The 71761-nt window shown below is 40.3% G+C and overlaps 5 protein-coding genes across 5 annotated transcripts; 3 read left to right on the top strand and 2 right to left on the bottom strand.

Annotated features, from left to right (window-relative positions):
* Window positions 1–10834: 10834 nt before the first annotated feature.
* Window positions 10835–11522, bottom strand: VPREB3 (V-set pre-B cell surrogate light chain 3). The gene is made up of 2 exons (XM_053470744.1): window positions 11465–11522; window positions 10835–11222 (listed from the first exon to the last, which is right to left on the bottom strand). Exons 1-2 carry the CDS (start codon window positions 11508–11510, stop codon window positions 10852–10854), a joined length of 417 nt encoding a protein of 138 aa, XP_053326719.1. The 5' UTR covers window positions 11511–11522; the 3' UTR covers window positions 10835–10851.
* A 9404-nt stretch (window positions 11523–20926) lies between these two features.
* On the top strand, window positions 20927–25096 carry C1H22orf15 (chromosome 1 C22orf15 homolog). The gene is made up of 5 exons (XM_053470778.1): window positions 20927–21138; window positions 21924–22010; window positions 23152–23274; window positions 24128–24199; window positions 24889–25096. Exons 1-5 carry the CDS (start codon window positions 21114–21116, stop codon window positions 25032–25034), a joined length of 453 nt encoding a protein of 150 aa, XP_053326753.1. The 5' UTR covers window positions 20927–21113; the 3' UTR covers window positions 25035–25096.
* A 1229-nt stretch (window positions 25097–26325) lies between these two features.
* On the bottom strand, window positions 26326–28982 carry CHCHD10 (coiled-coil-helix-coiled-coil-helix domain containing 10). The gene is made up of 4 exons (XM_053470734.1): window positions 28821–28982; window positions 27646–27853; window positions 26935–27100; window positions 26326–26496 (listed from the first exon to the last, which is right to left on the bottom strand). Exons 1-4 carry the CDS (start codon window positions 28868–28870, stop codon window positions 26477–26479), a joined length of 444 nt encoding a protein of 147 aa, XP_053326709.1. The 5' UTR covers window positions 28871–28982; the 3' UTR covers window positions 26326–26476.
* Window positions 28983–43271: 14289 nt separating this feature from the next.
* MMP11 (matrix metallopeptidase 11) lies at window positions 43272–55739 on the top strand. Its single transcript, XM_053470767.1, has 8 exons — window positions 43272–43681; window positions 50590–50792; window positions 51321–51464; window positions 52898–53031; window positions 53214–53458; window positions 54206–54410; window positions 54826–55086; window positions 55301–55739. The coding sequence occupies exons 1-8, from the start codon at window positions 43595–43597 to the stop codon at window positions 55441–55443; spliced, it is 1422 nt and encodes a 473-aa protein (XP_053326742.1). The 5' UTR covers window positions 43272–43594; the 3' UTR covers window positions 55444–55739.
* Window positions 55740–60161: 4422 nt separating this feature from the next.
* On the top strand, window positions 60162–71069 carry SMARCB1 (SWI/SNF related, matrix associated, actin dependent regulator of chromatin, subfamily b, member 1). The gene is made up of 9 exons (XM_053470683.1): window positions 60162–60310; window positions 61074–61194; window positions 61529–61658; window positions 62035–62172; window positions 65110–65237; window positions 65886–66052; window positions 66593–66783; window positions 67929–68060; window positions 70598–71069. Exons 1-9 carry the CDS (start codon window positions 60182–60184, stop codon window positions 70635–70637), a joined length of 1176 nt encoding a protein of 391 aa, XP_053326658.1. The 5' UTR covers window positions 60162–60181; the 3' UTR covers window positions 70638–71069.
* The last annotated feature ends 692 nt before the right edge of the window (window positions 71070–71761 follow it).

Here is a 71761-nt window from a genome sequence, read left to right as displayed (position 1 = left end):
TTCGCTAATTGGTAAGGATTTCAAGGGACAGACAAACAATTTTAAAATTTGAGGCCAAAATAGCAAAGTTGGAATAACCACCAAATTGGAAATTCTCTTACAATTCTATTGAAATTTCTACTCCCATCCGTTTTCCCCATATGTATTTGTTAACCCCCTGCCTGATCTCTCCCCATATCTTTTTTATTAAACGCTATCTTTTCTATTCCCATTTGTCTTTTTACTTATTCCCCTCCTTTATGTCTCCGCCTAAGATTTTTCCCCGTTCCTATCTTGGTTTAACCACCACCATCACATCTCCCCAGCCTATCAAATCCATTGCTTCGAAACTAGCAAGGGACTTAACGAGCACCATTAAGGTGTTTTGTCGCCAGGTACACCTAAAAATGGTGTCCAGGCTAGCCCAGCATGCAATAGTTTCCTTCAGGGAACAAATGGCTGCAGGCTGGGCTAACTCCAAAGGCAGGAAAATTTAGGACAGGGAAAGGGGGAATAGGCAAATTAAGTGGCCACTTAAGCTGGCCCTGTGGGCCATTTGATTATTACTCACTTTTCTGCTTTGTTTTTTCAGATCCTGCTGCTGGACCTGCTGTGGAGAAGAATGGAAGCTGAGGCCTTCCACCTGTTCGGAACAGGAGCTCACCTGGAAAAGAAAAAGAGAAAAGTTAGACCTCCAAGGAGATACCACCAGGATCCCCTGCATCCCCTCCCCCGTCCCTGCTATCCCTCCACCTACCCCCCCATCTTACCCCTGAACCTCCTCCCACCCGCTACCCAGACGCCCTCCCGTCTTGCTACCTGAGCGCCCTCCCATCTCGTTTCCCCGGCCCCCTCCCATCCTGCTACCCGGGCCAGTACCGCTACTGCGGCGGCCCAAGTGTTTTTTGATACACTATGGTGGCCAGTTAAGATTTAGTCAGGACATTAATTCGTACCCAATGCTATTTTAAAAAAAATCAGTACATGGCCACATCAAGGTCAATGCCATTTTAAAAATGGTTCAATTAACTACTGTAAAATATTGTCCAGATTTGTTTTGCTTGAACGCATTGTGCACAATCGCATTACTAACTACCTCTCCTCTAATTCCCACTTTGACCCTCTACAGTCTGGTTTCAAACCCCTTCATTTTACTGAAACAGCTCTAACAAAAGTCTCCAATGACTTGCTCTCTGCCAAAGCAAAAGGTCACTTCTCCATTCTAATACTATTGGATCTCTCTGCTGCTTTTGATACTGTTGATCACCACCTTCTTCTTGACTCACTTGCTTCTACAGGCATTGGAGATACTGATCTCTCCTGGATCTCCTCATATCTGTCTAACTGTTCCTTCACTGTCAGCTTCTCTGGCAAGACATCATCACCCCTTCCACTCTCGGTTGGCGTTCCCCAAGGTTCAGTCCTTGGCACTCTGCTGTTCTCTCTTTATACTTCATCTCTTGGCAAACTAATCAACTCATTTGGCCTCCAGTATCATCTATATGCAGATGATACTCAAATCTACCTGTCTTCTCCTGATCTCTCGCCATCCCTCATGTCCCGTGTGAAGAATGCCAGACCGGCAGAAAAGCCGGCCACGGGGCAGAGTGCTGCTGGCCTCTGCTCATCCCCCAGCACAGTGTTCCCGCCGGCTAACGAGGACCAACCAGCAGTGCTGGCACCCGGAGAGAGAGTCGCTGACCTCTGTCCTGCACCAGCAATCCTGAAACGCCGGCAACAGGGCAGAGTGCTGCTGGCCTCTGCCCGCCCCACAGCGAAGGGTCCCCACCTGCTAGCAGGGAACCACCAGTGGAAGAGCTGGCCACAGGGCAGAGTGACGCTGTTCTCTCCCCAGCACCGTTCCCTGCACCAGCAGAAGCACTGGCAACCGGGCAGAGAATCGCTGACCTCTGCCCTGCACTGCTTACACCCCCATTATCTGGCTCTCCCCAGCACGAGCATCCGGGAGGGGGCGCAGGCGGCGACCCTCCCCAGCGGCTGTCACCAATTTTGGGAGGAAGGGCAACCGGCACTCCTCCCCAGCGGCATGGTCCAGTGGGCAAAACGAGCCCCAGCTCTGAGAGCCAGGTAGGGGTAAGTGAAACTGCTGCTGCTTTGGAGTGGGCTCTTGTTGTTTGGGTGGGGGAATGTGGAGCTGACTTGGGACCAGCCCGTATTCAGGGTAACCATGGGAGGGTTCCATCAGGTTGGGAGGGAGCCGAGTCTGGGCTGAGGTCCCAGAGGGGAAAGGAAGCCCTGGAGAAAGGTCTCCCATGCCTGCAGAGGAGACTAAAGAGGGCTGCCCACTGGAGAGGCTTCTGGGCTGGCCTCTTACCCTTTGACTACGGGCCAGGCCTAGGAGCCTGGGTGACTGACATGGGGCTGCCAGGGTGCTAGAGACTAGAGACAGTAGAGGCCCGGTCATCCCCAAGCCGATCCGTTAGGGATCTGGCTGTGTCTGCCGGACGTTTGCACAAGAGGGGAGTAATGTGAAGAACCCTGTCTGATCTTCACTGTTATTATTATTATTATATTTATGTGTACCCTGTTTGAATGTGGCTGCAGTTCCAGCCTTCAAAGAGACGATCCTATAATCTGGCTGGGGCTCTTAATCAGACAGCACAGCCCTGTCTGCCCAGACGGCACCCGCACTACAGGGGGGATAACACAGGTGGGGGAACCCATTGTATCCCTTAATCCCCTCACCTGATACATCCCCTGTATACCGATGGGATTTGTGAGGGGATGTGGCTGATGGGATTTGTGATGGGATGTGGCTGATAGGATTGGGGGTTGGGTTCGGTGCACAGTGAATGGAGATTGTATATAAGTTCTGTGTGTTTGTAATAAAGAGAGTTCTGTTTAAACCTCAAAGCATGAAGTCCTGTCTCATGATTGAGGGAAGTGCTGGTCTGTGACTGCTTTCTTCGGACAGCCACAGAGTGTCCGCTTACTGGGAGAGGGAAGGAGCTGACGGGCGGATGTGTCCAGTCTGGGGCACAGGACGATCCGTCACATCCCGTATTACTAACTGCTTGTCTGTAGGGCTGCAACTAACGATTATTTTAATGATCGATTAGTTGTCCGATTATTTTTCATATTTAATAAAAACTATCAGAAAAAAGCCTTGTTTATATTTTCTTTTATTTACCAAACTGCCCCCAGTTATGCACATCTGACCCCCAGCTTGCCACTCTGCCCCCATATATGCCTTATACCTCTTATATGCCAGATTCCACTGTGCCCCCTGATATGCCACTGTGCCCCCGATATGCGTTACACTCCATATATGCCAGTGATATGCAACTGAGCACCCTGATATACCTTTTACCCCCAGATATGTTTTATGCCTCCCTGATATGCCTAATATCGATATGCCTTATTCCCCCTATATGCCCTGAAATTCATAATACCCCCCCATAAACCACTATAACTCACCCATACACCACTCTGGCTCTTTCCCTTCCCATACACCACTCTGGCTCCTCCCCCTCCCCAATCTGTCTACATACTAGACTCTGCCTCCTCCCCCCTCCCATACTAGACTCTGCCTCCTCCCCCTCCCATACTCCACTCTGCCTCCTCCCCCTCCCATACTTCACTCTGCCTCCTCCCCCCTCCCATACTCCACTCTGCCTCCTCCCCCCTCCCATACTCCACTCTGCCTCCTCCCCTTCTCATACATCACTTTGGCTCCTCCCCCTCCCATACATCACTTTGGCTCCTCCCCCTCCCATATACCACTTTGCCTCCTCCCCCTCCCATACTCCACTCTGCCTTCTCCCCCCTCCCATACTCCACTCTGCCTCCTGTCAGCAACGGAGGTTCACAAGACACCAGGGAGCCGAATAGAGAGGCAGAGTGGCGTATGGGAGGGGGAGGAGCCAGAGTGGTGTATGGGACGGTGGCTCCCATACACCCCTCTGACTCCTCCCCCCTCCCATACACCGCTCTGCCTCTCTACCCGGCTCCGTTACTGACAGGCACTTTCACTGCAGCTTCATAGAAGCCTCAGTGAAGTGAAGGTGAGTAACGGAGGCTGTCTGTGCGATGCAGACCCCCACCGGCTGACAGAGAGGATGATTCTCTGTCAGCCGGTGGGGGTATGCATCGCACAGACAGCCTCCGTTACTGCCCTTCACTTACGCTGAGGCTTCTATGAAGCTGCAGTGAAAGTTGACAACGATTTTCATTATCGATTATTATCGATTTTATCGATTAGTTGTTTCAGCCCTGCTATTTCCTCATGGATGTCACAACACTACCTGAAGCTTAATCTTTCCAAAACTGAACTTGTTATCTTCCCTCCTTCCATCTCCACTCCACTATCTGAATTCTCTATCACTGTTAACAACACAACGATCTCTCATGTTGCCTCGGGGTCATCCTTGACTGTAACCTCTCCTTCAACCTTCACATTCGGTCCCTCGTCAAATCCTGACGCTTGCACCTAAAAAACATCTCTCGCATCCGCCCATTCCTCACCCAAGAATCCACAAAAACTCTGATTTACTCACTTATCATCTCAACTACTGCAACACTCTTCTGGTTGATATTCCACTGTCTCGACTCTCTCCTCTACAGTCTGTCCTAAATGCTGCTGCTAGGCTTATCTTCTTTGCACGTCGCTCCTCTTTTGCATCCCCACTCTGTGAAACCCTCCACTGGCTCCCAATTAGAATTAAATTTAAAATCCTAACATATAAGGCCCTCCATAACACTGCTCCTCCATACATTTCTGCCCTCTTAAGCAAATACTCTCCTACTCGATCCTTACGTTCTTTCCATGGGCTTATCATTTCTTCCTTTTCCCGTCTACAAGATTTCACCCGGGCTGCCCCATATCTCTGGAATCTACTTCCATTGAACCTTCAGCTTTCACCCTTCCACCCAACATTCAAGAAACATCTCAAAACTCACTTCTTCAGAGAAGCCGCAGCATCTTAGCTGCTAGAACTTCCCTGTCATTGATACAACCACCATACTACCTCTCACCCTTCCTCTGTGTCTTATGTTTGTCACCCCATTCCCTTAAGATTGTAAGCTTACCAGCAGGGCTCTCTCCACCTAATGTATCGGCTTGTCTTAGTCTGTTAATTCTTGTCTTGTCATACCCTTTGAATATATGCATTGTATTAAGCGCTGTTTAATTGTTGGCGCAATATAAATAAAAGATAAAAATATTTTTGTTTGAATCCTAAACTGAGATATAACCTTAATATATATTGTATTTTTAAAACATTACACATTATAATCATATGCAGTGGCGTCGCTACAGGGGGGCAAGGGGGGGCAATTGCCCTTCTCCTCCATGAAGCCTCTACCTCCGTCGCGGTGCCGGCATTTCATGCTGAGCGCCGAAATATGACATCATATTTCGGCGCTCAGCAGTGAAGCAGCGGGCACCGCAGCAGAGAAGGAAGACAGAAGCCTCGTGCTCTCGTCGCTGGACCTAAAGGTGAGAGAACTACAAAGGGGGAGGGTAGATAGTGAGTAGGGAAAGGGGAGGGAGAGGGGTTAGAAAGTGATAAGGGAGGGAGAGGGGGTAGAAAGTAATAAGGGAAGGAGAGGGGGTAGATATTGAGGAAGAGGGTAGTAAGAATATTTAAATAAGTAAAGAGTGTGAATTAATGTGTGGTTGCATTGTGTGAATGAGGGAGAGCATGAGTTAATATGTGGATGAATTGTCTGAATGAGGGAGAGCATGAGTTGATATGTGGATGAATTGTCTGAATGAGGGAGAGCATGAGTTAATATGTGGATGAATTGTCTAAATCAGGGAGAGCATGAGTTAATGTGTGGATGAATTGTCTGAATGAGGGAGAGCATGAGTTAATGTGTGGATGAATTGTCTGAATGAGGGAAAGCTTGAGTTAATGTGTGGATGAATTGTCTGAATGAGGGAAAGCTTGAGTTAATGCGTGGATGAATTGTCTGAATGAGGGAGAACATGAGTTAATATGTGGATGAATTGTCTGAATGAGGGAGAGCATGAGTTAATATGTGGATGAATTGTCTAAATGAGAGAGAGCATGAGTTAATATGTGGATGAGTTGTCTGAATGAGAGAGAGCATGAGTTAATATGTGGATGAGTTGTCTGATTGAGGGAGAGCATGAGTTAATATGTTTGTGTGCATCATAGATGTATAATAGTGGAAGGGCAAAGATGGCACTATCAGGATGTTTGAGCCTTGGGGACCAAGATGGCACAGGCAGGATGTATATGGGACAAAGATGGCACGGGCCAGGCTGTTTGGGGACAAAGTTGACTTGCGCTGGGCTATTTGGGGACAAAGATGGCAAATCTTATGTGTGTTATCTGGGGGCTGGTCAGGTTCTATGTGGGCAGTGTGGACACCAGGGCTGACTTTGGGGTGTGGAACCTTTGATCTATGCCTGTAATTTAGGGGGTTTTAAATATACCTTTAATGAGTTTTTATGTGAATTCCAATTGATCTATACCCGCAAAGCTGGGTTTTTGTGTTATTCTGTAGATCCATATCTGCTATGCTATGTTTCCATACATTATTTATGTATTCCTGCGAATTGTAGGTCTTGTTCAGTTGATTAATACCTGCAATGCTGTTTCCATGTATTTATTTGATCTATACCTGCAATGCTACGTTTAATATATTATTATTGTATATCTGCAAATACAGGATTTGTATGTCTGATTCTGTTTATTTGATATATACCTTCAGTGCTGAGATCACAAGTGAATTTCAATTGATCTATACATGCAAAGCTGGGTTTGTGTGTTAATGTGTTGATCTATACCTGCTATCGGCAGCAGGGTCTGATATATATATATATATATATATTTATATATATATATATATACGTAACCAAAAAAAAATTGGCACTCACGGGTCTTTGTAGTAAAGTGCATTAAACACTAGTTTATTTCAATCAGCACGGTCAACGGATTGGACCGGAGGTGGTCCGAAAGGACAGAAAGGACCGGAGGTGGTCCGAAACGTTGACCGTGCTGATTGAAATAAACTAGTGTTTAATGCATTTTACTACAAAGATCCGTGAGTGCCCATTTTTCTTTGTTACGTATATCTGGCTATTTTTGGAGCACCTGGGCAAATAAAAGCCTGTGTATATTTACAACATTTCTGAGTGTGCAGCCTCTCCCTTTGGTTTGTGTGCATTTATATATATATATATATCGGCAGCAGGGACTAATATTAATATATATATATATATCGACAACTGGGGCTAATATTAATATATATGGGCAGCAGGGGCTAATATATATATATATACAGGGCCGGCCCTATAATGGGGCAGACTGGGGCAATTGCCCCAGGCGGCACTTTGCCGCCCCAAGCGCTTTTTTTTTGTTTTTTTTTTTGAAGCGGAGGAGAGAGGGGCACCGAGTGGTTTTCGCTTACCCGCTCGGCGCCCCTCTCTCTCTCTCCACTGCGGCGAGTCTCCCTGTTCGGTCCCGGTGCCGGCTTGTAATGCAGAGCGCCGGAAGTGACGTCAATTTCCGGCGCTCAGCATTACAAGCCGGCACCGTGGCAGAGCAGGGAGACTCGCCGCAGGACTGTTTAAAGGTAAGTACCGGGGGGGGGGATCGTAGAATATGGCGTCGGCGAAGTTTAAAACTTCGCCCCAGGCGGCGTTAAGTCTTCGGCCGGCCCTGTATATATATATATATATATATATCAGCAGGATCTAATATTTATATATATATCGGCAGCAGGGTCTAATATTAGGCCCTGAAATCATGTAGTGGAAAAGTTAAGGTATTTTGTTGTTTTCAAGGATTAGTCGTACTAAATTGTGGCTTCAGGCTTCCCACGTTGAATGATTAAGTATTGTATTGTCCAATGACAAAAGTATCATTCCATAGCACATTATATATGTTTTTTCAGTGGTATGATTTAATGGTGGAAATTATTAATGCCCCCCCCCCCAGTTTGACTGTGGTATCTTGTGTGCCCCCCCTATATATTGTTTTTACACTGAAGATGAGCAATGCAGTATTATCTTCCAGTTCCATAATCAAAATATAGTGCTGTAAAGAGTGTGAATAAAAGTTAAAAAACATAGAGATCATGACCGTGGAGCAGTCTATAGGGCCTTGTCTTAATAGCTATACCCCCAAAATACACACAGACACAATTTTATTGATTAACCAACATTTTACTTCCGCTATTGGAATATATAATATGGCCACAGTGCCCCTTCAATCAAAACACTGTGACACTCCAAACAATAAATAGTTTTTTAACCCAACACATATTACGTAATATGAATATATGGAAATTGTACCTGATAATTGACATCTATAAAAACACCATCACCATATGTACCATAACTGAACCATATAAACCATGACGTCATATACCAGCGCTCAGCATGAAATGCCGGCACCGCGACAAGACAGAAGCCTCGCGGAGGAGAGGCGCCGAATGGTTGCTTAAAACTTATTCCGGCGCCTCTCACTCTCCTCGTCTATCACGGCTGCGGGGAAAAAAACGGCGTTTCAACTGGGGGGGCACAGCATTATGTAGGGGGCCCATGGCCCCCCTGTCGACTCCACTGACCCTGGTACAGGCATTCTGCTGCAATAAATTAGTTGAAGCCACTGGCTTTTCCCCTGCTAGCACGGTGTCTACGAAACCTACATTATTGCCGGGGACCAGTCCCAGGAAGTGTCTTGCACCTGCGCCCATTGGCTTGTGCACCACAAGCAGGGCCATATCTCCAACAGCCTGCTTCTGCACTATACCAGGGCAAAATAAATTAGAATTAACCCAGCCTGCAGGCAAGGTTGGACAAACATAATTTCCCCTGATGTTTGGTGTTAGAGAAAAGAGAAAGACTGACCCATCCCCACCCCTTGATAAAGGCCTTAATTTCCATGAATTATAATGGGCACCTACTGACCTACACTTGACCCCCACCCAAATTCACTCTTTATTCCCTTTAGGGCTTATTCTAAACAATGTATACACACAGGATGGAGACTACAAAAATAAAGCTAAATCCTCCTCCTCATTCAGTTTCCTAGGGAATAATGTTTGTAATTTGTAAATCCAGAACAATTCCCTTATCTTTCTAAACCAAACACCATTAGTTAGTGTCTAATGTTCCTCCTGAGTGGGTACCAATGGGAAGTTCTTTTAGGTTCTTAGGTCTAAAAAGGAATAAAAAAAACCCAAACCATACTAAAGTAATAAAAAAAATGTTTGCAATTCTTGCGTTGGCGTCCCCTCCCCCAATTGGAGGATCTGGAGCGCTGTCATTTTGACAGGTTATATCCATGGAGATGTGGATGAAGATAGAAGATAAATGATAGAAGATGATGAAGAAGTGGTCATCAGAAGTGGCCAGAAAAAGCAGAAGCGGTTGGCAGAGAAGGTAGACAAACCTTTAGAGAGAGTGAATGTGAATGAGAGTTTGTGAGAGTGTTAGAGAGTGTGAGTGAATGTGAGTGAATGTAGATAATTTAGAGAGTGCTGGTGTCCTGGGGCAAAGTTGCTGCAGCTCGTTTGACATGATGATACTTAAATAAAAAAAAAAAAAAAGGGGATTAACTCCATTTCTTGCAAATGAGAAGCATGGGTAAGGGGTCTATAATGAAGCTCATGAGATGTGCTGAGAATGTCGAAAACTTTATCACTCCGCCTTCTCTTTAACCCTTTTCTATGGGATGAAGGGGATTCAATTAACAGTAAAAATAGAAACAAGAGACTTTGTTTATAGTCAATGGAGGATGCAATGCATCCTTCAACCACTTGATACTGCTGGTGAACAGGGGTATATAAAAATGCTCCTGCACAACCAGTGCCCATTTTGCAAATTTCTGCCACCGAATGGATTATTTTTTTGCATCACATTTTATTAAAACATCATGTGACTTTGGGATGGTTACTTTCCTTGATCCAAATATGAGGATTGGATGACATCATGTGGGCACTGTTGGGTTCCCTAATAACTTTTTACTATATACCATAAACATGCGGTGGGGGAAAAAACTTGGCTGCCTCTCTTGGTTAAGGGGGAATCCCCAGTAGGGACCTTATTTCTTGTTTATTAGTACTGCAAGCTTCCCAGAAACAGTATGTAAATGGCAGATCAAAGCAACATGTTTAACAATAAATTCCCCTGGAGCCCACAGACAATTTCCTTTTGTACACCAGCATTTTCTTAATTTTTTAGTTCCTTTTAGTTATATAAAATATAATATTTTAGGATATTCAGTATTCTAGACTTAATGAAAAGAAGCAGCAGTCTCATGTAATTTGGTTTGTAGCGTTTGCAAGACATTTTATTCTTAATTACTAACTGCTCATCACTTGGGGGCAGTTAGTAATTAAGAATAAAATGTCTTGCAAACGCTACAAACCAAATTACATGAGACTGCTGCTTCTTTTCATCATTCACATTCCAGTGCAAAACCAGAAGCACCAGTCTTTCTGCTATTCAAAAAGACTAAAATGTAAGCAGATGAATTGTTTTTTAAATAACACTGAAATTGTATAGGTGAATGTATCAATTGTTTTATACTAAACCGGCCAATTGTTTGCTATAACAAATATTTCAGAAATGAGTGCAGAATAAGTAGATTTACCAGGCACGACAGCAGTTTTCAGAACTTTTTTTGTTGTTGTTATGATGGCCTGTTTTTACACCTACTTGGATGGAGAGTGAATGGAGGGGCTGTAATAATTGCTGGGATCTGTGCATCCCAAGGTAAAGCTCTCCATGGCTCCTTGTTCTTCTTAACAGCTAACTGAGGCTGCCAGTCCTCAGCTACACTTAAGTTACACTTATAAGTACACCATTGTCTTAACATCCAATACCTTTGGATTGCTTCTCAAGGAATTCATATCATTTACAGCACAGCTATCTCAGGTGATGCTCAGTGTTTTTGCATGTCTTCCTCTTTCTGTCCTATCACTGTGATACTGGCTACCAGTCCATGTTGCACAGTAATAATCTGCTTCATCTTCAGGCTGCACCCCGGTGATGGAGAGGGACCCTACATTTCCTGAGGCAGAACCCGCAAATCGTGCTGGGACCCCTGGTCCCATTCCCTTGTTGGACTCAGTGAAATAATATAGTATTGATGAGGGTTTACTATCAGTTTTCTTTTGAACAAATACCACTCTGTTGTTACTGACAGTTAGACCCCCTCCTAGGACACAGTCTATTTTGACATTTTCTCCAGAGCTGGTAGACATGGAAGCATCTTGTGTCACCGAGTATTGTGCATGGGTCCCTAGGGATAAAAAAAAAATCAAAACACATAGTATGAGTCACAAACAAACCAGATTATTCACAGTCATCAATATGATATCAAAGGTGAGAATGAGCATGATTTTGTCTATATGCCTGTCACCTACAGACAGAGCACACACATCCATTTAACCAGCTAAAAATATTAGGAAATAGATTGTAAGCTTGTAAGCAGTGCCCTCTTTACCTAATGGTTTGTCTTAGCCTTAATAGCACCTCACTTACCAATTAAGAAAATTCCAAGGAGATAAAAACTGAGCACAGTGTTCATGATGCAGGCGCAAATGACTGGATAACTTACAAACCCAGTTTCAGCCCTTTTGTGCTCAGTGACCCTATAGAGTAATATAGAGTATAACTCACACCTCCCCTTTATGCAAAACAAGAATATGCCTCTGAAGTATGATTTGTTGACACTTCACAAACACATTGAAGGAAAGCAAAGCTTTATGATGAATGATACTGAGCTGCCTGCGATGAGGAATAAGTAGACTTCAGTAACTGAAGATTATCCATTATCTCAGGCAGCTCTACCATGTCCACTCATAACCATAGGTACAATTATCTATTATCCTTCTGCATTTTCTGGGGAGCTTTTTAAAAGTAGAGACAACAGTACGCTAACAAATATTATCAAAGGAAAAAATGTAAACACAGAACATTAAAATACTCATCACTGAACAAATGAAATCGACCAATAGCAAATGAAGTGTATTTGAGCCGGCATCTCACATTTTGGTATAACAAGTTTCTACTATTGCTTCTTCAAAAGCTAAAAGTAAAATTTACAGCATCATTTAAGTGTTTCTTTGTAATTTTGCAGAATTATTCTCTCAGTTATGGGAACGTGTTAATAAGAATGTGTGCCTGACTTCCATGGGCAGGGTCAACTGTGATACCCAGGTTTTACTAGAGGTCCCCTCGGAACCCTTGGCAATCCGTTAACATCCATGGCTTGCAAAAAATATGTAAACATATATACCGGCGTTCAGTAGTGAAGCAGCCCATGCAGCAAGGTAAGTGAACTACAAAGGAGGGAGAGGGTAGCTAGTGAGAAGGGGGGGAGATAGAGAGAAGGGGGGAGCTAATATTAATATATATTAGCAGCAGGAGCTAATATTAATATATATTGGCAGCAGGGGCTAATATTTACATATATTGGCAGCAGGGTCTAATATTAAAGAATGAAAAATAACTGCCAGTTCAGCTGTTATTTTGAAATCATATTTTAATCATGGTCTTTACATCAAAGAGATAAGTACATATTATGCATGTCTAACGCATATATATATATATATATATATATATATATATATAGCGTTTTATAATTGCCCCCCTACTTTGGTCCCTGTCCCCCATGTGCCCCCTAAATATGAAAGCTGGAGACGCCATTGGCGAGTGGCATAGTGGAGCAATGACAAAGAAAGATTAATCTAGCTGCAGTGTTGAGGATGGATTGGAGAGTCTAAAGGTGTAAGAGGGGGAGGCCAGTTAGTAGAGAGTTACAATAGTCCATACAGGATATGACAAGGAAGTGGATTAATTTTTTTTGTTGTTTCTTGTGTGAGGAATGGGCAAAATCGGGAGATGTTTTTCAGGTGAACGTGGCAAGATTTGGTGAGGGATTGGATGTGAGGACTGTATAGCCCCCAGCCTGCCCCTTGATTCATGTTATGCCCCCAACTGCCCCTTTGTGTATTGATGCCGCCAGCCTAGAAAAAATGCTGCCCTGCAGTATGGGGGATGTATATCTGACTAGTTGGTTCATTCCATTAGTCTATACATCCCCCATTCAACAGGGCAGCATTTTATCTGGGCTGGTCAGCAATATGTAAAAATTATATATATATATATGTGCTTGAAAACATGACCGATGTGGTCACCCTATTGACCCCACACCTTTGTGTATTACCCCCAGCTAGCCCCACATTCAATGTTCCATCTAATTTTTCTTAGTTGGCGTGCGCAGAAAATTTCTCTTGTGCAAAAAGTTTCACAGAGCAAACATTTTGTGCGCGCAATATCCGCGCCGCATAAAGTTTCAAAAAAATTATTATTATTTTCTTTTTTGGGAAAAACTGTTGTGCGCACAATTTTTGGACATGTGCGCGCTCTAAAAAAGCTATGTGTGCGCGCACAAGCGCACAGCTTAGAGGGAACACTGCCCACATTGTATATTTATCCTACGACCCAGTCCCCCCCTTGAGTAATGATTTTTGTGATCCCCCCAGCCAGGACCTCCTTGCCAACACCCTTGCATATTGCCCCCCCTTTAGTATCATGTCAGTACCGGTGGGTCAGCCAAGCCTTAACTGGGCCTTTTTCAGGTCCATTAACCCCTATGTTAATCCGGCCCTGATCACAGCCATAACTATCAATAATACCACCTCTCTTTTTTTGGCTACTGCTACCTAGCAACTTTTGGGCTCTGGCTACCTACCCTTGTGGGACGCGGCCAGGGCTACCTGCTGATGTGAGTAAGCTGTCCCACTGACATCAAAAGTGGTCCCACTGATGCCGACGGGCTATCATGCTGATTTCGGTGGGCCACACCCCCATTTAAGGCGGAAATAAGCGAGTAGTGGATTGTGTCAGGAACCCGTCACCCGGAGGATTCAGGTGTCGACCTGGAGAATCGGTGCTTCTTCCTGAGTCTCTGGGCAATTACCCGAAGAGTTCCCTGGTATCAGTCATTCATATGTACCCTCCTATACACAGTCCTTTTCAACTTTACCTCATCGAGGAGCACCAAAACAGCTTGTAAAATTAGATACTTCAACATCGTACATGGATGGGAGAGTATTGGTTGTTTGGTTGGGTCAAATATTCTAATTAAGTTTCTTTGAGATTAGATGATAATGGTAAACTACAAAAAATACGGTATAGATTGTATAGATTTTTTATACAGATTCTAAGCTTGCAGGAGCAGGGTCCTCATCTCCTTTTGTACTAGTGTGGTTTAAGTGCGATTTGTGTTAGTGTTAATGTTATGTACTATCAGTACAGTATTCCTTCATGTTGCAATAGCGCCATTTAACCCCTTCAGTCCCCTATAGACGTACCGGTACATCCTGTCCTTCTTGCATCACTGCCGCTACACGGGAGATCAGGCTGTCCTTTCACAGCCTGGACTCCCTCCTGTCAGCAGAAGCCAGTACCCTGGCTTTCTGCTGCCCGATCTCATGTAACAGCTTCTGGTGCGAACGCTGGAAAACTGTCACATTTTTAAATTCCCTTCCGGGTCGCGTCACTGCTTGACATCACCCAGAAGGTCATCGGAGGACCCTGCTGGGATATCCGATAGCTCGGATGAGGCACTGATCACAGACACTGATCTCTATGCAAGTCTGTGGGGACTTGCATAGAGATCACAGTGTGATCTGTGCAGGGGGATCGCAGGGAGATTTCTAACTCTTCTCCCGTGAGAAACCATGTTTCTTCTCCCTTGCTGAAAAACGAATTAGCAAAAAAAGAAAAAAAAGTTAGTGATTTAAAAAATAAAAATAACAAAATCGCTAAAATAATCCAATAAATAATAATTTAAAAAAACAATAAAGTGAGCTAAGTGATGTCATTGTGACATCACTGGTATTAATAACAGTTTCAAGAGGTCCCTAAGATGACCTCAAATCATAATGCACTGATAACGGTGCATTTAAAAAAAAAATACAAAAATTAAAATAACATTTTTAAAAAAGATATAAAAAAGATAATAATAATAAAAAAAGGGAAAAAAAACCTTACATCCCATTGCCCTAACACAACAGCTAAAAAGTATAACCATCCTGCCTCCATTCACAACCCCCAAACCCGTTAAGCCATAAGTATAAAAAAATAGTACCCTATAGGGTACTATATGCAAGGGATGGATATGGCCCTCTAGAAAGAAAAAACTAAGGATGTGGGGTATCTCCGTAATCAGTAGATGCAGCTAAACAATTTTGGCCGGGTTTCTCTGCCATAACACATACCCTTGTGCAAAAAATCTAATCAACGCAGAAGTGTTGGTGAAAAAAGCGCAGGAAATAATTTCTGAGGCCGCCTTTGACAGTGATTGGTGGCCAAAATGCTGCGTGAAGAATGCCCAAATACCCCTGATACGACAGTCTGGGTTGTCTGCTTTACAGAAATATATACTTTTGTGGGTATTTTTGTTTTATTTGTTTAAAATTAGAGTTGCAATCCCATCATACCTAATGTAAAAAATAGGTATTTCTGAAATCAGGACACCTGAATTGATAAACTTGGAGAGGATTTTCCATCACTTTACCTAATTTTGTGAGGATTAAAAGGGAAAATATATTTAAAAAAATAGGGTTTTTTTCTAATTTCTCATCCTAAATTTTCAGCTAATTCTCTAACTATGGAATCAAAAGCTTTAGCTCTCTTTGAAAAAACAATATATAGTTTAACCCCTTCAGCACCGGGACGTACCTGGTACTTCCTGGTTACTGGTCACCGGTAGACCGGGACGTACCAGGTACGTCTCCTCCAAAAAACGCCCCCCACATCACCACGATCGCGGTGATCGTGGAGGCGCTGCTGCTGCTGTCTGCCCAGGAGTCCTGGGCAGACAGCACAGCCTCTCTAAACCCGCCCCCAAGCCTACGATCACTCCCACGGAGTGATTTTGTAGGCAGAAACAGCGATTGCAGAAAGATCTGCAATCGCGGTTTCAGCTGCCACAGGCAGCTTCAGGGAAGGGGGGGGTGTTGAATGGGTCCCCACACAAGTGTGGGGGCCTGATCCAACACCCCCTGCTGCCTGATCGCTCCATGAGAGCGTCAGTGCAGTGTTAACCCCTTCAATGCCGCGATCGCGGCATTGAAGGGGTTAATTCCCGTTTTGTAGGGGGCTCTGCTGCTGGTGGTCTGCCTGGAAGCCCAGGCAGACCAGCAACAGCAAAAACGAGCCCCCAGAAGTCCTCTGATCAGTCCTGTAGGACTGATCAGAGAGACTCCTCCCCTACAATCTCCAGTCTGTTGGAGATTGTGTCCCAGCTGCCAGAGGCAGCTTCAGGGACAGGGAGACAGGGTTCTTTGGTCTCCACATGAGTGTGGAGACCAGCTCCCCCACCCTCACCCTTCCTCAGTTAACCCCTACCCCCCTCTTCCTCAATTAACACCTTCAATGCTGCGATTGTGTATGACCCCCATCGCAGCATTGCAAGGGTTAATATTAGTCCCCACAAGCTTGTGGGGACTAAATACCAGTCAATGCTGTGCTTCAATGGAGCATCAGCATTGAAAGAGTTAAAAAAAATGTAAAAAATAATAATAATAAAAAAAATTAAAAAATAAATTAATTTAAAAAAATTAATATAATAATAACAATAATAAAAAAAAATAACAGCACTGACCTGAAAGTCCAGGGTGCTTCCAGGTCAAATGCTGGGCTGATCAGATCGCTCCTGGCCAATAGGAGTGATCGGATCATTATGGCAGCCCACGGATGACCCTGCTCTACAAAGAGAGGGGGGTCATCTAGGGTAATTATGAAAAAACACAAATTGAAAAATCATAATTATTACCTGATCACTTGTCGGTGACATTTTAAGTCGCTGATTATTGATCGGTCTCCCTGATTGATGTCAGCGGCCTAAACCTGTCACTTACAAGCAATCTGATAAAAAAAAAAATATTTAAAAAAATGTAAATGCACATGTTCCAGTTTTGCCCTCATAGCTTCCTCAAAAAAGGCATGAACCATGCATGTGAGGCCTTGTTGGACTCATGGGATGTTGGTGAACAAAATGTGGTGTTTTCTTCCACTGTTGCACTTATGGTGTGCAAGAAATTCAGTGCAACATTGAAATGTATGCGTTAAAAACGCAATAAAATAATTTCCCTGTGAAGTTTGGCAGACATCAGTGAAGAAATGGCTAACTGAAAACTGTCAAAACTACCCTAGTTGAACACCTTGACTTGTCTACTGTTCATAAATATATACTTTTCTGGGGTAATTTACATTGGGGGGCTTCCAAAATGTCCCAAATGGGATATGGGCCCAGGAAACCAATTTCTGAAAATTCCAAATGTGAAAACTAAAATGCGCATGTTCCAGTTTTGCCCTCATAGCTTCCTCAAAAATTGCATGAACCATGCATGTGAGGCCTTGTTGGAATCGGGGGATGTTGGTGAACACAATTTGGTGTTTTTTTCTGCAGTTGCACATATTCTATACAAAATATAATATAAAATCTAAAGCAACATTGCAACATATGCAAAAAAAACAAAAAAATATAAAAATACCTCAAAATTTGGCAGCAATTGGCGATAAAATCCCTGTTTGAAAAGTGTCAAAATGACCCTAGTTGTACACCTTGACTTATTTACTGTTCATAAACATATAATTTTGGGGGGATAATCAGTATCTGTGACAACTATTGCAGTTATTAGACTACCATGCCAAATTTGAAAAAAATTACATTTCAAAAACGTAATGCATGCCTTGCAATATTTGCCCTATACTGGTCAAAATAGATAAAAATCCTGGCCATGTTGGGTGGTTTCCAAATCAGGACAACTTAATGAATATATTTGGGATAATTTTTTCCCATTGGTTCAATGTGTGTACAATTTGTATGTATACAAAACTGTAAAAAATGCGTTTTTTTTATTTTTTCCCCACTTTTTCCAGTTTATTTCAAATAAAACAATGTACTACCCAGCTTAAAATGGTTTCAAATGAAAGCCCTACTTGTGCTGAAAAAAACAATATATGATTTGTGTGGGTGCACCACTTGATAAGAGAAAAATTACAGTTGAAGAAAGACATGGCAAAAACACAAAAACGGCTCCGGTCCTTTAGCGACACCCTAGCTTAAAAATCCCGGTCCTGAAGGGGTTAAATAAAATGTAATCACAACAATAATGATGGTTCGCTTTGTTGGAATTATACAGGGCCCTGGTGCCATCTAGTGGTTACTTCAGAGAATAACATCGAAAACGTGCAAGGCTGATGCCGCTTTGCCTTTTTAAAAGCAAATTTCTTCCCATGATCGTATCCACTAATAACATAATATTTATTTTATTTTGACAGCCAAAAGGAAAATGTTGCCAGTAATATTGTGACCTTTCTACCGGTGTAACCCTCTGTGTGGCCTTAGAACTAGTCTCCCTTCTAAGCACAAAAGACTTCACATCACATTTAGGCTTTAGTCTTTCATTGTAGTGTTTGGGTTTACGATTAGTTTAACTCAATGTATTTTATTATTTCAAATATCAGTTTTCATCTAAGGGGTTTACACACTACAGTGAGATGGCTTTCAAGAAACCTCACTGATTTCAACATGGTTTAAACAGGGCTATCCAAGCTTTTGTTGGAGCTAAAGTTCACTGGTATGTGCCCCTTTTAATGTAAGTGTAAATCAGTGAGATGAATCTGTGACATGTGCAATGTCAATTTGGTCATTAAATGATGTTAAAATAAAGGCACGGGCACAGAGTCATGAAGGTAAACGGCCAGTGTTATTGAACACTGTGACAATTTATTTTAAGGCAAACTGTAATGAAATCAACTGATCAAATGTGTTATGCTAAACTTGCTAACTGATGCAATCCTGCCTGGGGTCACTGAGGCTACTGACAGGCATTGCCACTGGCATAAACATCCCCTGCACAGTAGGAAAAAAATTCTTCCCATTAACCCTGAATACAGCCCATGGTGAGTCCTGCACTTGGTCCTGCTACTTATGCCACCCAAACTAGCTGTACCTCAGACAGCTTAACTCACACTGATGCCAGCCCCTGGTACCATTGATCCTGACCTAAAACAAATACGAACCGAAGGGAGGTAGGGAAATAAATCCTTGTTGGCAATTTCAATGAGGTCTGAAGTCAGTGAAGCACTACCTTTTTATAACATTCCCATTATGTACCCTAGGCACTATTCATATGCATAGTGCCTAGGGTTCAGGTCAGTGCAGAATGGTCAATTCTGCACTGACCTGAACCCTAGGCACTATGCATATGAATGAAATTCCATGCCCAATGAACATACCAGGCGAATATCTCAGGGTGATTCGCAGCTTCTCCTCCAGGTCATGGGAGCGGGGTCTTGACACGTCCACGGTCCGCCCAAACCACTTTGGATTTGTTGAGCTTTAAGGAAAGTGGTCTACATATATCTTTGGGCAAGCTGCAAAAGAAAATCCTGATTTATCTCCTGAGGAAGCCGGTTGTCCAGTGAAATGCGTTGAGAGAGAGAGGCATATATTGGGAATCTGCTGGATGGTGGACTTCCCTGTGCCTGGTTTTATGCCGATTACTTTGTACACGCTTTTGTACATTTCATCTGCTCTATGAAAAATTAAAGAATATTTTGTGATGAGCTAATTTATGTCCTTGGAAATGTGAGTGCATTACTTACCTGCAATACTGCTAAGCCCCTATTTGCATACGGAGTTACACTATTTTGTGTCAAATATCTCTTTTTCCCTATGTGGATGTGCGCCCCATTTGGAAGAGATGTTGTCATCTCCACCTTGAATATAATTTTCTACAAGTACAGAATTCATTGTATGCAAATTAGTGGGCTCAGTACATGCCAACGCATAGACATTGTTAGAGATGTAAGAGGTTTGCTTCCCTTGGTTACTGATATTTTGGCCACGTTCTAGATTGTATTTCCTCATTGTTGTTCCCACCATGGAAACTGCTGGCTGAAAAAACGACCTTCACTTATATATATAATATGTATATTTAAATTGTGTCAAAATACTTACAATTAAATTTTAAAAAAAAACATTTTTCTTAAGAATTAAAAGACTGAAAAAACCAACAGCTCTAATCCAAGTCATCAAATAACAGACCCTTATTGAACCATTAATACATTCTCAAGATTGTAAGCTTGCGAGGAGGGCTCTCTCCACCTATCGGTTTGTCTTAGTCTGTCAATTGTTGTCATACCCCTTGAATATATGTATTGCATTAAGCGCTGCGTAAATTGTTGGCGCTATATAAATAAAAGATAATAATAATTCAATTGACAGCACCGGACATGCAGCCAACACACTGTTAGCAGTAGAAACCGTAACTAGGGATCTCGGTGGCTTAGGCAAGGTCAGAGGTCATGATATTGTCACATCTACTTCTAGAAGCAGAGAGAAGCCCAAGGAGGCACAGGGACATTGCTGCTGGGCAGCTCAAGTGTGTCTCTCCATGCAATGCCTGGGGTAGCGGCCCCTCTTGTCCCATGGAAATTGAATCCAGGGGTAGTAGCTTAGTTTCCATTTTTTGTGTGCTGTCCTGGTAACTAGTAACATGATTTGCGTCAGCCAAAATTAGTTTATAGGTTTCGTCTTTAGAGGTTTTAGAGACCATAGAAATGCAGATGTTTTGTGTTAGGTTTCCTATATATATATATATATATATATATATATATATATATATATATATATATATATATATACATAGCAGAATAAACACATGAGAGTTTACATTTTTTTTGCTAATCAGTAAAGCAGATTTAATTTGTAAATTAAAAAGGCATCAGTCTAGACAATAGGTATCTGTTTGGGAAAGTGTGTTGTATTATACAGTAAGAGGGATTCCAAGCCTACCATTCTTGTGCAATTGTAAAACCCCAGAGGGGTTAATTAGATTCCACTAAGCACAAGCTTTTGTGGCCTCTTAGATACCAAGACAAAAAAGACGTCTTCAGTGTAACCGACGGTTTGAAGCAGAGCTTGCTAAGCATAGACCTGTTTTCTTGTTTCAAAATGATTTGGAAATTTTTCTAAATAACAGCTGTTTTTTTAGTACTCAAACTTCAATCTGTGTCTTAATATCCGAGTACAAGTGGAAATTCTGGTAGCTGTGAATCAGAGGCCTGGTGTGAGTTTTGGCAGCTGCTTGAAACAGTTTGTTACAAGATGTTTGTCACAGTGAAATTTGGAGGTATGTAGTAAAGTTTTTTTTTTTTTACTACTTTGGGAAACTTTTTTGTTATAGGTAACATAACAGAGGGTGACATGTAGCTCCCAGATTATCCAACTGTTTAAAAATGCTGCCTTCATTCAGCGGAACTCTCTATTATTGTTAGCAAATTAGCCTTAAGGTTTATATAATTTTATTATTCCCTCTGTAGATTTAATCTCATAAAAAAAAGAAATTATGATAACGCTTTATTAGTTTTTAGAACAATAGACTATAACATATAAAGCAAATCAATGCCTTCTTTTTGTCACAGGATCTTGTCCTTCTAGATTGTAAGCTTGGTTGAGCAGGATCCTTTTGTTTCTTTCTAAATCTAAATCGTTATGTTATACACTAATTGTTTTATTTACCCATCGTACAGCACTTTGGAACGAGATATAAATATAAATCATATAAAGACTATATAAATCAATAAGTCATTAATACGGTAATACATGATAATTGTATCCCTGTATTTTTTTGTGTGTTAATGGCATTCATTTGTACAAGGAATTATGTTATCTATGCTAAATTTTAATTATAACAAGTGTCATGATGTAACATCAAAGCTGCTAAAATTAAAGAAGGGTATTCTCGAAGGAGGAAAACGAATGTAATTAGCAGTAAATAGATATTAAATGTGTTTTTTTTCCATGTCTTACCCTCTTTGACAGCATTATCAGTTAACATCCATCGATATTACCTTTGTAATAATTTAATATCATGACTTTCTGAGACCCGACCCTTTGATTTAAACTCTGTTACAGCGGACCACCAAATTATATTAAACCCAAACTGCAAGGTAGTGAACTTGATTGAAAGTTTAAGAGAGAGGTGCCAGTGTGGATCTGATGGTGAGTACGGAGGACAAATGAGTTGTCTAGTGGTCATAGGTGTGGGATTTGTGAAATAAGTGAGGATTTTAACATGCAATAAAGTTGACCTGTCGCATTTTCAACATTTTACAGTTCAGTACAATAAGTAAACCTATGCTACAGTGTTCTGGGTTAAATTTAAGCGACCGTGTAATATCTCGTAGAGCCCGACTAACGAGTAATTCATACTAAAGTATTTTTCTACAAGCCAAGAAGCAGGGGCAAGATGTATAAAATGCATAGATGGGATAATACTGCAAATTGAAAGGTGATACTCAGGTGTTGTAAGTATTAGAATGCACATAATGGCTGAAAAACTTTAAGCAATATTTCAGAATTCCTTTTTTATGTCTCCACTGGGGTAAAAAACAAAACAAAAAAAAACTTTTGGCTCTCTTGATCTACAAGATTATTTTTAACATCGTGTATTTTCTCATTGTGCTAGGGTCTAGCAGCCTTTGTGACATTTGGTATGTTATTTATTTTGGTCACAAAGCTAACTATCAATTAAGTAACGTTACCCCTTCTCACATATTTCAAAAAACTACATTGGCTGAAAAAAAAACAAACACAAGCTACAATTAGTTTTAAAAAAATGAATGAATGCATTTGTTGAGTCAATAAGGTTTATTTGGAAGTGAGCTGAGGAAAGATAAAACATTTGTACTTAAGTTACTCCATGTTGTGCCTATATTTGAGAGTATAACGGACAGTGAGGCTAGTCATGGACAGGGTGAGGGCTTTCCCAGAGCCCTGATAATAATCCGTGACACCTGGTTGCTTTCAGTAGGTGTGAATATGTAGTGTAAAGCACCAGGCACTTGATCCCATGATGAGACTGCTCATGTTTTGCTCATTGCAATGTGCAGAAGCATATAAGTAGACTTGGGTTCCAAATGCACAAGGCAAGGTTTACTTGGCAGGTACTTTAAAAACATATGAGGTTTTCCATAGTTAAAGTATTATGAGGCCACATCCTAACTTTAACATCAATATAATGTTGATTTTATATAACATAGCTTACTTAATTAGTAGTGAGCCATAAGTTACTGAAAGCAAGATAAATAATTGGATCTTAAGCCATGCAGACTTAAGTCTTCTTCCTATCTGTTTCTCTCAGTTTCCATAGATCTATTGGATGAGTCGGGGAACTTAGTCAACCTTAGCGATTTGGAGGGATCACAGGATATTGGTACGAACTACCTAAAGGAACGTCATTGCTATGTTCTGGTCAAAATCATCCGTAAGTCTTTACAATACATCCAATCATTATTGTTACAGCTTGTTCTTAGTGTTTATTGTTACAGCTTGTTCTTAGTGTTTATGTTTAGCGGTTACATGTGCACGTGTGGAAGATGGCACTGTTAGTAATGGAATTGTAACAGCACTGCATAGCACCTCTGTCTCATATAATAAGGCTGGTGTAAAATCTTTGGTAACCCAAAAGATGCAAATCAAAGACAGGCACAGTCCTTACCGAAAGATATCCCTCAATTGCAACCATAATAAGATTATCAGCCTGGCATGACTCTACAAGCTTGTGTCTTCTTGCTACAATTAAGCTTTAAAAATCTCCATGACTCATTAAAATAATGATGTAAATTAGAAGTAAAATAATTAGGCAGGTCAGTTGGTCCCAAAGGCAGTTAATGCATATTTAGTTGACATTAGACAATGATTTTTACTAAAACGTGGTTGTGTAAACAGGAAGCACGCATAAGTACATTTCCTGCACCTGCTTTGTAGAACTCCCTTTGAAATAGGATGGAGCTAAGACATAAGATGTTTCTTTCTAACTTCAATAACGAAAGAGCGTATGCGCCAATTTACCTGCAATGTCACCTTAGATGAAGAAGTGAAGATTTATTTGTTGTAATATGTTGTAACAATTTACTTCCATTTGTTCCTGGATCTGGAGTACTGTTTTTTTTCCCATCTGCCTACAAGTTATTTACATTACAGGTATAATCAAAAGAGACAGCAACGTACTATTTAACGAACCAAAGACAACATAGTGTACAATGGTTCTTAATGTTTTTTTGTAACGTCTTCTGTGAAAATCCATTTTCATGTTCTGTTTACAATTTGGATTGTAGGAGATGGATCAGAGCCAGCGCGGTATGAGTCCATGCTGGAGAACTTGTGGAAACGCTACCCAGAACTAGCAGGTGGGGAGCCTTAAGGGAAGTCTAAAGGGTTAATACGATATTCTAAAAAGCATAGAATGGATCAAATGACCTTGGTCAGGGCTCCATATCTCCAGTCCTCAATCACTGCAAACAGGGCTGGAGCTTTGTGTATTCTTGCCTAAAAATAATGTAATTAATTTTGAGACCTGTGCTCAAGCTGGGATATCCAAAATAATGTGCTGTTTGCAGCCCTCAAAGGCTGGAGTTTTGCAGTCCTGCTCTTCATTCTAATATAATCGTTATGTGTGAATGGACACTATCCTTGTGGATCCTGTTGGTCCACTGGCAGGTAACTTTAATAGTAATATTATATAATATACCGAGACCATGAGTTACTGCTGAGAACCTGCAAGGGAGTAGAGGAAAACATATATAATGTGTGAGACACCGAGTTCTCTGCTTGTTATACACTAGTTAAATATGTTGAGTAGCATATGAAATTGGATATTCCTAGGTTTGTGATGTGCCAGTTGATGCATGGTTGATCATAAATCGACAGAAAGAAAAGATATGTAAAATTATTGCTTTACATATCCAAACAACCTTATGGGGGTTGTATTTGTGTTGAAGACCTCGGGAACTATATGTCCTAGAAGTAACTACACTTTCTTGAACGCCTGTTGTTCCACTGCTGTTATCAAATCAAGTTGTTTGTCTTTTTGTTGCAGAACGTCTACAGAAGCTATCCCATCCACACCTAAAAGATAAGTGGCGTAGTACTGCTCAAAAAAAGGTCCGTCAGGCCAAGGAAACACCTTTAAGTTCTCCAAGCAAGAGTCGCTTATCATCCCAACAAAAGAGTCGGTTATCCTGAGAAGCCATGTACTCATGTAACAAAGAGCTTTATGACCAGGAGATGAAAGCCTAGACTATATTGCATCTATATTTCTAGTTCAAGGTGGCTACTATAAAAGAGATATAGGCATTTATATACATACGTTTTTCAAATTGGTAATGTTTATGACAAACTTTTTATCCAGCTCGTCTTGGATTTTATTTAGATTACGCTATAAAAAGGACAAAGGTATTCAATTCTAAACTAGCATATGGGTGGAAAATTAATGCAGTTAAAAATGCCTTGACACTAGAGATGGTGAATGATTTTTTAGAAGAGAGTATGTGTATAATATATATATATATATATATATATACACACACACACACAATAAACTGTTAAGACCCCTATCACTGACATATAACCTATACAGGCCAGCTAATATTCATTATGCATCAGGGTAGGGCATGTTGCCGCTTTATAAATCAACAAATAAAAACATGCAAATAAGGCTTGATAATGGCGTAGAAATTCAGAACGGTTTCTAATCCTTGAAATCTGGGTTTCATATTGGGACAAAAGACCCAGACAGTGCCTATTCAGAAACACAAATGACTGCATTCAGCAAGTCGGAAATTGTAAAAGCAGTGCCTAGACAGACCCAGTAGGTAGATAACATCACAAAACCAACTAAAAAAAACAAAACACAAAATATTATTGTCCATAACAAATATAGAATAATAAAACAATAGTATTCTTGATTGCCGTTTGGAGTATGGATATATTCATTCTGGCATTTGACACACTTGCAATGACTCTAGTCAGGTATTCTTGCTTGTCTTCACATCAGCTGAATGGTAACAAGGCAGAGGACTTAAACAAAATTAATCAAGACAAATTTGGTGGGGTTTTTTGTTTTAATCAGTGCCTGAAATTGCACGTCATTTAGTAATTTATACGGCAAACTAAGATTTATTGAGCTTGTATTGCTGCACTTAAGCAAACAATTGTAAGCATTTTTTTTTATAATTCTGTACATTTTATAGCTTTATACACTGAATAAACCTGTGTAACTATGTTTACTGACTAAGTTAGTTTGTTAGTTAGACTTAGTTCTGCTAAAATCTGTGACACCAATTAACGACCATGCTATCAACAGAAGTTTTGAGTTATAACGCCAGTAAATGTTTATCTCCAAATGTTAAAATGACAGACGACGAACAGGTTGATATTCTCCTTTGTTTTACCAATCCTTCCATCATACTACCAGACTACATCCAGATATTCTATATGCTACCTAGCTGCAGAGTGATAAACCACGGACACAGTGTTTAATTAAAATACATATGCATCTATATTTATTACAAGCTCTGTTTCAGAACAAACCAAGAAGCTGTGTGACATGTCTGGTCCTGTAACAAACACAAAACTGTAGTGATGAACTCTTGCACCTAGTTAAAGTATCCAAATGCTAATCGATGTCACAAGAGGGATGAGACACCTGCAGACACAAAAGTAATATCAGTCAGATCAACTACAATCTCAGTTACTACTCAAAATTCATACAAACCAGTAATCTCCCATTATGTCTCACGCTTACCGCATTTCCTTCAAACTCTAATCTTGTACTACAGACGTCACCCTCAGACACCCCATATCTACCCACACTTCTTCCATCCAACCCATTTTACATCCTATCTTGTATTTCTCACGCGCCACAACGATGATCTGGCCAACACACCCTATTCTACGTTTAAACTACCCCTTCAATACACAAACCTTCCAATAGAAATATACGACTCGACTTCTATGAAGTATAGCATTCTGGCTTCCTAAACACTGCTTATTACAACCACATATTTTGCAATTTTAATATATGCTTCAATCAATACCTTACCCCCCCCCACACACACACATACACACACACACACACACTTACCATGGTTGTATTTGCACTGCTTAAGTGCCTCACTAAAGCCCTCACACAGGGTCAGGTCACTCTGTGTGGTAGCACAGTCCAGGAACTGCTTCATTTCATAGTGACATGGGCCAAACTGGGACTGGGGCTGGGGCTGGGAAGTGAAAGCTGGGGCCTTTTGTGTTTCCTGTACAATAAACAGAAGAAGAATCAAAACAGACGCACGAGACTGTAGATAGCAATGATTTGGACCTCTGATCTGCCCTTTTCCTGCTTTATTGTTTCTTGGACGTGTCCTCGATTCATATTAATAATATTTAAATGTAAAGCTGTTCATATCACTCATATCTGTTTTACAGCACTGTTTGCATTTCATTAGCATTCCGAGGAAGAAAATGTCTATAGGCTAATTTGAAAGCAGTTATTGTTCACAGTATTTCATGTATGTTCTGGAAATGTAGGCATCATAGGGCATCTAGCACAAGGAAAGTTACCAGAAAAAGTATTATATATATATATATATATATATATATATATATATATATATATATATATATATATATATATATATATATGAATTTAGTAACTTTACTTTCATTTTACATTTGATCCAAATGGTTTTATATTTGCACAAGTTTTTGTGCCATTTAAAAAGTTAATGGAGGTTGCAGTGCATTATGCAGGAGTAGTAAAATGTGTAGTTCTGTATTATTTGTGATTTTTGTAATTCACCTGTGCAGCTGGTTTGGCTGGCTCTGAGCTTCCTCCACTAAAAGCACCAGTGAGCGCTCCTCCGATAACATGTCCCACTGCTGAACCTACAGCCACCCCAGCTGCAGTAGTGGCCATCTGAGCCATAAGTCCAGGTCCCTGGGATGGGGCAGGGGCAGCAGACACAGCAGATGGGGGTGCAGGGGCAGGAGCATGAGAAGGTGCAGGGCTGTCAGGTAGAAAATAAATGTTATTTAATTTCACTGAGAAAAAAAAGTATTGTTTATGGTTTTATATAGCACCATCATATTTCACAGTCCTGTACAACGTGTAAACAAACAGCGCATAACAGTTTGATGTCAAGAAACAAGCTTACAATCTATTAATCAGAACACTGCTTGCAATGCCCAGTGTAAAAATACTAGATCCTGTACATTGTACATTTATTAACAATAACAACTAAAGGGCAAACAATGTCACTACAAGGGCAGATGTGTATTTCTCCTTAGTCTGATGAAGCAGTATACAGGATAATGTTGAATTACACAAGCTATGGTGGTTATTCTTTAATTAGATTTTTTTTTTAAACTGGGACCCAAAATTCAAAGGACATCAGAATGGTGTCCTGACATCTAACTTGCTCTTCATTTAGGAATCTGTGCTTTTTAGCTGAAAAGCACTGCTATGGCAGGTGCTCCCAACACACACTGTCCACTTTTCTAAACTTTCTTTTGGGTATTTAACTCTGTGGTTTCTTTGGGGTATTTAACACTTTGTATTTATTTATTTTTACAGGCAATAACATATGCATGAAAGGTTTAGAAAATATATTGCAAAATATTATTTCCACGATCTGTGTATTTTAATGTAATTAACCTGGATGTGTAACTTGTCCAGGAGCTCAAATGTAGGTCATACGTAAAAGTTTTCTATATTTCACAGAAAGCCACCAAGATAACTTGACAGCAAGGGTCGTTTTGTGTGTGTATATATATATATATATATATATATATATATACACACACACACACATTTATATTGGGTATAATCTAACCCCTCCATCACAGTTAATCCTTGAATCCCTGAGTCAACCTGTTTACCGATGCCTTTCTACGGTGACCGTGACATTGTACCAGGAATCCATGCCAGTGACCTTGTCTTAATATTAGCGGCACCGGCCGAAACGTGGTTCTTACCTATGACTCGGAGAAGTTCGGGCAGGAACGCTGCGGCTTCCACGCGGCATGTTGTAGTCTTCTTCAATTCGGGACTAAAACGAGTCTGACAGATGAACAAACTGTGCCCTTAACAGAGACTCGAGAACACTAGTTCCAGAAGTCTCCAAGCGACTGGGCGCATTCTAGTGACGTCGGAATCTGCAAGTACTCTATTTATGGCACGCATTCTGCAAAACGTGTATCAGTGTTAATTATTAACCGTGAATTTGTACTAATCGCATTACCGATTTTATTTGCCACACTTTGTCTTATTCAGCCCTGCGGACATTTATTTAATGTGTCTTTCTTTCAGACTATAGATTACCCTGTTGCTGCCAGTAATAATCTATGACTGCAAACAGTCCTTCTGGCAGTTAATATTCACTTGGCTGTGTATAACACGTGTTGCTTCTAAAGTATATTTAATGCTGATGACAGATTGCAAGTCGATCATTTCAGACCTTCATAGTTCTCTACTATGTAAATAGGAGTTTTAATGGTTTCGTTTCATTATAGTGGGAAATATGTCTGTTCTATTGGGCTTCCTAGAACCTGCGGTTTGGTACATTATCTGACTATATCAGTACGCTTGTTTCAGTTTAAACTAGGAGAATAAAAATCGGTTTTTGACATTTGCCTTGTCTCTGAGAATAGTGAATGGTAGGGTGTGGGTGGCATCAACATACTTATCTCCAGGGCATTGCCAGTTTGCCACAGCTAGAGAGATGTAGATTGTGAGGCATATAACACGTACCTATCCTGGGAACTTTCTAAATCATCTGACTGAGGGACTTATCATTTGGTCAGTATTAGATCTTTAGTAACAGTTCAAAAATAGTCCTGTAAGGACTTACTAACTGAGGCTGCCACTTCTTCAGTGATTAACTAGCTGGTTAACCCCACTACCAGCACCAACGCTTCACCTTTCCTATTCTCACTTCTCCCACTATACATTCCTACTAATCAGTGTCTACCTATGTCTATAAGCATTGCCTGCACTGAGTTGTGCTGGTTGTCCATCTCAAATACTTTTCTTTTGCCTCTAAATTGTGATGCAACAAACTATTTGTGATATCCTGTTGCCCATTGTACATCACTGCAGAATATGATGGAGACTCCGATAGAAGCGATGCTTCTCCAGCTCTACGGGTCGCCACTGGAAAACTACAGGTTGCAAGAGCGGCATTCTGACACACCCCACTCCCCGCCAATTTCCCCCTAAAACAGCGGTGCGTCCCACAACATCACCGGAACCGCCTGCGAGTTATAGCACGAAATATTTAAAACAGACCAGGATGGGAGGCAATTGATCCATGCCAGCCCTACCCAGAGCCTCCATTAGAGTTATGTTAGAATGTTATTTTTTGTATATTATGAATCAGGTTAGATGCATTTCTCTAATTCCATCATGAGTTCATGTTTCACTTTTGCCCCCCTCACTTCGCAAAAGAAGGTTAATTTTAATCTCCCCTGATATAACCTCTCCAAGCGTTCTTCCCTTGAATGCCTTCAGCAGAAATAATTACACAAGAAAATTAAACATAATTGTTTATATTGGGCAATATGAAGGTGTTTTTTTGTAACAGAGAATGAAGGTCTGCACATCTATGGCAGACTGGCCACACCTGCATCCTACTATCCTCACCATGGTATGGCTCCTTTATTACAATGGGGACGATACTACACTGGTAGTTTTCTTTTTGTTCTCAGATAAACAAAGAATGTAATGGCTAAAACTCTGTTATTCACATAAAGATACTTTTTCCCAGGCTGTTACAATCTGTGACAAGAGAGGGCAGCAGAGCATAGTGAATATACAGTATATATGTATTTCTACAAGCAAAATGGCTATTTAAGTCATAGAATTTCTTCAAAAATGATCTGTTATGTTTTAAAACATTTACATACATAGAAAACTGGTAACTCAACCGCTATTATTACTAGACTTGTGTATTCGTTTTTACAGCAAACATGAAAACGAACAGGAAGGGTGCGTTTTTGTTGTTCAGCCCGAATACAGAACAAACGAACATGGCGGCAGCAAAACGGTGGCCAGAGGAGACCCCGCTACAAGAGTTAAAGGTCCGTACAAGTGACTCTATTGGAGCGGCCAAGTTGCGGCACCAGGATTTTAAAAGTCTGTATGAGTGACTCTATTGGTCGCCAGCAGGGGCTTGCCTGCCATCAACCAATGATGAACATGAAGAGTCAGGCAGCGCCCAAGTCTAATTATTATATTCATGAAAAACATACTTTTCTGGCAAAAAAACATTGATTTATTCATTGTTTAAACTGCTCTTTCCCAGGTTGCCATGCTATACCATCGCTCTCCATCTCAAAGCTGTTGGCCACTTCTAGATAGCCCCATAAGATAAGACAGTCCCATAGAAAATGTATGACAGATCTGCATTTATGAATATACATTGTAATTTACATAAACATTGCCATTCTTAATACACAGTTGACATTCTACATTACGTTGTGGGTGATCTTCGGTGTCCTTTTGTTTACCCAGAGGTAACTTTATGCCCATTAGCCTCACAGTTCAGATTCTGTGGTGTTTCTCCCTAACAGTGCAGACATAAATATATGTACATGTATGTATTTATATTGGCTTTACCACAACATACCAAACTGTTTCATCACAGAGACCTCCCAGCTCCTGCCAGAACATCTGCAGGTTCAAAGACTGCCCCACGTAAAAGACCCTCATACTCATTATATATGTTATTGAGAGAGTTATACATACATGAATCCTTGGGCTTTTTCTGCCTCTCCCAGTGACCTCAGAGAGCCCGAATGTCTGAAAACCACATCTAAGTGCAAAGATCCGTGTACACTTCATCTTCCAGCACTATGTACTTTATGAACATGCGCAAAATGTGTTAATTGTCTACTTTTGAAGATAACACTTCCACTGCTAAGATTGTAGTATTGTACTGCATGTGAAGTAAGATGAATGACTGCAGTGTGTGGTCATTTTAGGGGTAGCAATGTGGCAGAGTAGTGTTTTGCAGATTAAGCGGAAAAGCTATTGTAGGTTTGTGCTGAACAGGTAGACTTGCAGCCTGTACTAAAGAAAAAAGTGAAATAAAATCTATATAGAGATAGACAATCTTAGCACTAGGATGCTGTCGGGGGTGTTTGAATTCGGGGTCTGCTGGGCAGTGGTATGTTTTTCCTAAGGTGAACCGTGTCAGTCTGGGTTTCTTTACAAGGGGAAATTGCCCTATAATGATCCAAATCCCTGTGCCACTATTTCCCCCAATTATGTACTTCCTACAATGCGGAATATGATAGCAAAATAAAAATCAATAAAAATAATCATGCAAGGGATAGCAACATTCGCTCTGCTGGGGCAAGTCTGGCCAAGTATTACAACATGCCAAAATTATGTGTACACTAACCAGTGGTGTTCCAATAAACTCAGACATGACTGAGCTGGGTCGTCTTTAAACATAAATAGACCTGGAGCAAGCTTTCTCAGTAGACTCCCCAGCCCAGCTGTACCTGGGCAGCCAGACCTCTGCATTAACACTTTTTCTGTTGTCTGCATAATGCCTGCTGTTGGACACCATAAAATAATGTCATATCCTCTTGTTCTCCAACAGTGGTGGCACCCAGGATGTGAAGAAGTAAGCTTTAGGTAACATATGTGCCAATGCAGACCTCTACCTGAATATGTCGGCTTTTAAGGCAGCCTGAGGGACAGCTTCTGTGGGTCCAGTAATCGGAGCTGATTTCCAAGCGCCTAGGTCAGTGTGTTTATTAATTGTGGGGTGAGTGTAACATATATTGTCTACTCATGCCCAGCCCCTTACAAGTCTACTTGCTCCCTTCTTCCAACCTATAATGAACAAGGGAAGGAGAGATCTGAAGGGCCAGCTCTGGCAAATTCCCGGGTATTGTGATAAATATCAGGCTAACAAATACAAACATGTATGGACTAGCAAGAGGGAGAGCACTGTGGTGGAATAAGTGATTATTGTGCAAAGTTTAAAAAGTGGGTCTTCTCACATTAGCAGGCCAATAGAATGGTCTATTCAACAGAAACATTACATATTGCTATAGTAAGGCCACTTTTCAAACTATGTATACTTACATATATTGTATCATACAGTAGAAGTCCTGAAATACAGGAATCAAGATGCACTGAAATATCCAGCTGTTGTCCCCAAAATATGAGATGCAATACAAGTAACAGTCTGTGAAATATGGAGAGAAAGAAGACATTCGTAAGTATTTTGGAGTGGTGCAAAGAGCCGTATTACAAGGAAAATGCTAAGAAGAAAGTGCTAAAAGTGTATAGAGCAGTAGTGAAAGCTGTCTTCAACATGTGTGTTATGTTATCTTACGCTATACTAATCCCCTCTCATTTTCTGAATCCTGTAGATTTTTCGCTGACTTTGCAGCCAGGGCATGTTATTAGTCAAATCTGTGATAACTGAGCTGGAGGAGTTATTCCTCCTCTTATTTCTTAAACCACCACTCTCCCACCTTTTCACCCTCAGGCTAGAAGTAGATAGAATAACATTTTTTTGGCCAGGACATGAGTACTGTGATAAGTCACCTTGGGTACAAACTCTGTGCTATACCAACTGGGCTGCTCTCCTGCATCCAGAGCTAACTGCTTCTGAGATCAGCTATGTGATCCAGGTGTAACTTCTCTGATTCTTAAAAAGAGCCGCAGCAGTAATTAACTTTTAAACTTCTCTTTTCTGCAGTTTATCTGCGGTGGAACCTTTGTTGGTTTTAGCAACCTAATGGGAAATATATATATATTGTGGGTCCTTGAAATTGAATTAATTTAAAAAAATATGGAACAAATGTGTGTGTGCTTTTTTTTATTACTCCATAATGTAAGGGCTTTACGATAAAATCTTCCGTTGATTATGTCATCCAGACTCCTAGGACACATACGAAGGCTATAGGATTCAGAGTGGATTACCTTCTTTGCCACCCCTTTTTCATCTCCATGAATGATGTTAAGGTAATCTCACATTCTGCTTTTTCCTTTTCCCACAAATCCTAAAATATATCATACCATTGACACTATCCAACTGACTTAACAAGTCTGCGGCCTTGGTGTCACATTTGACTTTGCTCTCTCCTTCACCCCTTATCCAGTCCCTCACCAAATCCTGCTGCCTTCCCTTGAAAAACATCTCCTGAATTCACACCTTCCTCACACAAGAAACAACCAAAATTTTAATCCACTCCCTAGTGATATCCCGTCTGGATTATTGCAACTCCCTACTATCTGGTCTCCTCCTTTCCCGCCTTTCACCGTTCCAATCCATCCTCAACACTGCAGCTATTTTAATCTTTCTCTGTCATTGTACCTTATCTGCCTCTCCACTGTGCCAGTCGCTCCATTGACTTCCTGTACCCTTCAGAATCAAATTCAAACATCTGACCTACAGACCCCTTAACAACTATGCACCCCATAAATCTCTACCCTCTTATCCAAATACACCCCTAACCACTCTCTTTATTCTTCTCATGACTTGCGTCTCTCCTCTACTGTCATAACCTCTTCTCACTCGTTCATTCAGGATTTCACGCATGCTGAACCCCTTCGGTGGAATTCTCTTCCCCATTCCATCAGACTTTCTGCCTTGTACACGACTTTCAAAAGCTCTCCGAAAACCCACCTTTTTTTTAATCAAGCCATCTGAAGGACCAACAACCTACACAGATCATCCAGACCATATCTGGACTTCTCCTTTTGTACCGGTATGTTATTGTGTGTGATTTGAAATTATTCCACTGATTATAACAACGCTACAGAATCTGCTATAGCACAAGCGATCTATTCACCAGAACCTACATTTTCTAGGCTTTTTTAAATGCCCAATTGGTACATATACAACCCAAACATATTCTGAATTTAACAGATTTGTTATGCATACTTTCCTAACTTTCCCAGAGTCTGATCATGGATATATTGTAACTTGTCTTTTAAAGCAAAACATGTTGGCTCTGTTATTGTTGGTAGAATTCATTGATAACTTTCTTCTTTTGTATTTTAGGGTTGTAGAACACTACCAGACATTCTGAGCTTTTAAGGAAGATAGATATCGGGGGGAGGACAGAGGGAAGGAGAAACGGGAGCTATGATAATAAGGTAATGCATGGCACTGCATGTGTTGCGGTCTAACCTGGTGTTGAAGGTTTTATTGATACCAAGGGCAAAGTGACACAACAAAATAAAATGGCTAAATATATAAAAAGTGTATAATTAAATCATCCAAGACAGACAAAGGAATCCTACCCTGGAGAGAAACTGAAAAGTGACTAATCTCAGGATAGCCAATGAGAGATTTTGCAGAATAGTGTTGCCTGATCACACAGACAAAATATTGTAACAATGGGATGCCCAGCAGCAGGATTCCCAGTCAATGCGTTAAGTAAACCGCGCTCTGGCACATACTGTTCAGTAGCGAATGCAAGAACACAGAGCATTGTTCAACAAATACTGAGTAGGAGCATATAGGGTTAAAACAGGCACACATGCAAACAAAGGGAAATGCAGCTATGAAGCATTCTTGATGATTGCTAGATTTAGATGGGTCATATTCTTACAGATCTGTGTTTTCATTTATTTTTTTAGATCCCAATAAAGTGAAATCCCATTCAAATGTGGACATTCATTAAAATGCGCAGTTCTTGTTCTGCCTATGCACTAACTTAAGTCTAAGTGTACTAGTATTGTGTCTTGGCTGTTCATTTATTGGCCCTTTTTGTGCTATTGCAGCATTGTATTTCAGGACATTATTGCTGTGAAATGGTTAAGGTGGGTCTCAAGTGCTCTCAGCATAATACTGTCTAGACAGCTCCCTCCCTGGGAAAGGTGAGGTGCTGGGACACCTTTAGTGCAGAGAGCTAAGGGCTCCAAGCTGATAGTCATCTCATGGGTATTCGCTCAGATTTCTCTGCTATGTGGGGGTAGGGTGTTTTTCGATTTATGGAATGGAGACAGCCTTTCAGTCTCACTGCCTGTACATAGCAACTAATAAAGTGAAATGTAGGGGTTTGGATTGTCCAGGACATACATACCTACAAAAAGATAATCTGATTTAGCTTGTCTCCCATAACCTCTATGCCACAAACTTTCCATTAGTGCTTTGCATGTCAAATACTATTATGTTTATTTCACACTTTTTTACACTCTCCTCCTATGTTTGGACCTAGAATAAATATTCTTGTGTTTTACTTTTTTACTTCCAGATCACATTTTTGTTTCCCCCTTTTTATCTTTCCCAGATGCCTGTCGTGTTGAATTTGTTTTCATTTGTTTTATTTTCTCTGCCCTCACCCATTTTATTGGCTCATTTATGCCCCCTACCTTTCATGCCGGACTGCTGCTGGTCACAAGCCCTTGGTAGCAGAGCTTCACAGTTTATTTGTAGCCCCTTTTTTCAAAATCTGCCTGTACTCTAAGGTTCCTCTCACCAATTTACCGATCTTTGTTACCTGATGTACATCATTATGTCCTTCACTTCGGTCTTCTGCAAGACTTAATGTAACCCGTCTTGGCAAACTGGCACTCACTTGCCCATCTTCATCCATAACAAAGGACAACATTCTTGTTTTAAGTGTACATTGAGGGATCTATTCATAAAAGGGAGGGTTGACAGGAAAGCGTGATTATGACTCCATCATACATTATGATGAGCCTATCCCAGTGAGCTTCTGCTGCAAGAAGAGCTTGGTTGATCCTCTATAATTTATAGTTAAGTCAGTGAAATGTCTCAAGTCTCCTCAGCAATTGAATTATGAATTATACAGAGCCAGCTCAGCCCTTCTCATGGGAGAGATTTGCCAGTGAGGCGGTTGAAACCACAACTCTTTTGCCACAACTCTTCCCACGATCATCCTCTTCTACTGCCCTCATTTCCTTTGCCATCTTATGCAATTATGCCAATTGTACAGTGGTGGAACATGATGGCATTAAATAAAGAATAATAATGTAAATACAATAGTCTTATAATTGCTTATAAGTGTAATTATTCATTGTCCTTTGTTTAAAATACTGTACCGTACTTCACCGCACATGCATTTACATTTCTCGTAGTACCGTTTACAGAGAAGTGACGAAGTGTATAACAATAAATGAGTCAAGTAAAAAAAAAATATATGAAGTATAAAATGCGCTGTGTGTATGTCCATTTAACTGCTTTGGCATGAAATATGGTGCCAGCGGCACTTCCCCGCGTTTGGCTCCTTTGTGAGAAATCACAGAATCACCATTCTGTCAGCAGCGTGTTCAGACTTCTCTAGTATAGAGAACAGCCCAAGGCAACAAGAGGGGGAGGGTGGGAGACAAACACCACAAATAACAAAACTGGGCACATCCCCAGGAAAGCCCATTTGTGGGTGAGCATGGGCTGTGGATCACACTACAGAAGAGCTTTTTCGTTTAGGCAAATATATGTGAATCAGTTCTTTTAATTAATTAACACTATTAGCGCCAGAGAAGCAATGTGCCGTTCAGTCCTTTTGAACTAAAAGGGTTAAAACCGTGGGCTTTATTTACACTACCTATCCTCAAGCCATACTACTCTTGCTGTGAATTACATGTAAAGGGGCAATTATGGTAGTTCAAATATTGTACCCAGCAGGAGGGCAGGCTATAGAGAATCTTAACCGGAATGCAGTAGTGCTGTCCTGTGGATGAACTGTCCCAAGAAGCCTCCTGAAATGTGTTTTACAGTATTTTGTAAGCATGTATGCAATAATCAAAGTTAACAAAAAGAAAAAAAATGCAAAGGATGCAGATTCAGGGCTTAAGTGGAATACCTCATCTGTTTTCTGGAAAATGCGCTGCCATTGAAATCAATGAGAGTGTTCATTGCACATGGGGAGGTCTCGTTAGACCCCACCAAGAACACTGACCAAACACATGCTCAAGGCAAACATCTGCCTCAACATCTGCCTCAAGCTAAATAGTGGAGGGTTAACCACGACATAGAGCCCCGGGGCCCCCAACTTCACCAAACAAGCCACCTTTCCCCCCAAACAGCTTGTGAGTACCACCTTGCCCCAAGCTGCTTATCAGTGCCATTGTAACATCCAAACACTCTGCCTGTGCTATCTTTGTCTCCCTAACAGCTGGACTGCACCATCGTTGCCCTCAAGGAGCCTGTCTGTGCCTTCTTTGCCCCTTTCAACATTCACTGTGGCACACATATGTAAAAACACTTATATAAGTTTACACACATGTACAGACTCATTCTAACACAAACACTCCATTTCACACCACTTGTGTGTGTATATATATATGTACACACACATTTATGCTCACACACAAACACAACACATGCACATCCATGCTATCACAAACACACACTCATACTCATACATACAAATGCTTCCATGTACAGTTTCATGTTAACACACACTTCTACATACACATTCATGCTCACATACACTTATACATAAACATCCACCCTCAAATGCACTTTTACAGACATTCATGCTCGGATTTACAAATACATAGACATTCATGTTCACATTTACATATACATAGACAATCATGCTTAGATTTACATATAGATAGGCATCCATGATCACATACATACAAACAGACATACTCCCTCCCTCCTGCCTGCACCTTCTTAACTCTCCTGCAGCTTTGGTTCCGCACTGTATGAGCAGACTCGGTTTCACCGCAGAGTCATGTGACGTAACATGACCCTGTTACGCTTTTGTCTCACCGTGGTGGTTCAACATTGCTTAGAAAGGGCCCTTCCAACCAGGACCGAGCTCTTTCTGAACAATTTTGAACCAGTACGAGGAGACAGACACTATGTTGCAATTGTGACCCCTGTAGTTATGCCACTGAGGACCCAATGCTGGAGCTGAACACATCTCCTTCAAGCCAAGGAAAAAGGGCAAATAATAAGGGGTGATTCTGCAGAATACCCCCATGCATTTGCAAGGGGAATACCATGGAAAGTGTGTTAAAGTGCATATTATTGCTAGAATGTCCCTTTAAGGACCATAAGAATGGGATACTATGACAGGCTGTTCATTGACAAACTCCCCTCTGAGAGAATGGGACCAATCTTGTGAGCTAAACATTCCCTAAAAGAAACAGAATTAGGGTTAGCCCTTCATAATACATAGTGAATCTGGCAAGGTGAACTATTTCCTTAGTGTATAAACCCCATAGTTTTAGCAACAAATTGCAGGCTATGTGTGTGGGTGCTTGCAAACAGGTTTACTGACATAATGATATAAACTCCTGCATAGTTGTATCACACAGAGAATAGATTGTTGCTCAATATCACTGGGCTTGTTTTCTATTTTTGATATGTTATCCTTCATTTCTTTTTTTTAAAACTTTGTTTACTGCACTGGAATTTCAGTAAATATACATATAGCGCCATCAAATTCTGTAGCACTGTACAATGGGTTGACAGGACATAACAAGTAGTATGTAACATAACAAATGGACTTACAGAGACAACAGGTCCTGCTCAAACAAGCTTACAATCTTACAACTATTAGGAAACTGGATGAATAGCATAATAAACTGTAGAACACACTAAATAACAGATATTATTGTCAATGGCAATAATGAGTTCCAGTCTGGCCATAGAGCTATAATATACTCAAAGTGTGATTAATGCCTCCCCATGTTCCCCTCATTCTGTAAACACCGTCGTGCACTTTTTGCTAGGTGACATGAGTTATTTTTAATGATATAAATATTTGGATAACCCATTTCAAACAAGGCCAGTATTGTTTTTGTTTTGTTCTATTTCTGAGCAACCTAATTTATACACATTTTACCGAGCATTGTTTTGTTGTTGTGGAGAGATGTGAAGCATACATACACACCAAACATTTCCCACTTAACTAATAAAGAGGGACACCAGAGTACACGAGGAAGAAAAACATTCTGGAATGGCTGGGCGATCTGTTTGGTAGCACATGTCAACAAGCAGGGCCCAGCTCAGATGAAACCTCTCCAGTATATTAGGTCTGCATAGACCTAATGGGTACAGTGCGGTGCATGCACTGTGTAAACTGCTCCGTGTAGCTGTCAAAGAAGCTTTTAGAGAGCCCTTTAAACTCTTCAAGAAAAGTTCCAACCATGCTGTCCTCAGGTCTGTGCAAGTTCTAGTTTCTACCTACCAACTTCACTAGGCATTAATGACGGGCCAGCTCAGTAAACATTTACAAGAAAGGCTAAGCCCTACATATTTGATAAAGAGGAGATGTGGTCACCTCACAAAATGAACTCTGCAGGATGTATAGTGCATAGTGAAGTTGCTGGGTTGAAAGTACAACCGTCCAGGAAACTCTAATTTATTTGAATAAACCGCTTAGGGGTGCGCGTGGTGACTTTGGTTTTATGCAGGACAGTCTTGGTTTTTTAGTAGGTTATGAGACCTTTTTGTACTGTGCTTGCGAACAATTATATGTTCTTCAGTTCACGTTAATAATGGAAGAAATTGCACTGCCAATAGATAAGGAATAAAGGGCCATTACAACTGAACTGCTTAGATACAGATCTTCATCGGGTTTTTGGCAGGTGGAAATATGGGTACTTTGATACACTGAACAAGCTTTCAGTTGTACAATTGATTTTATCTGTTATACACAAGAGTGCCTCTAACTATAACTACACACAGACAATTGTATTCTTCGTGAAATTCGGCAGGTAGGTGCAATAGCAGAATCTTAGGGCAGTAGCTTATTGAGTCTGAGTTGGTGCATTCAGACATATTCATCTTTTTTCCATTGTGTGTTAAATAAATTGTCTTTTCTTGTAACTTTGAAATATGATTGATGGAATCAAAAATTTTTATTATAGCTGATTATAGCGGAAGTAATATGAATACGCTCAGGATTAAAACAATTTGTTGCAAATACTGGTAAAACAGAAATAATCCCCTAGGCATCCTTAACCCCTTAATGACAAAGCCCGTACATGTACTGGCTCACAATGCATTGTTTTCAATGGGTTTAGGGACCACCCATTGTCCTTAAGGGGTTAATGTTACTGTTTTATTAAATAAAAATAACACAACCCCCACCAGTCCCTATACCAATGTCTGCTGTTTCTATGAGGGATAGCATGGGGCCAAACGTCATCCCCTAGCCAGTGTTGGCAGCCCGGCCTCTCTTTCAGGCTTTTGTGGTACAGACAGGGCAATAATGATTTCATTCCTTTGCTCAGCCATATCAGAGGAATACGTCCTGGGAGCATAAGTAATGCATTAATTCATGGTGAAAAGAGAATACACAATTTTTTGTGAAACAGGGCTGCTTACTAAAAGAAAGAACGACATTATGAACATTTAGCTGACGAAATCTGTCCCTACTGGTACTTGGTTGGGAAACGTTTTACAAATACAGGTCTGTGGAGTCCCATACATGCACTGGTCTGCACACACACACACCAAGACATGCCCACAAAGAGTTTGCAAGTACATCGAGGTTTACAAACACAGGAGTTAGGAAACAGAGACAGGTGTCAGGTGAGTGGACACCTGGTGTTTGCTGTGGGTCTGGTTCATATTTACATTTATGGTGGATTTCTTTTGATTGATCTGAAAGCAGGGCAGTTTTTTTGTTTTGGATTTTTTTAAGGAATGTGTATGTCTTTGTTAATTCCTTTAGTTACTATGTGTAAAGTGTGTTTCTGTCTGAAATGTATTTCTTTTTGGGAAGAGATTCAATATTCTCAGTGTGTGGCATGTAATATTTGTAATTCTGGTTTATTTAAAAGATACATTATTAAAGGTAAAGCTAAAATAGATGGTATTGGCTTGGCTGGTCTTACTGAAAGGGTAGGAGTGCAGAAACAGCTAAAGATCTGTTTGGGTTTGTGTAGTGCTTCTCTTGAGGTCGGCTCCTCAGCTCATAAGCAGAGTTGGAAGTAAGCCAGTCATCATCTCACTGCTAAAGAGGACAGGGACCACTTAAGTTCCAGCTTAGATTCTTATACTCCAACAAAGCCATATGGCTGAAGCCGACATTGGCTTGTCTAGCCTTATTAATTTCCTCGCCATCTTAACTGTCAGTATACAATTATAATTATAATGATATAATAGTAACAGTGTATAAGATTTGAAGACCCAGTTGGGCCTGCCTTGATCCAGGCATGTCTTTTATCCCTATTTTTTAATGGTCCTCCTTGGAATGATATATTTTGTATTCTAAGTGTGCGGGCCCACCATACCTTTGGGTCCAGTGGATGCCCCTGACCCATGTCTAAAAACATGACAGTGTATTATGTGATTTTAGTAAATTAGAAGAATGGTCATGAGTGTGGCAGCTGCTGTTTAATGTTGATAAATGTAAAATAATGCACTTGGGACGTGTATATATATATAAGGCACAATATAGCCTTAATAACAATGTCAACAGAAGAGAGAGGCTTGGGAGTAATTAATTCTGAGGACTTAAAAGTAAGCATGCAATGTTATAAAGCATCAAAATAGCAAGCAGGGTATTAGGTTGTAAAGCATAAGGCATTAGGACAGAAAGAGAGAGGTGGTTCTGCCACTTTACAGGGCTCGGGTCAGACCTCACCTAGGGCAGGCAGACTAGATGGGCTAAACGCTTATTATCTGGCATCAAATTATATGTTTCTATGGTGGACTGTACGGTGATGTAAATGCCTGGCCCCTCCTTTCCTGGCAGTGCCCAATCCCCACTGTCTGTAGCGGTAAATTGGTAGTTATGCCACCACATGTGTCAATTTTGGAATTACAGGTTTACCATAGTGACACACAAGTAGCAGATAATTATGGAAGTGAATAATTTCACCTTGTAGACGAATAACCCTACTAAATTATGACCCCTATACCATAACTGGTGCAGAGACCTGGATTGCAACCCTGGGTCTGTATGAGTTGTGTATGAGAATGACTGTTCAGCATTAGCTGTGTTCTTGAGTCATGCAGTATGTCTGATTGATTCTGATTGATTCATTCTTGTGGCCCTGGTTGTGTGACTGTGAGCTGTGCAATACAATGAATACCCCCTAAAGAGTTTCTAATAATACTCAAAGCTATGCCTATATATGTTTTAAATATATACGGATGTGTATACCTGGGAGCAACCTCCAGCCAAGAAACATAACTTAGAAGAAACAGCACACGCCAGGACTTAAATTATAGCTATAGGGTTTACATAAGGACACTCGACATTTCAGTCCTATCTTATCAAGAGTGATACAACTCCCCAGGTGGGACTGAAATATTGAATTTCTTTATGTAAACACTATATCTATAACTAACATTTAACTTTTTGATTTGAACGTCCTGGTGTTCCCTCTTGCTTCTTTGTGTGTGTGTGTGTGTGTGTGTGTGTATATATATATATATATATATATATATATATATATCCCCTCCCCAACAGTATCCCTCTCCTCAGTCAAACCCTCTCTCCCTCTCTCTCTTTCCAAAACTTCCAGCACGTGATGCTGCTGAGATGTGTCACTTCAGGCCATAAAAGTGAAGAGAGAGAACAAAAGACAGAGAGGAGTATAAATCCCCAGCAGGAATCCTCTGCTGGCTGACAGGCACCGGACAGCTCCTCCACACACATGCAGACAGAAATTAGGAACACAGACAAATGAAGGTAGACACAGGAAAGATAAGAAAGACAAAAGAACACAAGAAGAAATAAACAAAGAACATTAAGAAGAACGAAACCTAATAAGAGGAGACACAGGAATACCCAGTGCCTTTTTTTCTCCAAACTCACATGAATTTGGGTTAGCTCTCGGAATGTATCTGCTCATCATCCTTCCAGCTCTGTACCTACTGGGGGTACAGGCAGTCCCCCTACCTCAAAGATCCCCCTACAGGGAACAGGTAAGTAGCAGAGGAACTGTACACTCTTAACAGCTTTTTCTTAATAATTTGTATTCATTAGGGATGGTAAATGTGATCTAATGTAATAAATATGTCGGTAGCTTGTAATATAAAATCACAATTGTATTTATCAATAAACTAATGGACGGTGTACTTCCAGGCATTGTAAGCATGCACCACTGGATATTTTTTGTGAGTTTAGAGAATATTTGACATATCCATGTCAAATATTCTCTAAACTCACAAAAATATCCAGAGGGTACTCAAAGCAGAAATAATTATTTTTTGTAGTTAGTCAAGGGTCACATAAATACATTTTAGGAAAAAAGATCACCTGTACATAGTTGCTCAAATGCCCACTATGCTGAATGTTCAGGATTGGTCCTCATTTGGTCCTTTTGATACAGTATTCCTACTACTACATTTGTCCCTGGCTCCTCTTTTCACAGTCGATATTTTTGGAATATTTCCTATTTTTCATAAATGTTTCATCATATATTTATCTACACAGTTACCTTATGTTCTATGCTATGAAGGCCCATTCCTGGTAACATATATTACAATTATATACCAAATAACATTATTTGTTGCCCATCAATTCTTACAATGGTTATTTATGCAGGGTTAAAACTGTTTTTACACAAGGTTTTTGTCTTTCAGTTTTTTTTTGCTATTTTTATACTTGTCGGTATGACCAGAAGTAAAACCAGCTGGTAATTTAAAAGCAAAACAATCTAGCACACTTCTATTTAAGGACCAGTATGTTTGCAGTTATTAAGCTCAACAGCACCCATAAAGAAACTAATGGTTATTTTGAAAGTTTTTTTTTGGCCTGGTGGGCAATGTATAGTCGTGTCTGCAGATGTTTGCACCTGGGAGGGATGTGCTGTAGATCTTCTCTTACAGGATTTTCTGATTGGATGGGTGCGACAGCCGCAGGATGACTCTGGCAGAGCCTGTTTGTATAAGGGATGTTGCATTTCTGTACTGTCAGCTGCCTAGGATTTGGAATCTGCATGCTGGCATTTTTTCTCTACAGTATATCAGTGCTGAACGTGATGGATGCACTTAATGCCTTTCACCAGCACATATACACAGACTGAAACATTTCACATTTTCATTCAACCTGATATTGGGAATTCCAAGTAATGCAGATTCCATAGAGTATTTGGTATACAGGTAATGCTTCTGGGTTTTGTGTATGTCTAGTATAGGTACCAAGGTGCTGTATGTATATGTGCAGAATTCTGTGACATGGTGCACAGGATGTTGGGTGCACACCTATGTCATTTGATGGTATAACAAGAAAAAAGGAGAATTTAATGTATTATATTTCCTAATCAATTGTTTAGCACAATGCATTGGTAAAACCTGACCCCCTAGAAAGCGACACCTTATCATTTTTTTAATGATAGGTGCACTTCAAGAAGGAAAATCACATGCATTCATACAAAGATAACCCCCCATACACACATGCACACACACACACACACACACACACACTGACTCTTCAAAGCTCCTACTTGCACAGAGTATCTCAACTCCTACTGCTCTTCGGGTATCTCGATATAGTAACTTGTTTCTCGTTTCCAGACAGCCATGCACATTTCACTATTACTGATTACAATATGTGTACAAAAGGAACTTCTTAATGGGTGATCCTAGAACTGAGAATCTCCCTCTGCCACTACAAAAATGGAGTCTGTCTGTACTTGTACAAACACCCTGCTGCAGGAGAGGCCCTCAAGGGCAGGTCCAGAAGCAGGCAGGCAGGAGTGGTGGCCACCTACCCACCTTCATTGATTTTTCACTTTCCTGGGCCAATAAGGGGAAATCAGAGTCTCCCTCCAGCCCATGCTTGCCACTGTCCACAAAAAAAAGAGGTGACGTGTGGCTGCATGTGTACAGCTATCAGCTGAACTTATGTAGTTTGGCGGCTGCTGGCCCTATAGTGCCAAGGTACAAATAATATTAGGTTTATCTGGAATGTGTGATACAGCCAATGATCTTGGAAAGAAAAAAATATCCATATATTTATAAAAATGCAGTAATTGCCTTGAAGGAATTCACGTAATTGCTTTGGAAAATGAGCTGTTTTTATTACTGTATCAGACTGTATAAAAACTCTAGGGCTGGCCCTAAGGCCCATGTGAGGTGTTTTAATGTGCACAGCTCTAACTAGTTCTAATCTGCATCAAGGATCATTAAAGTTGTAGTTCAATATGCACTGGTCTGAAGTTTCTTCATGGTGCAATGCTTGGCAACAGTAGCAATCTTACGGTTGTTACAGCTCCCATAAAAGGTTGGCTGAATGATATTAGTTATATTTGTATAATGGTCCAGCTAGAGGTAACACAAGGTAATGGTGCGCTAATAACTTCTTTGGTAACGTGAAGGCCTTCCAGATGGGTTCTGTGTTCTTTTCCTAAGTAATTTCCGATCTTCTGAAATGTTTATACTCCGTATAAACAGGAGCTGAAAACATAGTACAGATTGAAATTTCACTGGAGGAGGTTAGAGAGGAAAGAATGGAGGGAAATAAAATGAATTGGAGAAAGGAAAACCAAGTTCAAGAAAATGGGAACGTTGGACCACCAATATAGAGAAAAGGGTGGGAGTGGGACAGCAATAATAATTTGCTAAATATATGGTATGCTTATATATATATATATATATATATATATATATATATATATATATATATATATATATATATATATACAGATATGTACAGTACAGCAACATATCCAGGGGTGCCCCACGATACAAAACCAGGGGGGGGGGTAGATCACCCTCTCTGGCAACCAAGCCCACAGGTGTTGAGCTGCACAATGGGCCTGTTACAAGGGAGACTTGATCTTCCCAACTGGCCTATATACGCTATGGAGGCTGTGACATCACTGTGCAACTGTGATAGGATGCCACCTTTGCAATAATTCAGTTTGTGAGATTTCATCTGTGCTGGATATTGCACGGTCAACTGTAAGTGGTATTATTGGAAAGCGGAAGCCTTTTGGAACAGCAGCAACTCAGCCACGCAGCGGAAGTCACAGAGCGGAGTCACTGCGTGCTGAAGCGCATGGTGCATAAAAATCGCCAACGCTCTGCTGATTCCATAGCTAAAGAATTCCAAACGTCCACTGGCATTAATATCAGCACAAAACTGTGCAGTAGGAGCGTCATGGAATGGGTTTCCATGGCCTACCAGCTGCATGCAAGCCTAACATCACCAAGCACAATGCCAAGCGTCGGATTGAGTGGTGTAAAGCACGCCTCCACTGGACTCTGGAGAAGTGGAAACATGTTCTGTGTACTGATGAATCAAACTCTGTTTGGCAGTCTTATGACCGAGTCTGGGTTTGGCGGATGCCAGAAGAACTTTACCTGCCTGCATTGTGGTAACTGTAAGGTTTCTTGGAGGAGAGATAATGGTCAGGTGTCCCAATACTTTTGTCTATATAGAGTGTGTATACCTCAAAGATCCTCGTAAAAGACACAGGTAAGTAGGAAACCATACACTCTAGCAGCTTTTTCTTAATAATTTGAGTTGGTTATAGCTGGTAAATGTTAAGTCATGTGATAATAATGTTTATTCTGATTTAATCAACTCTAGTGCCCCAGTCTCATACTGTCTATAGCTTGCAATCTAAAATCACAATTATCTTAATCAATAAACTAATGGACAGTGTACTAAAAGGCATTGTAAGCATGCACCACTCACATTATGAGCTTTTTAAACTACATTTTTGTTCACTTGTTCCATTATTGGTATGCAAATACATGTCCATGTCCAATGTTCCCCAGAGGGATGTGAAAGCAGCATAATAATTCATTTTTGTAAACATAAGTATAACCAAAACACAAACGTGTTTTAGAAAAAAGATCACCTGTTCATAGTTGCCCAAATGTCCACTACCCTGAATGTTCAGGATCAGTCCTCATCTGGTCTTATTGATACATTATTCTTACTATAAACAACAAATAGTTGTTGAATATTTCCTTTTTTCATATATTTAAGTTAGTTTATGAAGCATTTTAGATTGATAGCAAACTTTGAATTGGAGGAACTTGGAAACATTCAAGTGGGGGTTTCAGGAGATCCTTAGTAAGAAACTGAGGATTTAATGAACTGAATCCTTAGGGCAAGAAATATGTCTCCTGGTCACTAAAAACAAACAGAGACACAACCCCCCTGTCTGCAAAAATCCAGAGACCAGCAGACCATTTAACTTATTCACTACCAGGGAGTCAAAGACAGCAGGGGGATTAATTTCAACATATTTAAAAGGAGAAAGAATTCCTTGCAGTCATTGAGTATGACAGTGAAAAATGCATTCACCCAATTAGTAACACCAGCCTGCAGTGTGACTGTCTGAGAGATACTGCCCTCCAGTGGATGACTGTCAAGTGAGGGTCCAGGTATGTACATGCTATCAACAATAGAACAAAAGTTCTATTGTTATAGATTTGTACAGTGTTAGATAGAAAAATTGAAAAAAAGCATAGCTTTATTCAAGGTTATATAGATCTCTTCTTTGTGTAAGTCGCATATCTTGGCCAACCCCCACCACTTGCCACAGTGGCTACCATACTTTATGCGGAACGTTGGCATATGACGTCATACAAACATCATATGATCTGCTCCCCTCCGGTTATTGCTGCACCCCTGGTTATTGTCCCCCCGAACAGCTCGCCTAGGTCAGAATATACCACTGTCTCAATAACTTGAAGTATATAATTCTTTGGCAAATTTATATTAACATTGTGTCGCATTACCATTTTCTTTGATTTATCTAAGCCATATACTCTCTTTTTCTGTTTTTCCTGTCTACTATTTTTTGGACAAGCAAATCAGCTGAAAAGCCCAGTAGGTATTATAGTAGTCGTAGTTAGCTCCGTTCCATGACAACTATTATTAATATATGTTATCTCTTTGCCTAAGGCAGAGCAACATGACGCCAGTGTGAACAGAAGTGGTCTGGGATAGCCACAGTTAGTGCATGTTTAAAACAATGTTACTAAGCAGAATATATGATCATATTGTTGTGGCTGGTTGAAAACATGGGCAGTAGTCAGCTGGTACATTTTCTGTCCTGCTAGATTTGCCTTGCTCCACTGTAAGTGTTATTATTGTTAAGTGGAAGAAGCAATGAGTAACAACAACTCAGCCACAAAGCAGTATGGTTTTACCAAGTCTTCTGTAGCATCACTCACCACAAGCACTGTGCGCCTGAGGTTTCATGAAATAAGTTTTCAAGCACACCTCCATTGGACTCTGGAGCAGTATCTGCGCCCTTTTTTTGTTTCCGCATGTCTGTGTCCCTGTGCACAAAGCAAGGTACCAAAAGACATGGTTTGACAAGTTTGTTGTGAAAAAAACTGCACAGACCCTTGACCTTAACCCCATTTAACACCTTTGGATTACAGGTCAGGCCTTCTCATCCAACATCAGTGCCTGACCAAATACTCTTTTGGCTGAATTGACACAAAATCCCATGAGCACACTCCAAAATCTGGTAGAAAGCCTTCCCATATTAACACCCATGGTTTTGTAATAGGATGTAGAACAAGCTCATATAGTTGTGATTGTCAGGTGTCCACATACTTTTGGTCATGTAGTATACATGCAGTTTCTGACACTCGATTTCACTCCTTATGCATGTCTTTGTGGGTTAGAATGGGGTATTTGCTACATAAACTTCTGTGAACTCTCCTTGCCCCTCAAGAACTTTAGAATGAACTTCTGTGCTTTGTATTCATCTTTTTGTGATGCCAGCTTTCCAAGATTTGAATGTGCCATGTTTTATGTTATTGAATAGAGTATGTTCACCTGTATCTCTATTGGACTATTCTGTTTTAAGGATTACTGTACAATCCCAGGTGATCTAGTGGAGTGAAGAAGACACTAAGGATGACAGAATGTGGCAATTTACTTTAATGCAAGACTGCTCACTTCCACTGCACTATGGCCAGATGATTGTGTACCACCTGGGGATCATGAAGTAGCTAAACATGTTGTTCCTAATATATTTCTGTACAGAAATCTTTCAGTATAGCACAGAAACGAGTAGCCTACGGCAAATACCAGATGACACTCATCAATTGTAAACGAGTACATTTAAATCATTTTAACATAGTCACTCATCCTAACCCCAGATTACAAGATTTACTAAATAATATAACGCCAGACAATAAATTGTATTGTGTGATTCCAAAGGCATTACCGATAAAATAATCCTTAAAAAATATTAATGCTACAGTGTGAAAGTTAAATTGCACGTATTTGTTTCATAAGAATTACCCAGACATTTTTAGGGGGTTTATATATGCATGTACAGTATATCATTCTCAAATAATGAACCAATAACCTGTAATGAGGATTTCATGTAGTTACTCATAGTGGCACCACTAGGTGTCTTCATGTCCTATATATCTTTGTACAGCTCACAGAACTCTCTTCTTTCTGCTTTGCTGACATTTTCTAAATTTAGTATATATTTTTACGTATCCAGAGAACGAGCCTCCCATTACAATAAGTGATACCAAACATGTACAAGCTATGACTACTACAAACATCCAGAAAGGAACAGCCATAAAAAAGAAATTGTCTTTCCCATGGGGAATCTGTGAATTGTTAACAATATTAACCCTGGGCTGCCTCTAGACTTTTTTTAGTACCCTAGGCAAACAAGGTTTCTGATACTGTATTCACTTCCTTGCTAACATAGCTTAAAAGTTAAACATGGTGGTGGTGTTCCTCCAGCTCAGCTGCCTTTTTTTGCCTACAATACTTCTTGTATTAATTTGTGGGGAATTCTAAATAAAATTAAACCAAATATCAATGCAAAAGTGTCTAAAGGAGCAGTCCATCAAACTAAAACTGTAACTATAATTGGTTTTATGAACAGGACCAGACCTGGAAGGAGCAGTCCCGTTCATGGATCTATCAGCCTCGCACAAAGGGACTGCTCAGTGCTCAAAACTCTGTGAATCCCCCTCGCTGTGGTGTACCAGACATGCCTTTCCCTCCTGATTCCTTCAATGGACGTAATCGCAAGAAGCGCTTTGTGTTGTCTGGTGGACGCTGGGACAAGACCAACTTGACATATAAGTAAGATACCTTCTCACCATATCTATTTCTTTAGCTTAGCCATATTCTTGTTACGGAATTGTTCTACCTAAACTCGAATACTGTGTGCTACATTTTTTATACATTTTGTATTTGGACACATTCTCAATAAAGTAAAAATAGAAATTCAAATATATAATAAAACATATGATCAATGAGAAACTAATGCTAAACAACAGGAAATCTTGTATGGAAAAAAACAATGCGATGTTCATATTCCCATGAAGAACAGATACAAGCATATTTTATTAATCATTAGACAAATTTCCATAATAAACTTAACATAATAACCATAGCACACTTATGATCCTCCTTGACATAATATAACAATGTAAGTAAGATACAAAATCTGTATATTGCTTGTGACTCAACCAATCTATTATTTCTTCTGTTATGTAGTATTATCATTTGTTTTAATCTAAATTCCGTTGAATATTTATTTACATGTTTATTCACTTTATTTGTGACACTCTCTTCTCTTAATGTGACAAAGCAATACTAATATTTTAGGATCATCCGCTTCCCATGGCAGCTCAGCAAACTAAAAGTTAGACGCACACTTGCAGAAGCATTGAAAGTATGGAGCGATGTGACCCCTCTAAATTTCACAGAGGTGTTTGAAGGTCGTGCTGACATCATAATTGACTTCACACGGTAAGTTTTCTTCAAACTCAATATTAGCATCCAGGTCTCCTGCTGTAAAGAAGTTGTACGTTTTTCTATTTCCCCACTTACACACTCTGTGTTGCTGATTGCGAACAATCCTAATCCTACAGTTTTGGTTTACTGCAATATTTGACTTGACAGTGGAGGTAAATAAATGCACATAAAAATAAATTCAGTAAGTCCAAACTGACCAGTCCAAATACCTCTTTCGCCATGCCTCCCAACTGTCCCGCTTTGCACGGCACAGTCCCATTTTTGCCACTCTATCCCGCCAAGCTCCTGAAAAAGAGACAGAGGTAGAGCTCAGTGAGATTCGGATCTACAAACCCGCGGTCCTGATTTCATTCTCCGGTGTCTAGGAATTGGGCACATCTGCCCCTCTCTCAGTGTCCCAGTACACTGTTGGGTGATATGCTTTCACAAATCTAATTGTGGGTGTAAATAATTCCATTAAGTTTATATTTACCCAACTGTCATAAGAATCAATATTAAATATATGAGTCTCAGAAACACTCATACTGGGCTGGAATGAACAGGTTAAATGTCATCAGTATTATTTAAGTTTCAATGTCCATCTCTTAAACATAGAAGAATAGAATTTAAAGACAGATAACAGCTATATAGCCCATCTAGACAGTATTTTTTCTGTGAGACCTCAAACATACGGTGAAAGAAAACCCAATTCTCACGTGAAAAAGTATAATAAATAAAAATTACTTCCTGTGAAAGCACTGCAGCTTCAGGGGAAGTTTCAGGTAGCCTTGTGACATCCATGAAAATAGTAGACAAGCGGTTGGTAATACGGGACATAAGAGATGAAAAGAGATCAGGAGATGATACTGGAGGCCAAATGAGTTGATTAGTTTGCCAAGAGATGAAGCATAAAAGAGAGAACAGCAGAGGGCCAAGAACTGATCATTGGAACTGAAAGAGGAAGAGGTGATGATGTTTTGCAAGAAAAGCTGACATTTTTTTGTCTTGTAAATCATGCCTCATTTTCGTTATCTCCTCAGAATATGAATATGCTGCTGAGGATGAAGTCTGTGGTTCTATAGACTATGATATAGATGCAGTGTGACTAGTGAATTGGCATGGCTACTTTTTTATGGCTTCAATACTTTATATAATATGATACATAAATGCATGCAACTAATACTTTGGGGTCAGAAATCAAAACACATGTATGCTGTTTTATGCAGGTGGAAATACTGGACACTTTCTCTGTGGATGGGTAGCATTGGTTGCCATTTGGACTTGAGTTGGCAAGGCATATTTCTGAGCAAGGGGGGTGGAGCAAATGGGTGATGATCCCAAAACAAATGTCTTGGTATTTTCTGTTTTATAACATCTCCAGTGGATGGAATGGCAAGAATGAGGTCATATTTAAGATTTTTTGTTTAGTAAACAAATGTTTTTTACAGGTACTGGCATGGTGACAATCTGCCCTTTGATGGCCCAGGGGGCATACTGGCACATGCTTTTTTTCCAAAGACACATAGAGAGGGAGATGTACATTTTGACTATGATGAAGCTTGGACCATAGGGAGCAACTTAGGTAAGTGCCATATATTAGAAGTGAGAATCTGATTCTTATAAACAGACCTAAACAGACCACGCAACCTTAAAGATTTCTACTGCTGGTCATGTGTTACTGACTATGGTCCTGGGTTTGAATGACAGCATGTCTCATTATCATCCCTGTGTGTCCATGTCTCAGTTCCATTACTCCTGTTGCAGGTACTGATCTTCTACAGGTAGCTGCTCATGAGTTTGGGCATGTGTTGGGCTTGCAACATTCATCAGTCTCCAAATCTCTGATGTCTCCTTTCTACACATTCCGCTACCCTCTCAGCCTCAGTGCAGATGACAAACATGGCATTCAGTACCTATATGGTGCACCACGGCCACTAACTCCAGAGCCCACTGTTAAGCCTGAACCCAAGCAGCCAGAGAATGAGAGCAATGAGATCCCTACTTCAGAGGTGAGATAAGAACTAACTGCAAAGCTGTCTTTAACATTGGGCAAAAAAAAACAGCTGTCCTGGGAACAAGCTTAGCTTAGTAGCCTACATGATTCCTTAATATCTGTTAGGGGCACATTAAGGTGGGTGCATAGGATGCACCACACTAGGGTGCCACCATTACACAGCACGATGGAGGCGGATGTCTATGCAGCCATCAGCACACACCTTTCCACCTTTATATTATGACTTTATATCCTAAAGACCTGCATCAAGTGGAGCACAAAACATGAGACATTGCCAGTGCAGATATCAGTGCCGGCGGCGGCACAGACCTTCACCTCCATTAAACTGCATGGATGAAGCACCTTCAATGGAAAAGGTCTGCATAGCAGATTTGAGTGGTGATGGTAGGGACACTAAGAGAGACTTGCCCAGGGGTATCATTATATATGCCCCTGATTGTAGGTGGCATGGTATCACTGGACCTGAAGGAGTAGTCCATCCTTTATTGAGTCTTATTTGTATTTATGAGACCAGACAATTCACATAGAAGAAGAGGCTCATTGGCCCTAAATGGACCTCTTTGAGGCTCAAGGAACTCTGTCTTAGGATCTTACATTTTCTTACTGCTACCACCCAGTTACCGTGCAGTGCCTTTCAAGGTCTTTGTCACTTTATTTTGCTGTTGTGTCATATGAGTTAGTAAGCTGTAGCCCATTTTGTATAATGTTCAGTACATTGAATGCCCCTGTCTTTTCCCTCTAGCCGAATGCCTGTTACACAGGTTTTGATGCAGTTTCTGCAATCCGTGGCGAACTATTCTTCTTCAAGTCTGGTTATGTGTGGCGTCTCCGAGGTGGGAAATTGCAGAGTGGATACCCAGCGCTGGCTTCACGACACTGGAAAGGAATCCCTGAAACTGTGGATGCTGCATTTGAAGACTCTGCAGGGAATATCTGGTTCTTTCATGGTAAATAAAATAGGGAAGTGTTTTAAGAACATACAACCCAGCTAAGTGACAGCAAATATGAACTGTGTTGCCCATCTAGTTTAATACTTGGTCTTTATTTCAGCATGGGCAAATGCATCTAATCATGTGTCCCTTTTTAGATTATGACCTCTTGTAATAACGTTTCTGAAGAAAAGAATGGGCCCCAGTACAAATAATGAGGCACCCTACTAGTAAAACCTTCCTCTGAATGTTTACCATTAACTACAACCTTCTGCCAATTGTCACTCAACGACTTCTTTATTCATTAAAGTATTTAACATCCAGACCCAAACATTGCAATGTATTTATCTGTTATGAGGGACAGTTTCAATGTCTTACTGAAATATGGATAGCCCATATCTGAGCAGGTTTTATGTTTCCTCTTTATCCCAAGGTACTCAGTTTTGGGTATTTGATGGCAAGCTACAGGCCTCAGGCCCTCATCCACTGTCAAACCTTGGTCTCTCTGTGCCACAAATCCAAGCTGTGCTTATATGGGGTACTGACAAGAACAAGAAAGTCTTCCTGTTTAGAGGTGCAGAGTACTGGAGATTTAACCCAGATACTTGGCGTGTAGAAATTGGGTATCCACGCAGCATGGGGGATTGGAGAGGAGTGCCTACCAGTATTGATGCAGCCTTTCAGGATGAACAAGGTAAGAGCTCAACAACGGTGATTCTCCCTTACAGTAATCTCTTCTACAAAGTATCCATTCCTCCTCTTATTTGTCTATTGTGTATTACAATACTCATCACTCTATGTATTCACCTACCAGACAGCCATGGCTATAACAGTAACTAGTCTGTTGCTGGTATGTGTAACTTGCGCTCAGTTTCTCACAATAATCTTTGGCCTTTACACTTAAACAGGATTTGCGTACTTTCTGCGTGGGCAATACTATTGGAAGTTTGACCCAATCCAGGTACGTGTGTTGGAAAGTTATCCACGCCGGATCAGCCAGGATTTCTTCAGTTGTGCAGTGACACCTACATCTGCCAATGCATTACGATGAGGATGGACTCTTGAGACACTCAATTCTTACAGTGAAGTCTGGTCCATACTCAGCATACCAAGGAAGACAACACTTTCCATCAGTGGACACATACTGTATCCAAAGAACCATTTTTCAGTTACAACATTGTCATGGTCTACCAGTTATATGTTGTTCTCCTTATTATCATGTCCTTATTATCCAGTGGCCCTAAAAATATACATTTGGTTTTTCAGGGCAGTTCCTGAACATTGCCAGAGTACAGAGGGTCACTTTAATTAGAAATGACCAGAGCTGAATCCTTCACCTTTGTATATGTGTTGCCAAATTATTCAAGTGTGCAACTCCTACGTGATATCTTTGGTTGTTGAGCGTTGAACCATTTCATAGTGAGAGTATGCATACACACAGTACTTAAAATGTATTTTCGTGATATTTGTGTTAACAATACCTCTGTCAGTGCAGGACACTGATTCCGTGAGATTCTCTGGAGTTATTTGATGCTTGATATAATTCGGTGCTGTTCAATGAACAGCAGTTGTTAATAAGCAATTGTCATTATTCACAATTCAATATCATATTAATGTTTTATTATATTAATAAAGTGTTTCTTCTCAGTTTAAAAGCCATACAATGATTCTGAAGCTGAAAGAATTAATTAACTGAATAATGGTTAATCTAATTGTAGTTCTAGCAGTAACAGCTATGCCATTTTACATTCCTTAAGGATCTTGTCACTGTTGTTAGTGAAATCACAAGCACAGTATATATTTATTGGCCCATGCCTAAGACATACCACTATTTTTATTCGGTGACCAATGAAGCAAGCTAAGTTTGCTTCACTGATCGCTACTTGATTGCTACTGATCGCTACTTTATACTCAGCAGCTGCCAGCTTGTACCAGGTCCTGCGCATGTGCCATGTATAGGCATTGGCTGCATGCATACCTGCACTGACATTGTACTCTGCCATTGGAACTTGGTTCATGGTTGAATCCAACTGTCACTCATGCATTCCATTAGGGTACTAATCCTAAAGCGCAGCTGAAGAGACTAACCAAAAGTAGGTGAAAAAGGATGTTTTTCTATTAAAACCAGTACCAGTAATGGTAAAATTGGAAGTCGAGATGATGAGAAACTCAAATGACAATTTTAACATATGTCCCAACCTGTTATTCATGGTATTGTTATATCTTTTGTGCCAGACCATCATTTGACATTTTGCAAAGCAGAGGACGGACAGGAAAGTAGCCTTTATCAAGCAGTCAATTAAATGTTATTTAAATTTTCAATGTGAACTTGTAAAGCTCCAGTGTTGTATATAAACTTTTTATATGACATGTAATAAACATGCTTTGTTTTTTACAAAATGGTTTATTATACTTATTATATGCTTGTGTTAACTTGCTGTAGTGTTCAGATGTCCATCATTTAATGTTATGTATTTTCTTCACTGCACACTTCCTATAATTAAAAAAAAATGTTTGTCATGGGGCTATTGGCCAGCCACACCACGGTGGTGTTTGGGTGTAAAAGGGTTAACAGAAACCAGCCTTTAGGCAGGGCACAGAGCAACAACAGGTAATCAGCACAGGGAAGATCTTCATGTTATGAGTCCACTTTGAAAACGTAACCATATTTCTTCTGAAGTCTGCGTCCCATGTGGGACTCCAGGGTCCTGTGCCTGTGGGATTTTATGGCACCCTGGGCAGGATATCTGGCATCCTTTGAAGATACCTGGCTTAAATGCTCACTATGTTTCACTGGCTTTATGATGGGATCTGGCCAGTTTTCTAGATAACTTTGATGGCATGTTCTGCCCTAAGAAAGAGATTTTCTGCTATACATGCAAGATGCTTTGTTAATCCTTTGTATATCCTGAATCTATGCATGAAAGGACTCTCCAGACTTCGACGTAATGTGGGAATCATGTGCAAAAAAACGACTGTTTATGTTTAATTAATATTGTTCAAACAACAAAATTTATGCAGATAATACAGACATTATATGGATCTTTGGGTTCTTTAAACACTGCATGTACCCAGTGGTAACGTCCAAATGGCACAATTGTAATACTATAGTGTTCTTTTACAAATAAATCTTAGTAGCCTTCTTGATGTGTGCTCAGATCTTCCTACACAGATACCATACACTGTATTTCTACCCGTAGATTTGTACCTAACAGAACCATAGGTTGGCATTGGAAAAACCCTGTCATCATATAACTCAACACTTCTGGATGGGGATGGCTACATATTACCTTACCATACAATTCAAGCCTTTAAGGACAGCATAAAACCTGGAACAATGAACCTATTGGATTGGTGTACATTTAACAACACAATCCTAATTCTTCTCTTAATTTCATATATCAATGGTTTGTCATATGTAACATTTTGAAAAAAGTATTCTTTTTGCTATTTAATAATACAATTGGAGCTATGTATAAGAATTCTGTTAAATAATAAATATATTAATATAAAATGTAGTCTTATCAGTATAGCAACCAACGGAATGGACCTGTTGGTCGGATCGTTCCGTTGGATGCAAGGCTAGTACATGCATTTTTTACAATTTATCCCAGAATCACTTGAAAGAAAGAAAGAAAGAAAGAAAGATTCTCTTGCTGTCTTCTACGTATAGACAAATAAATTAAGGGAAAGAGAGAGAGCTTATGCTACCTGATAGAGACAAAATATACAGGGAATGAGTGACAACTGAAACATAATGGGTCCTAAGGCAATAATGTTGTTTCACATAATAATATTCAGACAGTCAATGTGTTGGCGCCAGATGTATGGAATGAAAGGATGTTTGAACAGGTAGCATTTTAACATTAAAACGAGACATTAGTTACATTGGTGACGTGATGACAGCACCACATATATAACATGAAAAACAGCTAAAAAGATACATTTCATAACCTTTTTTAGTAATATGTAGTATCATTAGCACTTTAAGTGTCAGATGGAGTCCCTAATGTGATTCCATAAAAGTCCTTAGAAGACACATTTGGATCACATTCATTAATTTTTCTTGAATGCTCTTGTTTTATTGGTTTTCTCAAAAGGTTGGCGAGGTCAGTGAAAAGGGTTACTTTGTTGAGTGAGGGCTTTTTTTGTAACCAGAGACAATACACACATCTATCTCTGGCCACATTACTATATTTCCAAGCAACTGTGTTAGGCCATTTTTCCCCAAATAATTTCCCAGTAAATTGGGTACAGAACATTTCAAGGTGTTTAGCTAGTATGTGTAACAGTAACTGCAGAGAGTGAGCACTCTGGTTAGGCAGCTTGATAAAACTCCCACTGTTGGGAGTATTTGACTAGGACATTACTGTTCACATAATCACTATACCATCATAACAGTACCCCAACTCTGAAACAGAGCACTATTACCTTGGGCTGAATCACAAACACATTCCCAGTAATGGTAAACTGCTACTTGTTTGGGATTATTATTTTTATTGTGACCCTGTCTATACCCTGCCTGCAATGTTCCATCTCATTTTTCTTACTTGGCATGTGCAGAAAATTTCTCTTGTGCAAAAATTTTCACAGAGCAAACATTTTGTGTGCACAATATCCGCGCCGCATTAAGTTTCAAATTTTTTTTTTTTTTTCTTTTTTGGGGAAAAACTGTTGTGCGCACAATTTTTGGACGTGTGCGCTCTCTAAAAAAGCTATGTGCGCGGGCACAAGCGCACAGCTTAGAGGGAACACTGCCTGCCTGGCCATAGTTGGTGGTCTTCTCATGGGGTGGGAGAGCACTGCTCCTTCGTAGTGCAGCTGAGCAGAATAAAATATAGCTGTGTGCAACAGAATCCTCTCCAATAACCAGACAAGGCTTTTTAAGCTCCCACCCTACATTCACATTTTCACTATCCTTCTAGATTGTAAACCAGGCCCTCCTTATCTCGTTTCTGTGAGTTGAATTGTTGTTATTTACAACATGTCATGTTTACCTATTGTAGAGTGCTCCAGAATACGATGGTGCTATATTAACCCCTTGACAACAATTGACAGTGCAGGCACATCACACAAAAGTCAGTTAATGACAATTGACGTGCCTAGCACGTCATGACTTTAAACGGGTGTAGAAAGCAATGAGTAACAGATTTTTCAAGTAAAAGTCAGAAAACGGCATATTTTTCACCATATTTTTTTTTTTTATAGTAAATGATATGATACAATCAAAATAACGAAAGCCCTTCTTCTCCTGAATAAAAACAATGTATAACTTGTGTGGGTTCAGTAAACGGGAGAGAAGAAAATTACAGCTAAACATGTGCACCGCAGAAATGTTAAAACTGCCATTGTCACCAAGGGTACAAAATGAAAATCAGCCATTGTCACGAAGGGGTTAAACAAAAAATAACACAAACCGTTAAACTGTATTCAAAAACAAACTGCATGCCACACTGGCCATGAAATCTCTTTCAGGTAAACCTGTCAATTGCAAATGAGTGGATGATAGGTGTATTAATTGCAAATATGTAGCACTGCAGGCAAGCCAACTTCCCACCGATACATCCGCTCGGAAAGCGGTTAACGTGATCTGCTCGTGGTTAAATAACTGCTGGACTAAAAGCGAAAGACAGCATATGTATCGCTTCCAGTGCATCCAACTGTACTCAGACGTAGTTCCGCTACCAAATGCGCAAGCGCAGCATACCCAGCCTCGCAAAATCACCGAGCTCGCGCATCACTGCTTTTGTTGTTTCACGCATGCGCCGTTCGGTTTTGTTGTTCGGCGCATGCTCAGTGCGGCGGGCCCGGCGCTGGGAGACGGCAGAATGATTATGGCGCTGAGTAAAACGTTCGGCCAGAAGCCGGTGAAATTCCAGTTGGAAGAGGATGGGGAGTTCTATATGATCGGGTCTGAGGTATGAGATCGCTGTCTTAGTCCGTGGCGGAGTCGCACGATGTCTTGGGGCCTAAAATTCAAATACAGGCCTTGGACAAAGGGTCGGGGGAGGGGAGGTTGGAAGGTATGGTTTGAAAAGGTAAATACAGTTTAATAGGCGAAATGAAAGGAGGTGTGACGTAGATCTGGCGCGGACAGCAAGTTAATGGCAAATGTATGGGACATGTTATATGTTTACACTGGATACTGTTATCTCACCATGGAACATACAACTACATTAACGTTTGGTTTCATATGAATTATGTCTTCAGACTCAAGCCATGGTGCAATTTAATGTAATGCATTGTAACACTACATACACATAGACTGCAAGCTCTTCAGACTAAATCTCACCAGATGCCAGCTATATTGTGCAGCACACCAAGATAGTTATTTGAGTTTAATATCCATAACCTACAAGGTAATTGTTTGTAAGCCATGTTAATATAAATACGTGCTCAAGAATCTGAAGCATGGATAATAACTTGTGCAAAACAAGCCGTAAATGGTAATATAATGAGGGAATTGAACATTGTATGGGGTAGACTAAAGGCTATTCTGAATATCAAAGGCCAAGTAGCAAATAAAGTTTGTGTTTTTAACTGAAGGAAAATAGGCCGACTTGATGCGCCATCAGATTCTGGTTCTGTCACCAGCGCGGTTCCGTTTTGTTTATAAAGTTATTGTCATTTGACTGCCAGAGGTGTCAACGTAATACTTTTCTCTCTTGCTCCTGCTTTCAGGTGGGCAATTACCTGCGTATGTTTAGAGGTTCATTATATAAGAGGTACCCTTCCCTTTGGAGACGTCTGGCAACCGTTGAAGAAAGAAAGAAAATTGTAGCCTCTTCTCACGGGAAGAAATGTAAACATATCATTTATTTACCAACATATTCATATTTTTGTTATTTGTTACATTTTCTACACAATTTGTGCTTTTATTGTATATGTGTCCTGATATATTGCTGTGTATAGTTCATGAATGTTGACATATATAATTTTAAACTTAATGTGTAGTTTACAATACTCAGTTTACGTTATAGCTTAAAATTGTAATTGATATTTGTAGTCTTATCTATATCATGTCCCGTTTGTGCTTACATTTTTTTTTAATTGCCCACCAAGTTTCTCTGTCTCCGACAAACTTGAGTGTTCTGGTTGATGCATACGTGCCTTTTATTGCTATTCCTTCTTGTTAGATCACGGATACACCACATTAGCCACCAGTGTCACCCTCCTGAAAGCTTCTGAAGTAGAGGAGATCCTAGATGGAAACGATGAGAAATACAAAGCGGTTTCAATCAGCACAGAGCCACCAACCTACCTCAGGTCAGATTGATTGTTACAGCTTGACTGGCAAGAATAAAAAGTATAAAGCTTGAATGAGAATTGTCGTCTTCCAGATATTAGGAATCCTAATTGTTATGCTTTAGTAAGACATATTTATTAGGTTTTGGTTCATGTAAGCTTGGGTTTGGGTTTTGCAATAAAGCACAGCAAGCAATACCAAGAATTGTTTTCCATTAAATTATTCTGCACCTCTGTTACTCATTCCCCACACTTTCCCCACCTTAGGGTTAGGTGAAATCAAGAACAAAAGGCTGTATGTAACAAAATATGATTTGAGCTTTGTAGCTACATTCATTACTAAGCACAGGGTGTATAACATTTTCTCACTCATTTACCACTTTTCAACTTATTGCAGGGAACAGAAGGCAAAGAGGAACAGCCAGTGGGTACCAACATTGCCCAATAGTTCTCACCATCTGGATGCTGTTCCGTGCTCCACTACTATCAACAGGAACCGCATGGGCCGTGACAAGAAAAGGACCTTCCCACTCTGGTGAGAGTTACTTTTGTAGCTGTTTCAAAATGCATAATACTGCCAAAATAACCATAATGAATGCACAATAGAAGTGCAGTTAATGTTGTGGGTTTTTTGTCTATGAAAAGCTGCAGCTCATTTGGTTAGAGGCCGAAGATCATCTTATCATAATGCAGATTTCGTTAATTAGCGCAGGTTTCTCAGACATAGATCATGCTTAAAATAACTTCAGATTCATTTTATGTTTCATTTTTGGCTAATTCTAATTTCCTGTCTCTCCGGTTGAGAATAAATACGGAAAGCTTTTTTTTTTCTTTTCATAAACATCTCTCACTGTCTCTCTCACTCCCACTCCCACTCCCCTTGGCCTATCCACCAGTCTTGTCTGTGCCCCCGGCACCCTCTCCCTAGATCTCTCTGTACCCACTGCCTGGGGAGATTGTCAGTCTGTGTGAGGAGTGTGCAGCTGCAGAGTGGAAACTGATTTGAGAGAGGGGAGGGATTGTGTGTAGTGTACACAGTAGGGCTGCAACAACTAATCGATAAAATCGATAATAATCGATAATGAAATTCGTTGGCAACGAATTTCATTATCGATTAGTTGAATCGATTATTATCGATTATAAAACGAGGGTTTTTTCAGAGCAAACGCTCTGAAAAATCCCCCTCATTATATAATCCGTTTAGTCTGACTCACCGTCTCACAGCAGCAGCTCCTACTTACTCCCCCTCCCTGTAATCACTGTGACAACTGGCCCCGCCCCTTCCTTCTCCAGGCCAGAACCACATGGCTGTGACACTCATCTAACTGTAAGTATATGTGTGTATATATATATATATATATATATATATATATAATGTGTGTGTGTGTGTATATATATATATATATATATATGTGTGTATATATATATGTGTATATATGTATGTAATATATATATATATTTGGGCTACTGAAAGTTAGGGGAGGTGGGGGTTAATTTAGGGGCAGTTATGGTTAGTGGGGTGTTTAGGGTTAATTTAGGGGCAGTTATGTTAATAGGGTGTTTAGGGTTAATTTAGGAGCAGCTGTGGTTAATGGGGTGTTTGGGGTTAATTTGAGGCAGTTGTGGTTAATGGTGTGTTTAGGGTTAATTTAGGGGATGCTGTGGTTGATGGGGTCTTTAGGGTTAATTTAGGGGATGCTGTGGTTAAGGGGGTGTTAAGGGTTAATTTAGGGGCAGTTATGGTTAATGGGGAGTTTAGGGTTAATTTAGGGGAATCTAAATCCTGGGGGCAGTGAAGTGACATATCTGGGGGTATAAGGCATATACATTTTATATAAGGCATATGTGGGGAGGGCAGTGTGGCATGTCTGGGGAGGACGGAGTGGTGTATCAGGGTGTATAAGGCATATCTGGGGTAGAGTGGCATATCTGGGGGTAGAGAAGTGGCATGTCTGGGAGGCAGGGTGGCATGTCTGGGGAGGATGGAGTGGGGTATCAGGGGATATAAGGCGTATCAGGCACAGTGGCAGATGTGGGAGGCAGCGTGGCAGATGTGGGAGGCAGCGTGGCAGATGTGGGAGGCAGCATGGTGTGGCATATGTGGGGAGGGCATGGTGGCATGTCTGGGGAGGATGGAGTGGTGTTTCAGGGGGTATAAGGCGTATCAGGCACAGTGGCATGTGGGAGGCAGCGTGGAGTGGCATATGTGGGAGGCAGCGTGGAGTGGCAGATGTGGGAGGCAGCATGGCGTGGCATATGTTGGAGGCAGCGTGGAGTGGCAGATGGAGGCAGCGTGGTGTGGTATATGTGGGAGGCAGCGTGGAGTGCTGTGGTAGGCAGCGTGGCATATGTGGGGGGGCAGCATGGCATGTCTGGGAGGCAGCGTAGCAAGCCTGGGCTCAAATGTGCATATATTGGGGGGCTGGTTGGGAAATAAAGACAAGAAATGTATTATCAAAGTTTTTTTATTCTGCTGTTTGTATTTAACATCATTTGTTTAGTAAATTATTTTAAATAAATGAAAAATTTACATTCATTTTTTTATCCGATTAATCGATTAATCGAAAAAATAATCGGCCAACTAATCGATTATTAAAATAATCGTTAGTTGCAGCCCTAGTACACAGTGCCTGCAATAGAGGCTGTCCTAAATTAATGCACAGCTTTCCTTACAGGCACTGAAATGGTTAATTGTTATTTACATATTATACTAGTAGTTTATATATTATATTAGTTTGATAACATTGTGTACGTTTAGCTCCAGTAGCCAGTATTCGGAAAGATGTGCCTACCTGGTGGTAAAGTCTCTTTTTTTTTCTTGAGAAACATAAAAAATGAATTTCAGAGCAGCTAAAACCAATTCAGCTAATCTAGCCTGCCTCTTTTATCTGCTTTAGAGGCTCAGATGTTAATCAGTCCTTGGTCTTGTCTTAGATTCAGCAGCCATATGCCTATCCCATGTGTGTTTTAAATTCCCTCACTGTGTTATAGCCTCTACCATTTCTGCTTGGAGCCTGTTTCACTCATCCACCACCCTCTCAGTAAAGTAAATCTTCCTGGCGTTAAGTAATGTTTGCCGAGATGACTGTTAGTAAGTATATCTTGTGCCAGGGGGTGTGTTCGGACGAATACATCTCCTGTATAGAAAATGCCAATTGGGGAGGTTGTTGACAAAAATACAAAGGATCATTTCAGGATCATTTCCATCATATTAAGGTGTGTATGGTATGTCCTGTTATGTAAATCCTTCTCGGTTTATAACTGTAGTAGGATTGATCTAATTTTGCATTCATATTCAGTGATAAACCTCACTCATAAGTAATGCAGGAATCTAATACAAAACAGGTTGTATTACAGGTTTTTAGCTCTACCTTTATTTCTGATGTTGGGTAGCATCAATATGCATTGTATAAGATGATTATGTATGTCATCCAATTGTATTGCTAATCAATAAACTTTTTTTATTTAATAGCTTTGATGATCACGACCCAGCCGTAATCCATGAGAATGCATCTCAACCCGAAGTGCTTGTTCCGATCAGATTGGACATGGAGATAGATGGACAGAAGTTGCGAGATGCTTTTACGTGGAACATGAATGGTACGTACAGGGACTCAATCTATTTGACATTTACAACCTCCTAATCCTAGTAACAAATAATCTTCTTGTGACTATAACGGCAGTACTTCATTTCCCTAGTGTAATTATGATGTTAAACTCTGTTAGAAACCTTTGCAATAAATAGTTGTTTGTGAAATGACATTTTAACAATTTTGCCTGCCATAATATATTGTCTTAGTAGTTGTCTTATTGTTTTGTAATACATTGTTGAATTTATACCTAGTTAACTATTAATTAACCAGTTATTTGGCATTGTTTGACCACTCCTTGCCCTCTCATCTTATGCTTGTTGCAATCTCTAAGCTGACTTTTTTTTCTTTGGTAGCCACAGATTCATTTACAAGTTATTGCTTGTGGCTGTACAGATGTTTTCTTTTAAAATTTAAATATATAGAAGGTGCTAGTTATATCAATACACTATCGTGTGTGCGCTAGTTAACCCTGTATGAGATGGCACCATTGTTTTTTGGGTTTTTTTTTTTTTTTATATGAGCTGTATTTCTTGTAATACATGACTGTTGAATCCTTATCAAAAACTGCTATTTAAGTACTATAGGAGTTATATGAGAAAACACATTGGAAGTAGCTCTTTTCACTAACCATGTTTTTTTGTTTCCTTTACCTCAGAAAAATTAATGACTCCAGAAATGTTTGCTGAGATTCTGTGTGACGACTTAGACCTGAACCCACTTGCATTTGTTCCTGCCATTGCTTCAGCAATCCGCCAACAGATTGAGTCTTATCCTACTGACAGTATCCTAGAGGACCAGTCTGACCAGAGAGTTATCATAAAGGTACATCTAAGAGACCAAAAAAATCTTAGGTGTTCTCGGAAAGCTGAAAATGACCAATGCATTTTTACAATCAACTTTTACAAACACAGATGCAAAATAATGCAATTAATGCTTATACTTAATACTGTGCTTTAAACATAAAAAAAATCTTGTCTTTTAGTACATGTTTAAGCATACTGTGTACAGCGTAGTGCCCTATATATATATAATAGGCATGACATTTTTTCTCTTAAGCAGGTTGCTGTAAAATATAGCACTTAACGGAATACAAAAAACAAAATGCATTTTATTTTAGCATTATTTGTGTCCTTTCTCGGTTTCCAGTCTACTAGTCCGTTCCTTTGAGTTTGAATGGTTATTTGAGGGAACAAGCTTGAGTTGCATTGTACACAGTCATACTGCATGTCTTTATTAGTTTCTAAGGGGCTACTTTTAAATTGCCCGGTTCCCCCTTGTATCCACTGAAACAAAGCAACGAGGCAGTGCTAGGAGCTTTGCCTGGAAGATGGTGACAGCATGTTTCCATTTGTCTTTTACCAGCTTAATATCCACGTTGGCAACATTTCCTTGGTGGACCAGTTTGAATGGGACATGTCGGAGAAGGAGAACTCCCCTGAAAAGTTTGCGTTGAAGTTATGTTCAGAACTGGGGCTGGGTGGGGAGTTTGTTACCACTATTGCATACAGCATTCGAGGGCAGCTCAGCTGGCACCAGAAGACATATGCATTCAGGTAAAGGGCTGGGCATATCCACTTGTTTCGGTCATTTGTAGTGGATATATTCACTTCTTGTTTGTGGGCATAGTTTCAAATTATCTTATGCAGCATCAGGTTTTAATTTCTGAAACGTTAAAGGCCCATATCTTCAAAATAGGACGTTCTATCCATTTTCCCCATTCCATGAGGTTTTAAGTATTTTCTTCAGTTTTGTGCTTTTCTGATAAGTTATTTTCTGTGTACTTATGATATTCTTCTGTGCATGATATTGATATGAAGCGCTGTGTAAATTGTTGGCGCTTTATGAATAAGATGACGATGTTTTGCAACACAGCAGGCACATTATATATTTAATAGGCATATGCTATGATCCATGGTACTATTCTGGTGCATTACTTAAAGGAACCACCAGTTTTCTGCCAAAAACCCTATGCAAAGCTACTAATTCCTTACGCTGGGACATCAATATCCAAGCTTATCTAGAAGGCATGTGTCTCAATGACCGACATGGTGCATGTCAGGAGGCAGCCACACGTAAACAAAGATGCTTCTCTTGCTACTTAGGATAGAAAAAGGGATTTTGCTTCACTGATCTGAAAAATGTGCATGGCTGCCCCTTCAAAACCAATAATATACTCTTTTTGTTATATGTATTGTCTAAACTTGATGACTGGTGATGCAAACATGTCTATGTAAACAATTACTACTTCCAAGTTTATACTAAGCAAAACTGTAACCCAGGGCAGTTTTCAGATAGGCTTTTCCTTTGATTTATTTTGGTTGCGTATTCTATCTAAATGTGCGATACAGGATCTCTTGAGTGGACTAATTTAAGAATACAAATGAATGCCTTTTATTAACAAGCTGACCACTCCAGCTGCAGGAAGAAAATCAAAACAGATTGCAATAAATTGCAAACCTGGAATATGTTTTGGCTTAATTTGCAGGGTTTTGGGATGAATCAGAGAGAGAGGCAAATAATGTTTACAGTCACATTTTACAATATTATGATATTGTTTAAATGTTGTAAATTCATCATTTTAGCTGTTGGATTTTCAGTTAACGCAGTATTTTCTTGGGAATAACGGTATAAATAAATTTGCATTGCCCTGTAAAAACTGTGAACTTTAATGTGTTTTACGTATCTTGTTTGGTTTCAGTGAAAACCCGCTACCGACGGTTGAGATTGCAATCCGGAATACAGGTGATGCGGACCAGTGGTGCCCCCTCCTGGAGACCCTTACTGACGCCGAAATGGAGAAGAAAATCCGGGATCAGGACAGGAACACCAGGTGCCACCGCCGTTTCATACGCTTTTCCTTCCGAGCTTCCCGCCGGGGTAGAATATAGTCAACAAGGTGGCATTTCCTCAAAGCGTCCACGAGGAAGACCTATCTGCTTTTGCGCACCAGCCTATGAAGTGATGTGTCTTTATCTGTGTCTGTGCCGTCGTTGCTTCAGCCGATGGAGCTACTTTATTAATCATAATTGCACTTTGCAAGTGATGTGTTGATATTTTACTTGACGTTAGCTGGTGGGATTGGACATTTCTCCCAGTGCTCGCCTTTAGCTTAGTAGCACCGTTCATACCAAAATTATTTTTATGCTCTTATTAGTTTCTTTTTTCAATTCTGTCCCCTATTCTTTATTTGGCCTTATAGCCTAACGCACTTAAAACTTCTTTCCAAATTTCACCTTTGTCTCACATTGAGATGATCTGAAACCCTCCAACTTTCCTTTTTCTGCCTTGGAGTGCCTAATGTATTGTAGGTCTCTCTGGCAGCCAAAAGTTTTAATCTTTGATAGGTAACGTCAAATCCACAATGCTCGCTAGGATTGTAGCTTTTCATGAGTTAGGCTTTGTTTCGGTGCTCTTTATATTGAGCAGTACTGTAAATGTCTGGTGCCAAAAACATGCTTGACTGTCAGTTGCCATGTTAAATAGATAACCTTGCTGCTTTATATGCTAAACATAACCGTTTAACTCTTGTCTGTTCCGGCTGAGCATAGCTCTGCTGAAATAAGCTGTTGGTAAAGTGGGTATCCTTTGTCACTGACCGATTAGTGGCTTTATGATGTGTAAGTGCAGTGTCATTGTAAGCTTATTAGGGCTTTTGTTGTTTCTTTTTCTCTGTGACAGTCAATGTAGTTTACAGTATTATTTTCTTGGAGGGTGAGGAAAACATTGTTTACAGTTGTAAGGAAGGTACGCCAAAAATGTATGTTGAGTTGTACGAATCTTGCGCTCTGTGTTGGGACACAGACTTTTTTGAGGCTGCACAAAAAGGTCCAGGTCATAAATAGTTAAAGACCACTTAATCCTCCTATACTGCAAATTATATTCTTCAGCTGTTACTGGCCAGCCAAGTATTGCTGGACAATTTTATGGCTGGCCTGTATGCTATTGAATAAGTTAAATGATGGGCATTATGCAATAATTCTAATAATATTTGGGATTTGTTTTAGGGTTAAAACCTTTGGGATCCCAACAGTTGACACACGGAGTTAAACTTGTTAAGCATAAATGCCATTGTAGTGCAATATAAAACCGGGCTGGTGTAACCCTGATGTTTGTAGCAAGGGTTGAATCATGTGTTTTGCAGGTTTGGGCTATATAATTTTTTTAATATAGTTTCATGATCAGTATTGTGACCCCCCCAGCCTGTTTACATTTCTGGTATTGTTCGTTAGGCCTGTCGTTATGAAGAATAAATTAATGTTAATTAGCCTTGTAGTTGGCTATAACTGTACATTCAAAACGGTATTACTGATAAAATCCCCTTTAGGTTTTATACAGCATAGTTTTTTTATTGTTTACACGATTTCATTGGAGTCTTGGTTTGCTTTCATCTTTTTTTGGTATTGTATTCCTTTTATAAAGGGAGACGCGGTTATATGCTTGGAAGCAGTAGGATTGGGGTCTTTTGCCTTTTCTGTTAGAGAGAAGTCTAGTCGTTTGCTGTGTCAAATATGCAACTCGTGAAGTTACCAAGTAATTGACATGTGTTGTTGAGACTGGTCCCTCAAGCCATCTTGAGTGTTTTACCCATCTGCATTGTCTCGGTTTTAAACCTAAACTGGTAATGGCTGTTATAGAGGCAAAGGGCCCTGACACATAAGTGCTAATTATGCGAGGTTATAGAGAATACCAAACACCAATGTGTATTGATCAGTTTTGTAAGTCGTTCCCTTTGGAGAGGTTTATCTGTGTGTAGCCTTAACCCCCTTTACAGGTACTTTCATTAGGAAAGGCGTCCGAACATGCTGTTCGTTTTCCACATTATCAATATGCTGCAAATCTGCCCATTGGCCTAGTTGTTTATCAAAATGTGTGTAAAACAATAGCGTTCTCTTTCTCGTACTTACGGAAGAGAATTAAGATAACGTTAAGGTAATGTTATGCTTTTAGCATACTTAAAAAGTTAATAATAGTATTACATTGATGTCGTTATAAAAATAGTACTGTATAGCTGGGGACTCATTTCTGGGCCAACAATTATCGCTTCCAGCTTCTCCTATTCATTAATGCCTTTATACGTTTTCTATTGATTTTCTAGAAACCTCCATTGTAATCCCTGAATCGGATTTCAGGAGGTCAAAGCACTAAAATAGACAATGTGATTGTTTGTGTGGGCATTTAATGTGGGGATAGATGGTAGTGTAATAGAGATACTACGTATAACATGCAGCATGTTTCTTCGAATGGCTGGTGTGAACAGTGAAAATATCTAACCTCCCCTGTAAACGTGAACCTAAGCCTTAGTGTTAAGATACTCCTGCAGCCTCCGTTATCATTTACCTTGCCCCTCTTCTCTTTTCCTCCTTATAGGCGTATGAGACGTCTTGCCAACACTGCTCCGGCCTGGTAAACAGTCCCCTCCCGACGAAACTCGCGGTTCACATCCTGGAGATGGAACCCCGTCCCATAAATAAACACAATGTAACAGTTTAAAAAAACAAACAAAAACAAACTAAGACTTAAGATTTTTGCAGGAGAGGAGGGTGGTCCCAGCACCTCTTGAGCCTAAATCAGGGGGAGCAGGGGACCCACACATTCCACTATGATAAGCAGCTGGATGCTGCTGAGTTTGGCTCCCTCACACCCCTTCCTTCCATGTACAGAGCGTGATGCATTAGTGCTACCTGACTACCGGAAGACCTGAGACAGATGTCCCAAGCCCTCCTTTATACCTGTGTACGTGATATGTAAAGCTTTTTGTGTTCTATTTTTCATTTGTATAGGTGCCTGATGCACTTGTAGGTAAAACTTTTTAAATAAAATGATTGCTCAATATTCTTTATTACTCGAGTTGTTTTTTTTTTGTGTGTCCGCATTAACTGTTATTTGCTCACAATTAAGGCACCCTGTTTTGCTTCGTGAATGAAGCTTGTTTCGTCCCAATCTGGAGATAAAGTAAGTTCAAGCGAGCCCTAAAACCAGATTTGCTGTTGGCCCTGAAATGAAGTGTAAGTCTGCGCAATGGAGGCATTGCCTGCCCAGTTATGGCTTATTAAGCTGTTTTTTTTCCTGATATGAATTACTGCTAATAGTTCTATCCGTTTATAAACCATGCGGTATGATGTATATAAAATGTTGTACAATAACTGTTTTACTATAAAAATAAACCAATGCATTCTGTCTACATCAGGCAGGACAGACCCTTCCAATGTATCAGATTTGTCCTATGCACACTTTACTGGTGAAAAGCCATACCTACACATTTTTTGAGGGCAGGTTATGTGTTTAACTGTGTTGTCTTTCAGATTACTGAAATCCTGTGTTTAGGTCTTAATGAGCTTTATGCTATTGGGACATTGCATCTCTGCCCTTAACATGAAAACCTAACTTCATCACTACACCAGGTATGTTAAATCTACATGAACGTTTCGGGCTGCAAGGATGCTTAACCTTAACCGTAGCCATGACCTACAGTAAAAAACGACACAATGTTTGTTTCTGGGGATACTATTGTGAAATCGCGGAGCTTGCTTT

The sequence above is a fragment of the Spea bombifrons genome, chromosome 1 (assembly GCF_027358695.1).
Source record: "Spea bombifrons isolate aSpeBom1 chromosome 1, aSpeBom1.2.pri, whole genome shotgun sequence".
Classification (NCBI taxonomy): Eukaryota; Metazoa; Chordata; class Amphibia; order Anura; family Pelobatidae; genus Spea; species Spea bombifrons.
Note: the sequence above shows the minus strand (reverse complement) of the source record. Positions and strands in the feature narration are given on the sequence as shown.

Bases quoted from the DNA above. Each gene is read 5' to 3' on its own strand.
- VPREB3 (XM_053470744.1), bottom strand. From the start codon at position 11,510: ATGAACACTGTGCTCAGTTTTTATCTCCTTGGAATTTTCTTAATTG. The intron at 11,223-11,464 runs GTAAGTGAGGTG...TTTTATCCCTAG, and splicing joins CCTTGGAATTTTCTTAATTG to GGACCCATGCACAATACTCG.
- C1H22orf15 (XM_053470778.1), top strand. From the start codon at position 21,114: ATGTTTGTCACAGTGAAATTTGGAG. The intron at 21,139-21,923 runs GTATGTAGTAAA...ACTCTGTTACAG, and splicing joins TGTCACAGTGAAATTTGGAG to CGGACCACCAAATTATATTA. The intron at 23,275-24,127 runs GTAAGTCTTTAC...TTTGGATTGTAG, and splicing joins TGTTCTGGTCAAAATCATCC to GAGATGGATCAGAGCCAGCG.
- CHCHD10 (XM_053470734.1), bottom strand. From the start codon at position 28,870: ATGCCGCGTGGAAGCCGCAGCGTTCCTGCCCGAACTTCTCCGAGTCAT. The intron at 27,101-27,645 runs GTGAATTACAAA...TTTATTGTACAG, and splicing joins CAGCCAAACCAGCTGCACAG to GAAACACAAAAGGCCCCAGC. The intron at 26,497-26,934 runs GTAAGTGTGTGT...TTGTGTCTGCAG, and splicing joins GCAGTGCAAATACAACCATG to GTGTCTCATCCCTCTTGTGA.
- MMP11 (XM_053470767.1), top strand. From the start codon at position 43,595: ATGTATCTGCTCATCATCCTTCCAGCTCTGTACCTACTGGGGGTACAG. The intron at 50,793-51,320 runs GTAAGATACCTT...CTAATATTTTAG, and splicing joins AAGACCAACTTGACATATAA to GATCATCCGCTTCCCATGGC. The intron at 53,459-54,205 runs GTGAGATAAGAA...TTTTCCCTCTAG, and splicing joins ATGAGATCCCTACTTCAGAG to CCGAATGCCTGTTACACAGG.
- SMARCB1 (XM_053470683.1), top strand. From the start codon at position 60,182: ATGCTCAGTGCGGCGGGCCCGGCGCTGGGAGACGGCAGAATGATTATG. The intron at 61,659-62,034 runs GTCAGATTGATT...AACTTATTGCAG, and splicing joins GAGCCACCAACCTACCTCAG to GGAACAGAAGGCAAAGAGGA. The intron at 66,053-66,592 runs GTACATCTAAGA...GTCTTTTACCAG, and splicing joins ACCAGAGAGTTATCATAAAG to CTTAATATCCACGTTGGCAA.